Raw genomic sequence first — 72,089 nt, 5'->3', positions numbered from 1 at the left:
CCGTGCCCGGCGGTTAGAGTTTTTTACAACTCCTTTTTTTAACAGCGAATCGAAAAGGTAATTTCTTTACCATCTTTATAATGTATTTTCACTATATGCTTGTATCAAAAAATATGTAATGAAAAGAAGATAAAGAGTATCACCTCTGTTCTTCCGTTAACTCTTTGATTTTCCTTTTTTATATATTTTGTATTTATAAAAAAAAACCGTCCCTTTTCATTGTTCTGATTCAGGCTTTTATAGCCACTGTTTACAACATAAATCTTTGGTATGTTCCTATTTGCTCGATTTCTTGCCATATGCTGTTGGTACTATCCCTTTTTGTTTCCTTTTGCAGGTGAGTGAAGAAATCCCGATAGAAGATGCGCCGATGATGGCGCGATGTGGCGCTGAAGTTACGGCGCTGATGGAGGGCTACTGGAACGTCACGAGTTGAAGGGTCACATCGCTTGGAATGCTTGCGGCGCAAACCCTAACTAGGGTTCCCTGAAGCTGAAGGCAGATTGGGCCAATTGGGCCGATTAAATCTTGGGTTTAAAGTATCAAGGGTAGGGTGTAAATGGGTCTGCTGGGTAGTTCTAATTTTGGGCCTACGGGCTATTGTAAATGAACTATCAAGGGACTGTTTAATTTTATTTTTTAATTAATTTAATTCTTGCAAGCCCGGGTAAATTTGGGCTATTACATCTGAAAAGTGTATTTTTGGGTCACTGCTTTCGTAAAACGGATTCGTAAATATTTATTATAAATATTTACGAAGTTAGTTGTGAGGTTAATTAGATTTTGGCTAGGTGAATTAGCTTGAATTAAGGTTAAGTTAGTGTAAGCACTATATTGAATATAGGGTAATAGTTGAATTATAGAATCAAGAAAAGTTGAATGACTAAATTAGTAATTAAGCCATAGGGGCCAAATGTATGGTAAAAATTAAAACATGTGTAATAAATATTATACATACATTTGTAATACATGTATGTATTTACTTAATATTGTTACTAAAATAAAAAAATAAAACAAAGAAAAAGAACATAAACAGAATAGCAAACAAAAACAGGGAAAAATAAAGGAAAGAAAAAAAGAAGGGAAAATTAGGGTTTTAAGGTTTCAAGCCTAAGTGGTAAGTCAATTTAGCCCATTTTCTTGTAATTTTGATGTTTTTGAAATCCTAGAACAAAATACTACTTGATTTATGTGGAAATTTTGAAAGTTAGTTGATTTTTAGATGTGGTTTATGTTGAATTAATTGAAGAATTAGGGTTTCAATTGATAGAATTTTAAGTTAGAATTGAGGTAAGGATTGAATTGTAAAGAAAATCATAAGTTTTATGTAGTAGGGACTAAATTAAAAGAAATTTAAATTTAGGGTTTTATGGTGAAATTAGAGAATTGAAATTAATTTTAAGTGATAATTGAATGAAAAATAATTAATAAATTGTAAATAAAATAAAATTAGTTTTCATTAAGGATTAAATTGAAAATTATACAAAAGTTGAAAGTAAATTGAAATATTTAATATCAAATTGTAGTATATTGATAATTTTTAATTGTTTTGATTTCCGTATCTAACATTGAGCCGGAGACATCGGCTAAGAAAGGGAAAGAGAAAGTCAACAGGATTAGCTCGGAAAATTACGGTTCGTATTTCTGTAATCCAAAAATTAAAATTATTTGTTGTATTTATTATTATGTATGGTAAGTGAAATTGAGGTGAGTTTGATATATTTACATTGAATTGGATTATTTTGTGAAAGTATGTGTATGATTGAAAAGCGTATTGAATTGGAATGGTTTGAAATTGTATATTATTGGAAATTGAATTATGTATTGAAATACCTTATTAACAATGTCGGGCTAAGTCGGATATAGTTGGAATGCCATAGGATTGGAAGTGTTCAGGAATACTTTGACTTCGAGTCCATGAGGCACTATGTGTCATATTATTATTGCTTCGGATAAATCCGATGAGGTACTGAGTACCGTATTGTTTCACTTCGGCATGGCCGACGAGGCACTGAGTGTCGTACCGGTGTGTTTGGGTTGGATCTGCGTATCCGTCTGAGTCTGAGTTGTGTTAACAGGGATATATGAATGAATTGACTAAATGATTGTCATTGAATGACATTGAATAAGAAATGGATATTGATATTGAAATTGAAATTGAATAAAGAATTTAATTGTGACATGCTACTGAATAACAATTGTGAGATTGAAATAGGAAATATAATTTTTGAAAGTGATATGAATGATGAGTTTATCAAATTGATTATTGATTGAATGATTTTTATTATGTACGATATGTACTTAAACATTATAAATTTTTGCTTATTAAGTATTCGGATTATAGAAATACCTCTGAGTTTATACTTAACGTACGGTTGTTTTCCGCGTACAGGTTAGGTTAAAGTCAGATCATTGAATCAACATCCAAAGCCAATCTCGAACTCAAAGTGGTGAAGTATATTTCTTTTGGTAATGGCATGTACGTAGGTTGTCATATATATGTCATTTTGAGAAATGGTTGTAAGTGATGATATAAGATGATTTTAGTTGATTATATGTATAAGTTTATGAGTTATGTTGAGATTATAAAATGGCATGTTTTTGTTGAAGTATGAATGAATTTAACATATGCAAAATTTTTGGTTGAAATTTTGTATGAAGTTTGAATTGGTTTAAATGAAGTTAAATGAATTAAATTAGTAAGTATTTTTAAAATATCTATGTTGGTACATTGGTTAAGTCATTAGGTTGATTATTTGACATGTTGTAGATGTGTTTGCATGTGTTTTGAATTGATTCTAGTTGATTTGTATTGTTCGGTAATGCTCTGTAACCCTGTTTCGGTGACGGATAAGAGTTAGAGGGTGTTATATTTAGTGGTATCAAAGCTATTCAGGTTTAGCCGATTCTCTGACTAACTCAAGCTGGAAATTGAGTTTAGAGATACATGCCATAATTGAGTCAAAATTAAGTCGGGATTGGATGCTGATATTTGTATGTTTCTGTTTTATAGTGAAAATGTCAGATGAATACATAGATGATACTATCAAGAAATGTATAGTGGGGATGATGAATCTCAGGAATTAGATGAAACCGAGTCAGCAACACCGAGTGTAAATCCAATGGGAAATCAACCGCCTAATGTCAGAAGAGGTAATGTAAGAGAAAGAGATAATTCTGAACTACTTAGAGTGATAACTGATGCTTTCCAACGAGTAGCGGAAACTGCCACTGGAACAACATCTGCTCCTGCTACTAGTCAAGCACCAATTAAAGAACTGCGTAAGTATGGAGCTATTAAATTTCAGGGTTTGAAAGGGGTTGAACCCTCCACTGCTGAAAATTGGATAGAATCAATAGAAAGGATTTTGAAGCAACTTAAATGCACTCCCTGGGAAAATTTATTGTGTGATGTTTCTTTACTTCGAGGGGAAGCCTATGTTTGGTGGGAATCGGTAACCCGACATATGCCAGAAGAACAGGTAAATTGGGATTTCTTCCAAAGATAATTTCAGAAGAAATATGTGGGTGAACTGTACATTGAAGACTAAAAAAAAAAGAGTTCTTAATGTTAAAACAAGGTGAAATGTCAGTAGTGGATTATGAACGAGAATTTTCAAGACTCAGCAGATATGCTGTGGAATATGTGCCAACTGAATCCGATAGTTGTAAGAGATTTTTAAGAGGTTTATGTGATAAACTAAGAGTGCAATTGGTATCTCTCAAAATTACAGAATTTGCAGATCTTGTCGAGAGAGTAAAAATGGTTGAACAAGTATTGGGTCTAGATAAAAAGCTTGAAATTACTCGTCCACCTAGGAAACGTACCGGAACTACTAATTCAACTCCGCAACCTAAAAGATCTAAAGAATTACGTGGTACCTGGAGACTGAGTTTTAGGATAGAAAGAAGTGATAAAAATCATGGAAGGCAAATGACAGTTTCTACTGGTACTAGTATTAGAGGTCCATCTCGAAATATAGAACTTCCGGAATGTGAACACTGTGGACATAGGCATCGGGGTGAGTGCTAGAAATTGACTGGGGGTTATTTCCATTGTGGGTCTACTAAACGCTTTGTAAAGGACTGTCTAAAGAATAAAAATGTTGTACTAGCTACATCACAGAGATCCGAATCTGTTTCCAGATGTCAAGGATTAGGCCGAGGTGGTTCAGATATTAGAGGAGGTGCTAGAAGAGAAAGTGATATTGCCACCCAAAAATCAGAAGCTAGAGTACCAGCACGAGCATATGTGGTTCGGACTCGTGAAGAGGGGAATGCATACGATGTGGTAACAGGTATATTTTTATTGTATTCAGAACCTATTTATGTTTTAATAGATCCGGGATCATCACACTCATATGTTAATACAAAACTGGTTGAATCGTGAAATTTAAAAATTGAAATGTCTAAAGTATCTGTAACAGTGTCTAGTTTATTAGGGCAAATTGTGTTAGTGAATCAAGGGTGTAGGAGATGTCCATTAATAATACAGGATAAAATTTTCTTTATTGATTTGTTAATAATTCCATTTGGTAACTTTGATATAATCTTGAAATGGATTGGCTATCTGAGCATGGGGTGATTTTAGACTGTTGTAAAAAGAAATTCACTGTTCAAAATGAGAGTGGTGATAAGATTGAAGTTAATGGTATTCGAAGCAGCAGGTCAGCTTGTATTATTTCAGCAATTCAAGCTAATAAATTAATTCATCAGGGTTGTGTAGTTTTTTTAGCCTGTGTTATCAATTCAGATTCTGTTGTGAGCCAATGTAGTAAAATTCGGACAGTGTGAATTTTTTAATGTTTTTCCTGAAGAGTTGCTAGGATTACCCCCTAATAGGGAAGTTGAGTTTGTAATTGAAGTTTATCCGGGTACAGATCTGATATCAATACCCCCATATCGTATGTCTCCTACGAAATTAAAAGAATTAAAAGTGCAGTTGCAAGACTTATTGGATCAAGGATTTATTCGTCCGAGTACTTCACCTTGGGGAGCCCCAGTATTGTTTGTTAAGAAGAAAGATGACTCAATGTGGTTGTGTATTGATTACAGGTAGTTGAATAAAGTGACAATCAAGAATAAATATCCGCTACCTCGTATTGACGATTTATTTGATCAGCTGAAAGGAGCTTTTGTGTTTTCAAAGATTGTTCTGAGCTCGGGTTACAATCAATTAAAGGTGAAAGAAAATGGTGTATCAAAGACAGCATTTCAAACAAGGTATGGGCATTATGAATTTTTGGTGATGCCATTTAGCTTGACAAATGCCCCAGTTGCTTTTATGGATCATACGAATCGTATCTTTTAACCTTATTTGGACCAGTTTGTGGTGGTTTTTATTAATTACATTCTGGTTTATTCGAAGTCTGAATCTGAACATGAGCAGCATCTCAAAATCATTTTGCAAATATTATGAGAGAAGTAGTTATACGGGAAATTGAGTAAATGTGAATTTTAGTTGTCCGAAGTTGTATTTTTGGGACATGTGGTATCGACAGAAGGAATTAGAGTTGATCTGAAGAAGATTGAAGCAATTGTTCAGTGGAAAGTACCGAGAAATGTGTCTAAGGTACGTAGTTTTCTGGGTTTGGCTGGTTACTACCGAAGATTTGTAAATGGATTTTTTAAGATAGCTTTACCGATGACAAAGTTGTTGCAAAAGAATGTTCCGTTCATCTGGGGTGATTAGTGTCAGGAAAGTTTTAAGAAATTGAAACAAATGATGACTGAGGCACCAGTTCTGACATTGCCAGAGTTGGGAAAGGATTTTGTTATTTACAGTGATGCTTCTTTGAGTGGTCTCAAGTGTGTCTTGATACAAAATGGAAAAGTGATAGCTTATGCTTCTCGTCAATTGAACCCGCATTAATATAATTATCCAACATATGATCTGGATCTTGCTGCTGTGATCTTTGCTTTGAAAATATGGAGACATTATCTATATGGTGAAAAATGTTACATTTATACAGATCATAAAAGTCTCAAATATCTTTTGTCACAAAAGGAGTTAAATTTGATACAACGTTAGTGGATAGAACTCCTGAAAGATTATGACTGTGTCATTGATTATCACCCGGGTAAGGCTAATGTGGTAGCCGATGCATTAAGTTGAAAAGCAGTAATTAAATTACAAGCAATGTTTGCGCAACTCAGTATCAGTGATGATTGAAGTTTACTGACTGAATTAAATGTTAAACCAGAGATGTTTGACCGAATCAAGTCAGCTCAATTAGAAGACGACAAGTTAATGAAGAAAAAAAGAAATGGTTCAGAACGGCATGGTAGAGAATTTTAGCATTGATGATCATGATTTCCTGATATTTTGTAATCGAATATGTGTTCCAAATGTTCCAGAATTGAAAGAATTGATACTTCATGAAGCACATGATAGTCCTTTTGCAATACATCTAGGAGGAACAAAAATGTACCATAATCTGCGAGAATCATATTTGGTGGCTAGGTATGAAAAAGGATATAGTTGAATATGTGGCTAAATGTTTGACTTGTCAATGAGTAAAGGCAGAATGTCAAGTTCCTACTGGACTACTTTAGCCTATTAACATTTCTGAATGGAAATGGGACTATATCACGATGGATTTTGTAACGGGATTACCATTGTCAGCCAGTAAGAAAAATGCTATTTGGGTGATTGTTGATCAGCTTACAAAATCGGCTCATTTCATAACAGTAAGAAATGATTGCTTACTCTAGAAACTTGTTGAAGTTCATATTCGGGAAATTGTGAGATTGCAAATTTCAATATCGATAATTTCAGATCAAAATCCACGATTTACATCGAGATTTTAGAGGCAATTGCATAAATCTCTTGGTACTCGACTCAGCTTTAGTACAACTTCTATCCACAGACTGATGGACAATCTGAATGAGTTATTCAGATTTTAGAAGATATGCTCTGAGCTTGTGTCATTGACTTTGAATCAGATTGGGAACATTATTTATCGTTGGCTGAATTTGTGTATAATAATAGATTCTAATCGAGTATTCAGATGGCTCCATATGAAGCTCTATATGGTTGAAGATGTCGATCACCTGTGTGTTGGATGGAATTGAATGAAAGAAAAATGATTGGGTCAGAGTTAATTCAGGAAATATAGGATACTGTCAAGAAGATTCAAGATAGATTGAACACAGCCTTTGAGAGACAGAAAACTTATGCAAATCTGAAATGTTGGGATATCGAATATTCTGTCGGTGATAAGGTATTTCTTAAAGTATCACCTTGGAAGAAAATATTGAGATTTGGTCGAAAAGGAAAATTGAGCCCTCGTTTTATTAGGCCATAGGAGATTGTGGAGAGAGTTGGGTCGGTTGCATATCGTTTAGCTTTGCCTCCAGAATTACAGAAAATTCATGATGTTTTTCATGTCTCTATGCTCAGAAGATAACAATCAGATCCCTCTCATGTTATCTCTACAGAGGATATTGAAATCCGACTTGATTTGTCAGATGAAGAAAAATCGGTTAAGATATTGGCTCGAGAGGTGAAAGAATTGCGTAATAAGCGAGTTTCCTTAGTGAAAGTATTGTGGAGAAGTCATAATATTGAAGAAGCAACCTGGGAACCAGAAGATACTTGAGATCATAGTATCCCAACCTCTTTTCAAGTAAATTTCGAGGACGAAATTTATTAAGGGTGAAGAAATGTAACGACCCGAAGTTTACGGGTATCGAAAAAAGTGTATTTTCGGGTCACTACTTTCGTAAAATAGATTGGTAAATATTTATTAGAAATATTTACGAAGTTAGTTGTGAGGTTAATTAGATTTTAGCTAGGTGAATTAGCTTGAATTAAGGTTAATTTAGTGTAAGCACTAGATTGAATATAGGGTAAAAGTTGAATTATAGAATCAAGAAAAGTTGAAGGACTAAATTAGCAATTAAGCCATAGGTGTCAAATGTATGGTAAAAATTAAATACATGTGTAATAATTATTATTCATACATTTGTAATACATGTCTGTATTTACTTAATATTTAAGTTAATAGTAATTATTATAGCCCATTTTCTTGTAATTTTGATGTTTTTGGAATCCTAGAACAAAATACTACTTGATTTATGTGGAAATTTTGAAAGTTAGTTGATTTTTAGATGTGGTTTATGTTGAATTAATTAAAGAATTGGGGTTTCAATTGATAGAATTTTAAGTTAGAATTGAGGCAATGATTGAATTGTAAAGAAAATCATAAGTTTTATATAGTAGGGACTAATTAAAAAAATTCAAAATTAGGGTTTTATGGTGAACTTAGAGAATTAAAATTAGTTTTAAGTGATAATTGAATGAACAATAATGACTAAATTGTAAATAAAATAAAGTTAGTTTTGATTAAGGATTAAATTAAAAATTATACAAAAGTTGAAAGTAAATTGAAACATTTAATATGAAACTGTAGTATATTGATAGTTTTTAATTGTTTTGATTTTCGTAGCTAACATTGAGCCGGAGACATCGGCTAAGAAATGGAAAGAGAAAGAGAAAGTTAACGAGCATTAGCTCGGAAAATTACAGTTTGTATTTCTATAATCCGAAAATTAAAATTATTTGTTGTATTTATTATTATGTATGGTAAGTGAAATTGCTGCGAGTTTGATATATTGACATTGAATTGAATTATTTTGTGAAAGTATGTGTATGATTGAAAAGTGTATTGAATTGGAATGGTTTGAAATTGTATATTGATTGGAAATTGAATTATGTATTGAAATGCCCTATTAACAATGTCGGGCTAAGCCGGATATAGTTGGAATGCCATAGGATTGGAAGTGTTCAGGGATACTTCGACTTCGAGTCGATGAGGCACTATGTGTCGTATTATTATTGCTTCTGATAAATCTGATGAGGTACTGAGTACTCGTATTGTTTCACTTCGGCATGGCCGATGAGGCACTGAGTGTCGTACTGGTGTATTTGGGTTGGATCCATGTATCCGTCTGAGTCGAGTTGTGATAATGGGGATATATGAATGAATTGACCAAATGATTATCATTGAATGATATTGAATAAGAAATGGATATTGATATTGAAATTGAATAGAGAATTTAATTGTGACATGCTACTGAATAACAATTGTGAGATTGAAATAGGAAATATAATTTTTGAAAGTGATATGGATTATGAGTTTATGAAATTGATTATTGATTGAATGATTTTTATTATGTATGATATGTACTTAAATATTATAAATTTTTGCCTATTAAGTATTCGAATTAGAGAAATACCACTGAGTTTATACTCAGCGTACGGTTGTTTTATGTGCGTAGGTTAGGTTAAAATCAGATCGTTGAATCAGCATTCAAAGCTGATCTCGAACTCAAAGTGGTGAAGTATATTTCTTTTGGTAATGGCATGTACGTTGGTTGTCACATGTATGTCATTTTGAGAAATGGTTGTAAGTGATGATATAAGATGATTTTAGTTGATTATATGTATAAGTTTATAAGTTATGTTGAGATTATAAAATGGCATGTTTTGGTTGAAGTTAAATGAATTTAACATATGCAAAATTTTAGGTTGAAATTTGGTATAAAGTTTGAATTGGTTTAAATGAAGTTAAATGAATTAAATTAGTAAGTATTTGTAAAATACCTACGTTGGTACATTGGTTAAGTCATTAGGTTGATTATTTGACATGTTTTAAATGTGTTTGAATGTGTTTTGAATTGATCGTATTTGATTTGTATTGTCCGGTAATGCTCCGTAACCCTGTTTCGGTGACGGATAAGGGTTGGGAGTGTTACAAAAAAAATCTAATGAGCCCTTAAATGTCTCCAAATTTTTTATTTGCCCTTTCTTTTATTTCCTGTGCTTCAATTTAATCCTTTTTTTCTTGTTTTTAAATTAAAACATCCGAATTTCATTCCTGCCAGAATTTAAATATAAATTCACCAATCTAGCAGGAGTTATTTTAAGAATTAATTGATTTAAACACGTAAAATAGAAAAATAAACATGCTATTAGTCATTATAAAGGTTTAGTTCAAACGGGTAACCTAACACAAATATATTTCGCTTGGAAAACCAATTGGTGTAGCGAAGATATCTATGCATCCAAGTCTGTTTACTAAATTTCATCAAGCGATGCAATTCATATAAAATGAGAAATTGGGATGAGATAGAACGATATTGATGTTTATATATAGAAATGTTGACTTTAACTTGAATATTCTATTGGAGTAATGTCATGAACATATATGTGATTACATTATCCCTTGATTGAATGAGATTGAAAATTTGTTATACATAATTACTTGAACTAGTATGATAAGAAATTGAGATGTTATTAGCCTACCATAATTTGATATGTCAAATTAGGCTTCCCCGTTATACTTAAAGATTTTGTTTTGGGGCAAATTAGCGTCTTTTTCATAGTTTAGTGTAGATTTTAGATTTCCAATTTAATAAGTGTAAATATCTCTTTTTACACATTTTGAAACCCAAATTGACCAATTGTGCCATTGGAGGCCTAATGCCTAATTGAGTGTTGTAGGTACTTGACAGTGGCCTGAAATTGCACAAAAACATCACTGAAAAAAAAGGGTATCATGACATCAGATAATGGGAATTGTGATACCTCAAATAGGCCCAGGATGAAGACCACCTACTGTGGTATCACGATATCCACTTTGGGTGTCGCGATATCCACCTTCCAAGAGGGACCCCATTTCAAGATTGATTATGATATTGCGATATCCTACTCTGGGTATCGCGATATCCACATCGTGAAGGGGACAAAAAAATCTTAAGGGTAGTTTTTCTCCAATCGAAGCACCAATCAGATGAGGCTCGTTCAAGGGCATTTTGTCAATAAAATTGGGTAATTTTTTTTGCTAAAATAACTTTTTTTGGCTGGGGAGAGAGAGATACACACAGTAGCCTTAGTTTAGTTTAGTTTTCTCTTTAGTTCTCTTAGGTTTTTTCTTTATTTTTAGGGTTTCTTAGTTATCATCTTCCTTAGATGTATAGTTATTTTTTTGGAACTTTTCTTCTTGTTCTTATTGTCCTTTAAGTTAGTTAAGTCAGTTATAACTGTAGCTAGGGTTTATTTGCATTTTTAGTCCATTTCCTTTGCTTGTAATGACATTTTAGCCTTTAGTTTAATATATTTTAGTTTCTTTTAGTTTAATCTATTAAAGACTCCAACTTTTATGTTTCTTGTCTTTCATTCTACTGTTGAATGTTCATCTACGCTTTTCTTTTAAGTTTTATAGATTAAAAGTATGAACTTTCATCTTTTTCTCAAGCTTTATATTAAGCTGCCATTTCCTTTTCTTGCATGTTTGCTAGCTTAGTTTTTAGTATGGATAACTAAACTTTAAGGGGTTGGTTTATGGAGATGTGGGTAAGCTTATTTTTGGATGAGGGACTAAGTTACAAATAAATTGGACTAAATTGAATAACCTAAAAACTTAGGATTAACACCCTTAAGAGATTATTTAGACAAGTGAGATCGAGAGATAATCTTGTTGAGCACCAATTTTAGTCTCGGGCTAGCTGATGAGATCGAGAGATAAGCTAGACTAATTTGTCTAATTTGGTAAAATGGAGAATGAGAGATAAAACGAAACCACTTTAGGAGTTTAAGCAATTTAGATCCCTAATTCAAATATTAGTGAACCACATTGAAATCAATCAACCACAGTTTGTTATTCATTGGTTAATTTAGTAACTTTGCATATTTTACAATTTAGTCATTATGTTAATTAGTTGATAAATTAGTGTAATTATTCTTGATTTCATGACTTTTCGTACTTTAATGTTTAGCGATTAGTTAATTAGACTCTTTATTTTGCATGCTTGTAGCTATAATTTGCTCAATCGTCGACTCTCTTGGGTTTGATCCTCGGAATACTTTATACCCCATTGTACAATTATATTACAACTAACCTGTCACACTTGTAGACACCGCATGTTAGTATATTCTGATTATTTTTTTATTGTCTTTAACTATTGATTTCCTCCTGTCATTCGTGAAGGCGACGCGAGAGCAATCAATTATATGGTTTGATTACATGTTAAAGCTCACATTGTTGTTGTTGTGATTTATCATGTCTAGTAAGCTATGCCAAGCTAAGTTGCTTATTGTGCTTAATTGAAAGCTAAGGTAAGCTTTGTTTAATTCTCATGAACTTACTAAGCATCTTATATGCTTACCTTATTTGTTTTCCCTTTTCCTTATAGATCGTCACCTTGTGGAACACGCCAAGCCGAATTGTAACGACCCGAATTTTACCGTTACCGAAAAAGTGTATTTTTGGGCCTCCATTTCTGAAAAACGGATTCGTAAATATTTATTAAAAATATTTAAGAAGTAAAATGAGTGGTTAATTAGAGTTTAATTAAGTGAATTTAATTTAATTAAGAGTAATTAAGAAAAAGGACTAAATTGAATAAAGGATGAAAGTTAAATTGTAGATTAAAAGAAAATGAAGAGGACCAAAGGATGAGATTTTTATGTGTTAAAATATATATTAAATTATTATTATTAAAAGTAAAGTAAATAAAAAGGAAATAAAGGAAAGAAACAAAAGAATAAAAAGAAGGAAGGAAACAGAATAGCAGGAAACGAAACAGAGAAGAAACAGGGGAGAAAGAAAGAAAGAAAAGAAAAAGGAAAAATAAGGTTTTAAAGGTTCCAAGTTAATTTGGTAAGTCAATTTAGCCCATTTTCTTATGATTTTTGAGTTTTTTGGAACCTTAGAGATAAATAGTACTTATTTTAAGTAGAAATTTTGAAAGTCATTAGATTTCTAAGTTTGGTTCATGTTGAATAAAATGATGGAATTGGGGGTTTATTTGATAGAAATTTTGACTGGAATTGAATAAAGGATTGAATCGTAAACTAAGCTATAAGTTTTGAGTTTTAGGGATTAAATGGAAATAAATTCAAAATTATGAAAATATGCTAGAAATTTAATAGTTAAGTATGAGTTTGGACAAAATTTGAATAGAAATAAAGTATGAATTAAGATAGAAAAGTAAGAGAATTTAGTTAGGATTAAATTGAAATTAAAGTAAATCAACATTTTGCACTAAAACTGTTTTAGACAGCAGCAGTAGTCTAACTTTGAAAAATCATAAAAAATTATAGAATTAGAATTAGAAGATGAATAAAATATGAAATTAAATCTTATTGAGTCTAGTTTCTTATAGAATAAACGATATAAGCAATTGAATTGTAAATTATGAGATATAATGAATTTTGTGAGACAAGGTCAGAATGAATTCGGGTTCCCCTGTTCTGATTTTGGAAAATCACCAAAAATTGAATAAAAATAATTAGGGGCTTAAAGTTATATTTTTAGAATACCTAATGAGTCTATTTTCAGGAGAAATCAACGAGAATATTATCCGAGTTCTGTACTATGAGATAATTAATTTTTAGTGAAGAAGGGACGAAACTGTCAAACAGCAGAATAGGGGTGAATTTAAAGAATAAACTGTACTTAATGGCTAAACCAAAAATTCTGAAAATTTTATTGTAAGAAGATTTGTGAGTCTAGTTTCAGGAAAAATTAGCGGATCTTAATTTAGAATTCTGTAACTCAAGATATGAATTAGTAATGTATTAATGATTATGAATTGTATTAATTTCGTAGTCAATGTGGTACCGAAAATCTCGGCTAAGAAAGGACAAGACAAAGTCAACGGGAGTTAGCTCGAAAATTACGGTTTGTATTTCTATAATCCAAACCTAGTTATTAATTGTTATATTTTTTTATTCAATGCATTTAATAAATGTTGAAGTGAGAATTATTGTGTTTATAATGGAAATGGATTAATTTGGTATGTGATGAATTTATATTGATTGAATTAAATTGAATTATATATTATAAATATATATATGTGTGTGTGTGTGTGTGAATGAGATATTATGCAATTATGATAATTGAATTTTGGATAAATATTATGATAAATAATTAAGGTGGGAATTATTTGTATTGTGTCTTTATAATTGAAATGAATTGATTTAGTGTGTGATAAATTTATATTGAATTGATTTATGAATATCTGTTTTATTGAATTTATATTGATTGAAATTATTTTGATTGAATATATATTGATTAAATTATATAATATATATGATTTATGAAGAAATTTGAATATTGAATGAATGTTATATTGAAAAATATATTGATTGGAAATATGAGGAAATTGATATGAATATATGAGATTGTGATATTTGAATATTTGGTATTGAAAAGTAAATTGAATTGTATTGAATTATGAATTAATGTGCATAATTGAAATATATTTGTTGAATTGAATGAAATTGTATGAATTGTGAAAATCGGTAAATATGTGTAATTATCAGAATGAGATATTGATGAAAAAATTATTAAATTGAGAAAGTGAATGAAATACCCTATTAACTTGTCGGGCTGAGTCGGATATAATTAGCATGCCATAGGATCTGGAAGTGTACGGGATTTGCCGGCTTTACGAATTAGGCACTTTATGTGTTGTATTTCAGGCACCTCGTGTGTCGTATCAGGCACCTCGTGTGTCGTTTTAGGCACTTTATGTGTCGTATACTGATCAGGTACTATGTACCGTTTTAGGCACAATGTGCTGCACTGGTGTGTTTGGGTTGGAATCCATGTATCCGTCAAAGTCCGGGTTTGTTAATAGGGGTAAATAAGTGAAAGATAAATCGAATAAATTTGATTGATCAAGCTATTGAAATGAAACGAGAAATTGAATTGAGAATTGAAAATTTAGATATGAAATTGAAAATATGAACCAAAGGTTCATGAAGTGATTAGAGTTCGAATTGATGATATATGATGCCACTTGATGAATCGAAATGTGATTTGAGATATATGAATCGTATGTATATACTGAAAGCTATCAGGGATAGTAAGTTGATATGATATAAATGAAATTGACTGTTATTGAAATGAATTAAAATGGAATATGATTGATAAGTGTATAGTTGAATATAGTTTAATGATATTCAATTGTGAGTAAATTAAGGAAAGCTATACCGAGTAGTAAGTGAAAGAATGGAGTAAATAATAATGGATTTAGTTGAGAATTGAACAATTATGTTATTGTGTTTATTATATGATTTGTATATAAATTTATATGGTAAGTAGTTGAAATTTATCTATGAATAAATAATTGAATAATTGTAATTGTTATTATGATCTTAAGTATTTGTTATATTATTAATTGTTCGGATTATAGAAATACCACTGAGTATACCATACTCAGCGTACGGTTTGTTTCCGTGCGTAGGTTAAGTAAAGATAGTACGTTGAATCAGCATCCCAAGACGATCCCGAATTCATTAAGGTAAAGTATGTTGAGTATTGATAATGGCATGTACCTAGGACGTTTTATGAGAGTCATTTAGGTTATAGAAGTATTGATGAAATGAGTAAATTATGGTTGGCAACGGTATGTAGTATGAATTTTGAAATTTACTAAGAATTCGTAGTGATTCTAAATTAGTCCCGAATTGAATTTACTGTTCATATTGGACCGCGAGGGCCCATTAAAGGGACGACATCTTAAAACTAGGATATGTGTGAATATTTATTTTAATTAATGATCAGAATTGGACTGTACTGACTGGTAATGTCTCGTAACCCTGTTCTGGTGACGGTATAGGGTTAGGGGATGTTACACGAATCGTATCAAAGCTCACACTATCCTATCATCGAATCAGTAGTTTTTTAGTCATTTTGAGTCAAGGGTTGTGGCATGTATATATAAGGTGTCTTGAAATTATCTTGATGTATATAAGTTATGAATTGAAAAGCTTGATATAATCTGATGCTTATGGTAATGCCTAATTGGAATGTATATTTTGATTAATGTGCTTGAGGTATGAATCATATATGGAGTGGTTAGATATGGTTAAGTTGAGTATTCATTGAATTGGTATGTTTGAATTATGAAATAGTGAATGGTTAAATAGGTTGATGTTTTAGGCCTAAAAGCTATTACTGTCAAGTGTGCACTTATGTGCATGAAATTGAAGTGATTTGATTTGTTTCATTGTGGTAAGGACTAGGTAAAGATAAGTGTTTAGATGTTTTGGTTGGTATACCTAATGACATTGAAATGTTAGGTACAATTGATGGTTATGTGTTGATTGTTTTGTTAAGATTTTGAACTTGAATATTTGAACTTGATTTGTATGTTTTAGGTATTTTTTTGAGCCATTTGAAATTGGTACTTGATGTATATGTGATAAGGTTTGGTTGGAAATATTGAAATAGGTACCAAAAACAGGGGCCATGTGGTGACATCAAATTTTGGATGTCGCAACGTTGCCATTGCACTGAGTGACGTCGTGACAAGTTGAGACTTGTTGTCGCGACGCGACATATTGTGATGGCTACGTTGTGATGAAAGCTAGATGAAGTTGCGACGTCGATCCATGCATTTCTAAAACTTTGCAATTTGGTCTTATTTCGTGCTTGAGAGCTTTCATAAGCTCGATTAAGACTCAAAATTGATTGTTTATAATAGATTGAATGTAATCGGCACGTAATTGCATGTGTGAATGATTAGTTACTGTGAATTGACTGTAATTACTCCGCCAACTAATGTGGCATTCTATAGCTCGAACCCGACAATCAGGTCAGACGAGAGGTGTTACAATTGATGCTGCAAAAGACCCGGAAGACCAAGCAAAAACAAGCCATGAAGAAGCCTTTGAGCCAACAAAGATTATTTCCCAAATTCTTACAAAGATCAATCATATACTCAACATTATATTACATCTTTGGTAAAAAAATATTTGTCAAATTATCACTAGAATGAATTTGTTGAACTTTTATATCGCCTTTCTTCTCAAAATCATGAAGGAAGAATAATTTTGGTGAAATATTGATTAAAGGAAAAAAGTATAACATGTTTTAGACTCTCTTAATGGCAACATCACATTACATCTTTAAGTCAATGCACTCCAAATATACTAGTTTTTCTAATGTTGTGGTTGACAATGCCTTGATAAAAATATTTGTAAATTATCACTAAAATGAATTTGCTGAACTTCTATTTTGTCTTTCTTCTCAAAATCATGAGTGAAAAATAATTTTGGTGAAATACGTTTTGTTTTATCACCTTTAATGTAACCGCCATTCAATTGAGCTATACATGTTGCATTATCTTCGTATAAGATAGTTGACATTTTTTCCTGTAAAAAAAAATCACATATGTTCTAGATATTCTAGGTTAACAATCTTAAATATCCAACATCAACATAGTCAACTAATAGAAATCTTTAATCAATTAAATTAAACAACCCATACAAATGACTCCTCTAAAATATTTAAATACATGTTTAATTTCATTCTAATATCTACGTTATAAAGAAGAAGAATTAAATCTTTCTAACAAGTTTACAACAATTAACACAACTCGAGCCGGTTACTTTTCGTTGCACATCTATTAGTATCTTAGCCTCGTTAAATAAGGATGTGATGGGTGTTCGCTTTGCCGCCAACATATCACCCTAGTCTACACTTTTAATTTATAAATGTGACTTGATTCTGCCAAAATTAACTTATCTTCATCCGTACAATAATTTTGTCAAATGTATCAAGAGAACGTGGACATGGTTGTACCAAATTTTACCATATATAAAGAACGAATATAAAGTCTTTTAAATTATTCACAACATAAGATTGTTGGCATTCACTAAACCTTCAAATTCTCATGATAAATATTTGTTTATTATTATTAAACACCTTCGACTTAGTTTGGACCGATGAAAATGTTGTTTTATATTTGGGTGGGAAGGGGAGAGATTGGACAATCGAACCTAGTTTTTAGATAGTCTTTTAAAAGCTCAACAATCTGCTATATCAGCTAAGTAGCAGATCACAGTTCAGCAAGTAAATCAAACATGAAAAAGTTAATTAGTTAAAAGTCATCACTCAGAAAATTTTATATACTGCCATTCAACTCAACAAGAATGTAACTTTTAACAACATTGAACTTATTAGATCAAAATTTTAAATAAAAAAGGGAATTACGGTCAATCTTTTACAACTATAGACTATTTAGCATTATTCCATGAAAAAAAAAACTCATTTCCCATGAATTCCTATACAACTACTTGCCTTGATTGACACTAACCTCAGCAGACATGGCTGGAAGCTCTCCTGGATACTCAAATGCCACCACCCCCTCAGGATAGCGGAGATAGCAATGGGACAAACATCCAATACCTTGTCTTTGTTCCTACATATCTGAACAAAAATGTCCAATAAACCGAGACTATATCCAGATGGCCTCAAAAAATCCAGCATACTATAGCATGTGTTTGGATGAAACTGGTATTTGAGATATAGACCACTTTAATGACCACTCTCTTGCAAGTCCTAACAAGAAAATTCTGGCGTCAAACACCCTCCAATGCTTCAAGGTCTCTATTTCCAGTGGCCTTTCGACGCAAAAGGGCCTTGAAAATTGAAAAGACAGCAACCAATGCAATCTCCACATGATCAGAGCCACTCATCTTCACACGGACTTGCCCCATTTTCTGGCTATTTATATTGCCATTAATAGACAGCCTCATACCTCGTAATGGCCTGAACTCGGACTCAAAACCTCCGCCAAGGACTGTCTCTTTTCTAAATGAGAGAGCTGTCATAGTCAGGCTGAGATTATCATTTCTCACAGGGTAGTCCCTCCCTCTAAAACAAGCCTCAAAACTCCCACCATATGCCAGTTGTCCAGAACCCTCCATTAGCCCAGTATTCATAACAAACTTCACTCTCTTCCCCACCAATATCGTATCCTCAAGCTTAGCACCAACATAATACTTGTTTCGGAATGATGTCAGAGAGATTCCACAATCAGTAAAATTGTGCTTGAGGCTCCTCAGCTTTGCATTGCTGTGGACATTATACATAAGATCTTTACCAGTAGACTGAAGATCAAGTCCTAAAGAATAAGTAGGCCCCACAGGATCCACATACGCTACCGCACATTCAGATTGAATACTGAAATCACGCTTGTCCTTACTCATCTGCCCTGCAATTGAAGCAAAAACATTGTTTTTCACTTCCAAAGCTGTCTCCAAGTTTATTCCATCGAATCCAACATCATGATCCCATCCATGTGGATCAAGAACAGGTCTCGCAAGCAACAAGTCATTTGTGACCAGGCAGCGGTATCTGTGTACTGGGCAATCTGAGTCAAAACTTGGAGGGACTGCCATATCCGGTAATGGGACAGCCTCTGGAGCCACATTGTTTTCAGCATCATCACCATCATTACCTTCAAAGCTTTTCTCTTTGGAGAGCTTGCTCTCCTTCCGTCTGAGGCACTCTTCCTTCAACTGTTTCTTCAAATAAAGAGTCTCCCTATATTCCAGCTCATCAAGATAGGCTTTTTTCTGTGATTTAGTCAATTTTTTAAATTGAGACTTTGTCAGGATTTGAATTGAAGGCAATTGATCATACTCCTCTTCTGCTTCCTCTGAGAGGAGAATCTCATCAATTCCAATTTCTGGCTCAGCTGAATTTGATACTGACCGATGACGTAAAAAAGATGAGAGAAGATGAGGCAGAGAAGGCAACTGATTGTTACTTACTTGTCCTAATTCAATGCTGTCTTGAAACTCAAAGAGCTTGTTGGCATCACCAAGAACCTTGGTACATATGCATAATAACAAGAACTGAGATTTCCAAACCTGCCCATTTGGAAGTATATTTTCCCCCAAGAAATTTCTTTTGCACCGAGGGTCATTCTCCACTAAAAGTACAGGGTTTTCAAGCCTCGAGTCAGACACTGCCTGGTGAATATATTGCTGCACTATATCAGTGCAATGGTTCACATAAGATTCATAATTGACAGGGTACCCATTAGGTCCTTCAGGAAGTGCTGAAGAAGAATGTGTCATGACAAGGATAGTGTTAAACCAAATTGCAGTACCAAAAACTTCAGTCATAAGCTTCAAAAGTGGGAAATCACTATAACCCATGTTCAAGAGGTCAAGCCGCTCAAAATATAAAACAACGTCTGGAGGGGATCTTCTAATGAATCTCTTCACAGACAGCATAACCTTCCTATTCCTTCTCATGGTACTAGAAGATGAAGGTAGAAAACCAGGGGTATCAATGAATGTTACTTTAACCCCATGAACAGTTCCTGTGATCTCTTGAATGCAATCGGTGGCAGGCTGAAATGCATTTGTCTCAGTTTTAGGTTGATCAAACATAGAATTTATGGTTGCACTCTTGCCAACTCCTGTTTTGCCAAGGACAAGTATTTTAATAGAGAAATCTAATCCTTGGAGCCCAGATGCCTCCTGTTCCCTTGCTATTGTTTTGGCTCTCTCGTTTCTTAGGTTCACTCTCTTCAAATCTGATTCCCCTGCTCGTATCAAAGTTGCTAGGTGCATCCTATATAAAACTTTTGCCACCAGAAGATTGTCTTGAGATTGCCCCAAACGTAAGAGAAGACGCAAGAATGTAATCTGGAGATCCTCAATCTTAGCCAATGGATCCATCTTTTTTCTATTAGGACTACCATGCGAAATATTAGAACCTTCAACTAGGATTTGCTGCTGTGAAGTAAAAGAGTCATTATCATGAATGCTACTAGAAGGGGAGGATATATCAGGAGGCACTGACAATGCTACCGAACTGGTGGTGTGAGATGAACCTAATAAAATAGAAGACAATTTGCCCAGTTGGTTATGAAAGTCTCATAATCTACCTAGAACATTTTTTTTTTATTCTGCATCAAAATCCACTTCTTTAATATAGGAACAGGTTAAAAGATGAACTTAATGAGAGATTCAGAATACATTTGTAGTCATAAAGGTATTATCAATTTCCAGTTCAAAGATTACTCAAAGCATTATAAATAAGTTATAAAAAAGATTTGATTCTAAGTAGTGAAACTCCTATCTATTAATCTGCCAAGTAATCTGTTAAATAGCCAGCTCCAAAGTATATAATGTCACGTTCATGTTTGTTGCAGTTTGCCAAATTCGGTGAAGATATCCAAGCTTCCCCTTTCTCAAGGTTTAATTTGCTTGACTATGATTCTTCAGTTAATTTACTAGTTTTTTGTTTACAACAAACATGTCAATATCAATGACAGCCATCAATAAGCAAGTTTCTGACCTCCTAAGATCATTCCACCAAGTACCAAGGTCAAGCATTTAACCATGTAGTTAAGAATATCCAATGAAATTAGGTTATGAGAGGGACAAGAAAAAGAAAGAGTCTTACATTTTCTAGGGATGAATTAGACTTATAGAGCTATCAAATCGGAACATCACGCAGATATTAAATCATACCTTGGTCTTCTGATTCAAACTCTTGAGACGAAGGAGCCTCAGGAAAGAAACCGCCGCCGCTGCCGGACAGTGGTCTGGAGGATGCCAATGAATTGGATAGTACTTGAGTGAAAACCCAGTCTCGAATACCTTTCATCCTTCCTGAAATTTCACCAAAAAGGCTTATTGTTAATACTAAGCCTCAGACCAATACATTTTCCATTACAAGCAGGTACTAGTACGGAAAAATCCCCACCATAAAACATAAGCCGAGGTTAAAAAAATTTTATAAAAAACGTATTTCCAAATATTTTTATAACATATGAATCCATCGAGTAAATTTAAGATTTATATAAGTTAAAAATTAAAGAAAAATTCAATTGGAATGAATATTATAATATAAATTAAAGGAGAAACATTGAATCCCAGCAATATGAAATGTCAAAAAACAAAAAAGTGGGGATAACTTCATACCTAAAATGAAAAATAAACAGAGCTGTGAACTATACCCAAATTCAATCTCCCTGATAATTCCAAAGAAGAAGAAAAAAAGGCTCAGCTAGAATTCGATTCTAAGCAACAAAATTTACATCAGATTCGAATTGGCTGGTGCATCTCTGAGAACGGTGGTATCAGGCTTATTTGATTTGATTTAATTTAATTTAATTTAAGCTTTAAAAAAATTGGAATCGAAGGGTTATTTATTTATTTATTTATAAATTCCTGTAAACACAAGGAGGGGAAGAGACAGAGAAAACAAGAGGCTGTGGCTGTGAGAAGAAGAAAATTCAGATAAGACAGACAACGATAGAAAATAAGAAAATTTCCCACTTATTATAAAACAAATTTTATTGTTTCCTTTCGATGCAATTTTGGTCGCCAATTTCTTCTGCCCTACCCCCTTTTCTTGTTTCTTTTTGTTTTTTATTGGGATAATATTTCTTTTTTAACTTAATCATGATGTTTCATATTTTTATTCATTGATTGTATTAAATATTAAATGAGATTTTATATTTATCAGTGTTGATGTTAAATGTAACATTTTTTTTTGTTGAAATTCAAGATACGTGCGTGGTCATTATATTTTTTTTATGGAGATTTTTTGATAAAATTTAATTTTCATTATTTAGATTTGAAGATATAATGTGGGTTTAGATGGGCGGTGCATTTATCTGTGTGGCGGTAAGATTAGATACTATAACGATATTATAGCGTGAGACAAAAAATAAATTAAACGCAATTCACTGCCCATCTAAACCCACCCATAATATTATCTGAACCTTTTCTCTGAACTCCTGGCTTCATAACCCTTAAACCTAACTCATTTCTTAAGCTTTGAATCTTGCATTGAAACATCTTATAATTGCCTTTCAAATCATTTTATTGTACCATATTCAAGTTATAATCTCTTGTCTTATCGGGTCGAGAATTTTGACTCAACTCCATTGTTAATTAAAGTTGATATTGACTCTTTTGTTTGAGATGCATTTTGTGAGTATCGTCTTCTACAAGTGTTTAAGCATTTTTTGGATAAGAGAAAAAATATTTTAAATTAACCGTAAATAAGGCTTATTGTAAACCCTAAACCATATTTAGGATAAACCCATATCATATTTAGAGTTATTCTACTGGGTATTTGTGTATCTAAATAATGCTTAAACAATCTGCAGAAGATCAAACTTGAAAATGAATCTAATCATCTATGATAATCATGAAAACACACGTGCATCTGCAAGTCAATTGTGGTTAAATTTAAAGTTGGATCAAAATCCTCGATATGATAATCAATTGAAACTTGATAATTGCAACAACCCAAAACCCAACCTAGAAGTTTAGACCGAATTTCGGAGGTTACATTGGCCACCAAAAGTGGCAGAAACAAAAATTTTAATTCAAACCAAGAAAAACTTTTTGTTCATTATGTTTGAAACAATATTAAACCGGCGTCAAACATTCAAAAATAAAATCCATAGTTTCCAAAGTTCAGCCCAAATAACACCTTACGAAAGTCCAACATAAAAACTTGTACCACAATTTATATAGTCATTTTACAAACTGACTTAAAAATACCCGTATAAAACTTATGAGATTTTACTTAAACCGAATCAAACCATATCTTTCTGAGACCTCCGGTATGTCGAGTCGAGCTCCAAAACAAGAAATGTAACTGAAAGGAAAAACACTATAGAGATGAGCTACACGAGCTCAGTGTGACTCCGAAACATGAATAGATGGAAAAAGACGGAGTGACACAATAAATACTTCAGACAAGTATATGTATAAAAATATCACTTATGAAAATCTTAATCAGTATTTCAAATACAATATCAAACCACAAAAATGATGTTCCAATCATACACTATAATCAAAACATATTACATAACATTAACTATATTGTCAATAACCAAAAGTTCACTCAAACAGACAAAATGTTCTGACAAACAAACGTATATTCAGATGCGAACAAATGCACAAGTCAAAACCCACCCCACCAATCAAACACCATTTCGTCCATCTAGCACACTACGTAAGGGCTATGGTAGGCCCGTCCACCATGCACACCACTTAGAACCACAATAGGTTCATCCACCCTACACACTACAACGTGGAACAATGCCACTTGAGTAACTGTATATAGCTGAGCTGATATACGTATAGGATAGTGCGGTAAACCGCTATACAAAAGTATCGCAGTTAAAACTGCTAATTCTGTCTTCCTTCTCTTTATAGCCAGATCCCAAAATTTTCATGCTATGCAACAATGCACACATTATGCAGACAACATAAAAAAAAGGACATTAGCATTTTCAGTTGAACAGATTCAGATTTGATTACACTTGTATTCTAATATTCAGTTACGACAACAATAATAAACTCATACTTATTCATCACATAAACGAGCAATAAAATTAAAGCCCATAAACGCATATATATACACGAACCAAACTAAATCGAGTCCCAAACACACTTACCGAGGCTTGACCTAGGGTCGGATTACACAAAAACATAAAACAAACAGTTTATGAATCAAAACAAAAATTCTACAAAATAGGGCCACATGGCCGTGTGCCCCGGCCGTGTGGAGGCCTACACGCCCATGTGAGTAGCTTGTGTAACTTACTGTCCAAAAGTGCCAAAATAAAGAGCAGAGGAGACACGGCTGTATAGAGATCTCACATGCCCGTATGGGGACATAAACCCGTGTGGCCAGGTCGTATGGAATAAAAAACCATAGAAAACCCTAATTTCTCAATTGCACGTAGCTGTGTAGACCGCCCGTGTGCGGCACACGCCCGTATGGCCACTCGTGTGGTCACAAAACCGCACCAAAACAGATTAAAATTCGTGTTTTTGACATCAAAACGATCTCCATCCTTTGGTAACCCAGAAATATACTGAAATATGCTGAATATCATGCAATCCATCAATAACTCAACACTTAAAATCAACAGTTTCAAAGACACACCTTAATTCGGAATTGCAAACAATAAGCATTAATCGTTTCACCTCTACAATACTATTTTGACTCACATCCGATTACACGAAACACACTAGAGCAATCACCTTTGACGGAACGATAGATAACAAGTGCGTAAAACAAAAGAAGCAAGAAACAAACGAAATTGAAATTTGGAAAGAACAAAAAAAAAGAACAATGGGAAAGAAAATGAAAAATGAAAAAGAACGTGAAACTTTGTTTTTTTTTTTTTTTAAATAACTTTCCTTTTTAAAATAAAATAAAATAACATAAAAAAATAAATATCAAAAACATGGGTTTTTTACTAATCTGGGTTTAAAAATTTTATTATATACCAAAATAGGTTGTCAGATAGATTATTTACGAAAATAGGTTGTTTTTTTTAGTCGCGCCTGTCAGAGAGGAGTGACATAATATTTTAATAATAAATTTTTTAATAATAATATTATTATTATTATATTTTAAAAAAATCGGGTAAAAAACGAGTCGCACCTGACCCGTAGGCGCCACATGTGGCACATGCTGCAGGGGCGCCACACCCTGCTGCCTTACCATGCACTGTCATTAACCCTTAACCCTCCCCAGTGTATTGTCATGTCAATATGGGGAGGGGTGAAAGTAATTTGTATAGGACAAAAATTGGGGACCATATAGGGTCCCCCAAAATGTTTGTGCGTCCACGAAGAAGCAAAGAGTGAAAAAAAAAGAGAAGAAGAAGAAGAAAAAAAAAAGGTTAGTAATTTTTTATAATTATTTTAAAATTAAATTGTTAGTAATTTAGAATTATTTGATAAATTTTTGTGTTTGTAATTATTTTAAAATTAATTTATTAGTAATTTAAGATTATATATTCTAAATTATTTTGTTTAGTTTAATTTTGTTAAATATTTTGTTATAAATAATCTATTTTCATAAATAATCTATCTGACAATCTATTTTCGTATATAATAAATTTTTTAAACCCATATTAGTAAAAAAATCCGAATTTAGCAAAGAAAAAGAATTTTTTTTAAAAAAATTCTAATGAGATGATTATTGACTAATAGCAGGATTGATTTTGAAGGAAAAAGACACGATTTTTTTACCTATTTGGTATAAAAGAATTTATTATATATAAAAATATATTGCCAGATAGATTATTTACGAAAATAGTTGTGCAATAAAATTGTTTTTTAGTAGTGTATTAGTGTATTGTGATTTTTTTGATAATGTATTTTAAAAAATGATTATGTTATATAAATTGTTAGTGTTTAGTGATTTTACTGTATTATGATTTTTTAGAAATGTGTTTTTTTAAGAAAATAATTTTATAGTTATTTTGTGTTAGTAATTAATGATTATAAGTTGTTAGTGTTTATAGTTTAGTGTTTTATGAATTTTTAATGTAATTTTTATATAATGTAAATTTATATTAGTATTTATTTGATAATTTTTATTGATTGATTGATTAAAATTTTGATTAAATTTGCTGTTATATAATTTTATAGGTTGTGTGAAAGAAACTACTTAGGTATGTTTCAATTTCAATTATTTTTAATTCATATGTTTTTTAATCTTTAGATAATTTATATTTTTTTTATTGTATGTAAAAATGATGGGGAATTATGAGATATTTATCGTATTTTGTTTATAAAATTTTGAAATAATTTATTGAAATTTTTTAAATAAATTAAATAAATTTAATTTTTTTAATTGCAGATTTGCGACAAATGGATTCATTGATCGATAATAATAATCACATATCAAGTAACATTAATGAGATGGTAATAAAATTTTTATTTGATAGTCACATTATTTGTTGAATGAAATTATATTGTATTAACCATTTCGTTAATATAATAATGTCAGGTCGAGTACCGCGTATTGAAGGGCCGTATTCATAGTGTAGGGTTTCAGCCGGATGAACGCCTAATACCGTTCTTAAAGTTAGCCGGGTTTGGATCAGCAGCATTGATCCGAACTTTTAATCTACGATATGACTTGATTTCTGCCTTAGTAGAGTGATGGCGTCCAAAGACCTACACATTTCATTTGCCGTGTGGGGAGTGCACCATCACGCTAGAGGACGTTGCATACAGCTGGGGCTCCCCATCGATGGGAACGCGGTCACGGGCGTAAGTTTGATCTCCAGGCCGGCTCGCCTTTGCTATGACTTACTTGGACGCTCGCCAAGTGAAGGAAAATTTGCCACCTTGCGGTTTTCATGGCTAAAGGCCAATTTTGAGCATTTGTCGAGTACTGGCACTGAATTAGAGGTTATGCAGGCCGCTCGAGCTTATAGGAGGTGTACTCATGACGAATACACACGACAATGACGTCCACTTGATGTACTTACCGCTACTATCCGATTTGCATAACACGCGTTCATACAGTTGGGGGTCCGCAGTGTTAGCCATTTTGTACCGTGAACTTTGTCGGACGACAGATCCCTCTGCGGTGGACATAGGCGGATGTCTCATACTGCTGTAGTCGTGGGCGCTTTATCGGATGCCATTCTTGGCATCCATTAGTCACAATCATATACATTTCCACTCGTTAATAGGTGATGAATCTTTACGCGTTACAGCAATTAATTGTCTCTTTTTTCAGATTATATTGTTCTAACAATTTGTTTTCATAGATGGAGCATGAATCCAGGTATCGGGAGGTCATACATGGTTCCGATATACTGTCTGATGATTGAGAATCATTCTGGAGAGGGAGTAAGTTTTTCTAATATTAATTTTATTTTATTATTTTATCTCACTTGACCCACGTTAATATAAAAATGTTATGAACTATGCAGTTTATTTGGATGCCATATTCTGTTCCTGAAGTTACAGCTGTTATTCCATCGTATGCTCAGGTCCACTCACACTTATGGTGCATTAACGCACCCCTTATCCATTTTCAGACGGTGGAGTGGTATCATGGCGATCGAGTACTCCGACAGTTCGGTTGTATACAATATATCCCGACACAACCAGTACGATTGGATGCACAGCTACATGGCATGACTAGGAGGGGGAGGCATGGAACTATTGGGGAGATGAGCATGAACAATATATTACGATGTGGAACAACTGGTTTAGTAGGGTACCTCAGATGGATCGTTGTTTGGATCTGCGGCCATCGCCACAGTACCTACAGTGGTACTATGAGAAGGGGAAACCATTTTTATTTGGTGGACGGTCGATGGTAGTCCCCCCGTATACGACACGAATTGGGCAGCATTTACCACATCTGCATCATGCACCAGAGTCGGAGCCGGAGTCGGAGCCAGAGCCAGAGCCGAAACTACACTCCGGGAATAGTTCTTATCATCTAAATTTGGGAGGCGATAACTATTTCCCGGGCTCTTCATCCCACAGATATCATTCAGAGTTTCATATCTTCAGCCCACCATCGTACTCCGCTCCTTCCTGCTCGTATCCACCACAGTACTCTGCTCCTTCCAGCTCGTATCCACCACCATACTCCACTCCTTCTAGCTCGTATCAACCACCGTACTCCACTCCTTCTAGCTCGTATCCACCACCGTACTCTGCTCCTTCTGGCTCGTATCCATCGATATTCTCTACTCCTCCCGGCTTGTATCCACCACCATACTCTACTCCTCCAGAGTCGTATCTACCATCGTTCTCTACTCCCCCCAACTTGAGTTCATCGATTGCATTTGATATGGATGAAGAGAACGTTGACTGTCGTAATCGTCCGCAACGTGAACGTCGAGCTCCACAAAGATATACCCTAGAACGACACCATCAAACCATCAATTTTATGGGGTTTTGTAATATAAATAACTTCATATTTATGTAATGAATTTTATTTGCCATTTTATTTATGAATTTGAGGGTGAATTTTGGAATTACTTGGTTAAAGTATATAATAAGAAAAAAAAGAGTAGTATTAAAAAGAAATCAATTTTAAAATACTTAAAAATTAAAGAGACAAGACTTTTTCTTTCATTATGCAATGAACAACTTGTAATGAACAACTTATAATGAACAATATCTCAATTTCTATCCGATCGCGATGATTGTCCAGTGTGGTAGTTTCGGAGTGGGCATTTACTCTGATTATGACCGGCTACTCTGCATAATCCACACAACTTCCCGTCGGATTTCTCTCTAATGTCCATTTCGTTACGGATTCTGGATGATTGCGGACGACCTTTCGGGTTCCTACGCAACCCTTTGTCTGGGATAAGCTCAAAGTTTATCCAAGGAACCTCCCAAGTAGATAAGTCAAGAAGCACGGGAAATTCATTCTCCCATACACGCAACGTGCATTCAAGGGTGTACACTTCATCGATAAATTGATCTACATTAAGCGAGACTTTAGCACAAGCTGCCACGACATGTGCACAAGGATAATGAAGTGTCTGGAACCTCCTGCAATCGCAGCGTGTATTTCGGAGATCAACTCCGTAGGACCTAGGTGGTATACCGGGTCAACGGCCGATGGTCTCTATAACGCGAAACATTTCATTACATCGTGAATATACTTCTACATTCATCGACCTCGCCATCTGATGGTTTGCAACCATTGCATCCCTAACATGTTCGACAAAAACGTGCCCTGCCTCCATCTGGTTGACTTGTTGCTGACCCATTCTTGGCATCAAGGTAGCCAATCTGTAGAATGTAGCTGCGAATACAGATGAAATTGAAAGATGTCGCATTTTGAACAACACAGCGTTGATCCCCTTAACCAAGTTTGTGGTCATTTGACCATAACGAAAGCCCTCGTCAAAACTTTGAGCCCATTGTCATGGCTCCATGCTACCCAACCATTGTCGGAAAGATGTGTTCGTCTGACCTTCAATGTCACTCTCAAGTCGAGTCATCCTCTGCCGAAAAATGTGTGGTTCTAACTCGTAAGTTGTGTATGTATTAAAAAGATATAAGTTAAGTTACAGTCTCGCCACAAAAAAAATATATGTTATATATTGAAATGATAAGGTTATTCTTTACCTATTTTCACAAATTGTCTCTTCCAATCTGCATTCTTATAATCTCGATGAAAGTTAGCCGCAATGTGCCGTACGCAGTAAACTGATCTCCATGGCACACCAGAACGCCTAATGGCGGCAATTAATCATTTCCCTCTATCGGAGATGATGCAAATATTATCATTACTAATTACATACCTCTGCAGATTTGTAAGAAAGAATTCCCACGACTTCATGTTTTCTTTATCTACGATGGTAAATGCAATCGGTAGCACGTTCTTGTTCCCGTCTTGAGCAATCGCAATAAGTAAGATTTGTGTATATTTACCATATAGCCATGTCCCATCTACTTGCACAAAAAGCTTACAGTGAGGAAATGCACGCACACATAGATCAATTGTCCAAAATATCCGTTGGAATATTCTTTTACCAGATTGTCATTGCTCATCCAGGCCATAATAAAGTCATGCCTGCAACTTAATGACAGTCCCCGGTATGTACTCCCTCATTGCTGCAATCCATCCCTGTAACTCATTGTACGATGCATCGAAATTTCTGTACAATTGCTCCATTGCCATCTGTTTAGCTATCCATGCCTTTCGGTATGATACTCGATACTGGAATCGTACCTGCATTTCAACAATTAATACCGAAACTTTAATGGTCGGCATGTCTTCAACCATTGGCATGATGCATGTACAGATAGTTTTCGAATCAAATTTTCGATGATCTTCTGTCATTCGTGTTGAAATACATGTGTGAGGCCCAACAAATTTTTGTATCTCCCACATCTGAGACTTCTGGATAAATACAGCTCGTATCCTCCAATTGCAGCCTTCTGCCGATTTCCAACACTCTCCAATATATGATGTCGGTTTAGACTCAACGACTTTGTAGTCCACTAATATATTCATACTATACTGCTTAATGGCAAATATGCACTCTTCCTTACTTTCGAATCTCTGGCCCATGAACAACTCCTCAGGATCAGAATATATGGCCATCTGGTGAGCAGGTAGTATCTCAGGGTACTCCGGGAACTGGGCTGCATGTGCCGCATCGGGGTCTATCCGAGACATGTGTGCCTCAAGATTATTGTGTATCACAATATGACGGATCTGGTTCCTGACTAAAGACGCATTAATGTTTCCATCCTCGTTCACGCCTTCATCGTCAATATCATCTGGGGTATCATCCACGTCGGGATCACTATCAATATCGACTTCATAATCAGAAGGATCACTACTTCGGTATACATCATCACCACCCACATCAATCTCGGGTGTAGCATTAAGATCAATGTCGATCCCATGTGTAGTTGATTGACTACCAACGTATGATATCGGAACCACCATACACGGCTCTTGAGGTCCATCTTCTTTACCTAATGGAGTTGGATCTTCTGTTGACTCTACAACAGCTAACTCAGCAAATAAGTGAATCGGTGCATTTTGGTTGCTATGGCAGTAAAGAGCGACCATTGTCTCCACATCTTCATCGTCTACAAGTTCCATTTCGATGAATTTTATGGGATCCATCGAAACTGGAAACTTGTAGAAAATTTTCGAGATCCTTCTCCCACAACGTCTATAAATTTTTTTACTAATTTTTTTCTTCATATCATCAAACGAGATATTTCTATTAAATCTCATTGCAGCTTGTTTATGGCATTCAAAAATTCATCCGACACTTGTTATCAAAATTTCTCCATCAAAATAAACGTATACAAAAAATTCGTTCTCCATCTTCAATACTAGATCTGTTAAAAAAAGTTCAAAATTCTCAAAATTTTCAAAATTTTTTATGCAAAATTTTTCATCAAGAACCTAACAAACAAAATTATTTATCCAACAAAATAATATTAAATAATAAAATTTTTAACAAGTTTCTACATTCTATTTAAAAATAAATAAATTAAAATACCTTATTTTTCTTCTTCTTCTTTTCCTTTCTTCCCTTCTTCTTTCTCTCTTTTTCCTTCTGCTAATTTTTTTTACTAGTTTTTTGCTCATGGTTTCTAGGAAGGGGGTATATATAGGGAAAATGGGTTGTGACATGTTGAGCCTGTCAGGTAGGCGCGACATGTCGTGGCTACTCAGGAGGCTAACCCGTATTTTATCATATTTTCGTATATAATAAATTTTTTTATACGAAATAGGTAAAATACCTGTAAAACCACTAAACACTAACAATTTATATAACCAAATCATAAATTACTAATAAAATAGCTATAAAAATATATTTTTTAAATACATTATCAAAAAATCACAATACACTAATACATTACTAAAAAATAATTTTATTGCACCAACATTTACAAATTTTATTGCCCTCAAACTCTAATACTATATAAACCTTTCACCATATCATCTTTTTCCATTCAATTTCATCCGTCTTTTCTAATTTTTATTCTCAATCTCTTTTACTTTCGATTTTCTAGTCTCTAGACTTCTAAAAATTTCTAAATTATTTTCTTTACAGTTGCAAATTATTTATAACAAAATATTTAACAAAATAAATTTAACATTATTAAACTAAACAAAATAATTTAGAATATATAATCTTAAATTACTAATAAATTAATTTTAAAATAATTACAAACACAAAAATTTATCAAATAATTCTAAATTACTAACAATTTAATTTTAAAATAATTATAAAAAATTACTAATTTTTTCTTCTTCTTTCTTTCTTCTTTCTTTTTCTTTTTCTTTTTTCTTTTTCTCTCTTTGCTCCTGGAGTGTGATGGGACTGCAGGGTGTGGCGCCCCTGTAGCAGGCGCCACATATGGTGCCTAAGGGTTAGGCACGACCCGCTTTTTACCCGAATTTTTTTAAATATAATAATATAATAAAAATATTAAAAAAAGTATTATTAAAATATTATGTCGCGCCTCTTTGACAGACGCAACTAAAAAAAACAACATATTTTCATAAATAATCTATCTGACAACCTATTTTGGTATATAATAAAATTTTTAAACCCATATTAGTAAAAAACCCCAAAAACACTCACAAAAATTTGAACACAAGATCCAAAGATAAGTTAACACACTCATAACCACTAAACTAGCAAGCTCATTTTAACATTAAAACGTAAAACTGAACCCAAATGTTCAATCCACTCATTGACCCTAATCACAAACATCAAAATTTCTAACCCTAAATTTCAGGATGTTACAATAATAATGGAGGAAGATAATTTAGTAGATGTTTATCTACTATTTATTGATTAAGTAGGTACCACGAATCAACCAGGAACTAATGAAGTTAGAAAAGATAAAAAAAAATTTAAAACCCATTGTTTATTTTGATATAAAATTTATATATAAAAAAAAGTTAAACCTAAAACGAATATAAAAACCACACACATTATGGGACTTTAAACTAGAACATTAAGCTTACCAAAGTCCTAATTTTGCCCTTTTAAGCAAAAGCCTTATTAGTTTTTTTATATAAATTTTGGCTAAAGTATTAAAATTTTTATATAAATTTTGGCTAAAGTATTAAAAAAAAGCCCTTCAAAAGTAATTCAAAAATTAATTAGGCCCTTGGTTGAAAAGTGTAATCAATTGGGTCCTTCGAATTGTGATTTCTGTTAAGGTCCTTGATGGATCGTTAAATATTGACATGGAAAATGACATGGCAACTGATGTGAAATTTTTTATGGCATGGCAGTTGACAAGATGGCTAGCGTGAAAAAATGCTAACGTGGAGGGCTTAATTGAGACGAGGACTTAATTGATTTTTAATTAATTTAGGAGGAATTAATTGATTTTTAAGGATATAAAATTCTCAAAAATTATTAAAATATTAAATATTAAATATTAAAATATTTTAAAAATTATAGAAAAATATATAAAATGAATTAAAATGAAATATTAAATTATTATAATTATTATAAAATTTTAGCCTAAATATTATTAAAATATAATATATTTTTTAAAAATTATAGAAAATGTATAAAAAATTATTAAATATCATAAAATTTTAAAAAATTATAAAAACTTCAAAAAATTAAAATATTAAACAAATATTATAAAACATTAAAAATTATTGAAAATTATATATAATAATAATTAAAATGATGAAAAAATCTATAAAAATTTATTAAAAGTATAAAAAGTTGTAAAAATTATATATAAGAAAATTACTTTTTTTTTTGAAAGTTTAGATTAGATTTTTATAAGAAATTCGAAATGTGATTGTAATTAGATTTGGATAGAGTGTCGAGTAAAGAGCCCGAGAGATATTGAGTTTAGTGTTTGATGGTTTAAAGTGAGTGATAGTAATTAGTTTTAGTTGATGAGAGGTGATTGATGAACAATGATAAACATGTTTATCGTATGATGTAGAGCAACATGTGTGAGAAAACAAAAATAAGAAATAATTTTTATTAAAAAAATTTAAAAATGATTAGAAATTACTAAAACATTATAAAAGTTTTTGAAAATTATAAAAAAAATTATATAAAACTTAGTAAATGTTATAAAAAAAATTAAAATTATTGCTACTTTTAAATTTCCTAATTGGGTCACTCAACTTTTTGGGTACTTTCATTTTGATCACTCAAATAAAAATACTTGTAATTTGATCACCATCGTTTGAAAAAAAATTCATTTTAGTCACCAAAACGTTAAACCTGACTGATTGTGCATGCATGTCATATTTTTTTACTATTTTTTTACCCTCTGCCACTGTTCATCATCTTTTTCCATTACCCATTTTTCCCTCCGCACCACCCCTGCTTCCACAGCCAATCTCTTGATGCAAATTTGCATTTTAATGTTGTGCAGGTGCATTTCCAAACATATTGCAGGATTGGCTTCACTAGGAGGGAATTTTATTTGATTAATAACATTCATTATTGATGATAGATTTGTGGGAAAAATTAGAGCAACATTATTTAGAGTCAAACATCAGCTTCTGCCTTTATTCTTCATCTTTGTGTTACTTGAAATTTCGAAAAGGATAAGATATCCTCCCAATAACGTTATAGATGGCACTTATACGGAGAAAGCCATAAGTTTTAAGGATGACAGTAGAGTGTTTGTCCATAGTTGCAGTTTTGACATTAGCAATGGCTGCAGCAACTTGTTTAGGTGCAGTTCCATTTTTCTTTGTAGAGCTCTGGGATATGCAATGGAATGGCGGCTAGTTTTGTAGAATTATCATATACGTAGGCTCTCACAAAGGTCCACCCGGATGAGGATCATTATTACTTCTCACTTAGTGAATTTAGACTGTTGATATTGCATGCCATACACAATGCTGTCTTTTTAACTTGTTTTTAGGTTTGGGGAAGTGATAGAGGTGATCATGGTTGGGCCGGGCAAGTTTGGGTCGGGCTCAACTAAAAAATTAGGCTCATTTATTAGATCCAGGCCTAGCCCGGCCTAAAAAATGAGAATCTGACCCGGATAAAAATGCTAAAGCCCAGGTCCGATCCGGCCTGCCCATATTAATTTTTTATATAATTTTTAAATATATATAATACATCAAAAATACTAAAAATATCAAAATAAATATTTCCCAACAAATTGAAAATAAATTTTAAAAAATATATAGACTTAAATAACACTAAGATGAATACTACTTAATAAGCAAATGCCTTTAAAATAATAACAAAATTAACAATAAAATAAGTTTTACACAATATTCAAACAATAACAATAAAATAGTAACAACATAATAGTAAAATGGTAGCAAAATAGGGAGAAAACAACAAGAAAATAACACGTAAAAAAAAGAGCAAATTTTTTTTGTCTTCTAATGAATTTGGGTTGGGCCGGGCCTAGGCCAAAAATATTTTACTCGAGGCCCAGCCTATTTTTTAAACGGACCTTATTTTTTAGTCCAAACCCATTTTTCGAGCCTATATTTTTTCCCAAACCCTCCCACATTTTGGGCGGGCCTTCGAGTTGGGCTGGGTGACCCAACCCATGATCAGGTCTAGGAAGTAAGTATGCTGGATAAAAAAAATTAACCATTTTAATCATTATTATTAAATATATTTATTATTTAGTGTAAATATTTTCACATTTGGCATGAATTATTATTATAATTTATGCATGTTGCTTTATTAATTTTTTTCAATTTAATATTATAATTTACTTTTTTTTTTTGAAAGACTTCATACTGGGCTTTATATTGAAGAAAATAAAAGTGCATAGTACAAACTCAAAAGCAAAAGAAAAAAACCAATAAACAACTAAACAAAAACACGGCTTGAACCTAAAAAAGCCCAAAAACTAAGTAGAAAATATCTAGAAATTTGCCGAATAGTCAAGAATTATTGATTGATGTGCCTAATCAATGCCCAGTCAGAAAATACTAGAAATCGTCTTGTCATCTGAGTACCCTTTTAATTTTCCTTTTGACGATTTAGTTTTTTAGGAAAGCTTGTTCTTTCAAAAAACCATTTCTTCTGCTTCTTTTTACTTTTCTTTCTTTTCTCTGTTTCCCCTTCGTTATCAATCTAGTTCTCGTCTCCAATCCATCCTTCGTTGAATTTCAGCATACACCGGGACCCTCATTTCCAGGTAAGTCTCTTCTTCTCTTTTTAGAGTTTCCGTTGCTATTATATGTGCAAGGGCTTTTGCAGATCTTAGTGTATGTTTGAATATGAAGCTTCTAAATCTATTAAGCTTCTATATGTGAACGATCTTGACTTTTGGTTGCGCATTTCTTGATTATCATGAGGGAATCGCCTTCTATTATCACCTTCGACCATTCTTGCTCCACTCCTACTTGGACTGCTTTTCTACAAGCGATTGCTTCAGCTGCAAATGCGGAAGATACCCCGTGGTGGATCTCTGAGCAGGAAAGTAAGACAAGCCCTTCTCTGTTTCTGGCCACAATCCTTGAGGCAGATTGATGGTGAGTCGCATCATACGCACTATCAAAATTTATTTTTACGAATTCGCGAAGTGGGTAGCTCCATTTTCTTGTCTCCTTCCCCTTAACTGAACTTCTTATTTCTAACCTATTAAGTTCAGCAATATAGTTGTCGATGAAATCTGCTATTTGCTGCCCTGTACTGTTTTTCTGGTCATGTACTCTTCTGTTTCTCTCTCCCCAAATAGCCCATAGTCCACAACAGAAGAGCCGCCTCTGATGCGAGGAAAACTGATCAAAAATCCAGGTAATCCACTATAAAAAATCCATGTTAGGATCCAAAATAATATTCTGAATTTTAATAGTGTCCAAACTTTCACTATGACAAGACATTCGCGAAAAATATGGTCGATTGTTTTAGCTCTTTCACCATACTGAGGGCAGTTTGTATTACTGACAAGCTGACGGTGCTGCATATTAGCCCTCGTCGGCAAATAATTCTATGAGATTCTCCATATTATAACCTTAATTTTGTTTGGTAGATTTAGGAGCCAGAGTTTTTTTGTAAAAAATCATATAGCCGGTTTGTAAAGCGTATGTTGGGGAAGAAACCAAACAACCGAAACAAAGCGAAAGCACAACCGGTGTTCTTTCTCTCCTTATAACTCCTGTCAAAAATTATGGCAAGCACAATAGCACAAGATATGTTCTCTAGCAACCTTAATCAACCATAAATCAACTAATGCAACCACAACAAAAATAAATAGAGACACCGATATTTTTACGTGGAAAACCCCTTTAAATCAAGGGTAAAAACCACGGGACTTTAGAGTCCGATCAAGAGTTCCACTATCATCAAATGTTCAACTACAAGATCACAATATCAAGCCTACAACAAGCATTCAACTCCGACAAGGCTAACAATATATAATCTTTAGCAAAAGAGAGAAAAATGAGAGAATATCACCAAAAACGTAGCTGCTGAAAAATGGGTATTTCCGACGCTACAAGTCTCGGATGAAAAATCCGATAGTACAAAGTCAAGAACACCTTATCACCTAGCTGCTGTCCAAAAATCAGCTCAATCGAACCACGGATGGACCTTCGATCGAGGAGTTGATCACTGCTGCACCAAGCTTGAAAAACTGATTTTTTTTTATTCTCTCTTTTTCTCCAACGAGCTTCAATCTCACTCTCTATTTTTTTTCTCTTTTAAATTGAGAATTTGACACTCAATAATAATAGAAAGACAAAACATTATGGCAGAAAATATGGGTTTTCCACATAGTGGGATCCATACCCAACAAATCTCCCCCTCCAACTATGTGAGGAATGCCTCCATGCCGGAGGTCAAACAACATGCTTCAAACTTTCCTCTTGGTAAGGCCTTCGTCAACATATCAGCACCATTATCATTAGTGTGTATCTTCTCAAGCTCTAACAGCTTAGCTTCAAGAACATCTCGTATCCAATGGTACCTCACATCAATATGTTTAGATCTAGCATGAAAAGTTGAGTTCTTACCAAGATGAATAGCACTCTGGCTATCACAGTACAGGACATACTTCTCTCGAGTAAAATCAAGCTCATGCACAAACTTTTTCATCCAAAGCATCTCCTTACACGCTTCGGTTGCTGCAATGAACTCTGATTCGGTGGTGGACAATGCAACACACTTTTGCAGTCTCGATTGCCATGCCACAGCTCCCCCTGCATAAGTGATTAAGTAACCTGAAGTAGATCTCCTCGAGTCAATTTCTCCGGCCATGTCTGAATCTGTATACCCAACAAGAACAAGTTTCTCATTGCCGAAACAAAGTTTCATGTTGGAAGTGCCACGAAGATATCTCATAATCCACTTCACTGCATTCCAATGCTCTCTGCCTGGATTAGAAAGAAACCGACTAACTGTACCAACGGCATAAGCCAAGTCTGGTCTCGTGCAAACCATTGCGTACATCAAACTACCCACGGCTGAAGAGTAAGGAATTTTCTGCATCTCTTCCTTCTCCTTTTCTGTGGAAGGACTATGCTTAACACTCAATCTAAAGTGCATAGCAAATGGAGTATTCACCGCTTTAGCTTTGTCCATACTAAACCTTTGAAGTACTTTCTCAATGTACCTCTCTTGTGATAACCATAATTTCTTGGCCTTTCTATCACGTGTCAGTCTTATGCCAAGAATTTACTTTGCTAGCCCCAAATCCTTCATTGCAAAGGATTTACTCAACTCTTGTTTCAACTTCTCAATTCTAGAAGCATTCTGACCAACAATAAGCATATCATCAACATAGAGCAAAAGAATAATAAAATCATCACCAGAGAATCTCTTAACAAACACACAATGATCAGAAGTAGTCTTCTTGTAGCCTTGCTCCCCCATAACAGACTCAAACTTCTTGTACCATTGCCTTGGAGCTTGCTTCAAACCATACAAGCTCTTCTTCAATCTGCACACATAGTCTTCTTTCCCTTGTGCAACAAAACCCTCTGGCTGCTCCATGTAAAGCTCCTCTTCCAAGTCACCATGAAGAAAAGTAGTTTTCACATCCATTTGTTTAACCTCTAGGTCATAACAAGCTGCCAAACTCAGTATAGTTCTGATAGAGGACATCTTCACAATCGGAGAAAATATTTCTTCAAAATCAACCCCCTTTTTCTGAGTATAACCCTTGACGACCAATCTAGCTTTGTATCGTGGAGATGAAGACTTCTCTTCTTGCTTCAACCTGTAAACCCACCGATTATTCAAAACTCTTTTGCCCTTAGGCAGTGTCACCAATTCAAAAGTATGGTTCTCATGCAAGGATTGAAGTTTGTCTTTCATCGCTTCAACCCACTGATCTTTGCATTCACTCTCTATAGCCTCTTCATAACATTCAGGTTCTCCCCCGTCAGTCAAAAGAACATATTCATCAGGAGAATACCTGACAGAAGATCGTCGATCTCTGGAAGACCTTCGAAGTGGAACTGCTAGTGGAGCTATAGGTGCTTGTTGTTGATCATTCACAACATCATCCATGGGAGTATCAAAGTCACCTATAGTCTGATGGTCACCACTAACATCACCATGCACATCATCCTGGATAGGATCTGGTAAAGAGTCTAGGGGAACTGGATTCACATCGATCAAGTCACCACTACCTTGTGAATCCACTTTCTCCGTCTTATCAATGTCATCAATGGCCTGATCCTCAATGAAGACAACATCTCTGCTTCTCACGAGTTTCTTCTGAACTGGATCATAGAGTCTATAACCAAACTCACCATCTAGACCATAACCAATAAAAATGCATTGTCGAGCCTTGGCATCTAATTTGGATCTTTCATCCTTTGAAACATGAACAAATGCTTTACAACCGAACACACGTAGGTGATCATATGACACGTCTTTACCAAACCAAACTCTATCTGGCACATCACCTTTCAAAGGAACACTAGGAGACAGATTTATCACATGTGTCACTGTATTCAAAGCTTCAGCCCAAAACGATCTTGGTAACTTTGCATCTGACAACAAACATCTGACTCCCTCAATCAATGTTCGGTTCATTCTTTCAGCTAACCCATTTAACTGTGGAGTCTTTGGTGGTGTTCTCTGATGTTTGATTCCCTGTCGCAGACAATACTCATGAAACGACCCTGTGTACTCGCCACCATTATCAGTACGAATGCACTTCAACTTCTTCCCAGTTTCCCTTTCAACTGATGCTTGAAACTGTTTAAACACCTCAAAGACTTGATTTTTAGACTTCAAAGTGTAAACCCATAGCTTTCTTGAACAATCATCAATGAAAGTCACAAAGTAAAGTGCACCACCATGTGATCTTACTTTTATTGGACCACAAACATCTGAATGGACCAACTCTAGCAACTCTGATTTCCTATGAGGAGGATGGCTTCTAAATGAAACTTTTTTCTGCTTTCCTGTTAGACAATGAGCACAATTCTTCAGTGTAGCATTCTTTAAACCCGAAAGTTGATTCTTCTTCGCTAAACAACTAAGCCCCTTCTCACTCATGTGACTGAGTCGTTTTGCCACAACTCAGTTGAGTGGTCATTCAGTGTCACATTCACCGTCTCTCGAGAAGTCAAAGCTTGCATCAAGTACAAATTTGAGCTCTTCTTTCCTCGAGCCACAACCAAGGAGCCTTTAGTCAGCTTCCACTGCCCTTCACTGAAGGTGTTACAGAATCCTTCATCATCAAGCTTTCATGCAGAAATCAAATTCAAACGGACATCCGGTGCATGTCTGACATCCTTGAGAGTTAACTTTGTTCCATTGTTACTTACCAAGCTAACATCTCCCATACTAATAACCGAAACCAAACTATCATTACCCATCTTCAATACCCCAAAATCACCAGGAGTATAAGATGTGAAGAATTCCTTCCTCGACGTGACATGAAGTGATGCACCAGTATCAATCACCCAACTAGTCTCGTCGCATGCTAGGTTGACCAAATTCTCATCACAAATAACTAACATATCTTCACGAGTAACAGTAGCAACACGCTTAGATTTTTCATCGTCATTCCGATCTTGTTTATCACCACCACTTTTGTTCTCTTTCTTCCACTTGAAGCAATATTTCTTGATATGACCTTTCTTGCCACAATAATGACATTCAAGATTCTTGTATCTCGATCTTGACTTGCTTCGGCTTTTATCTCTACCCTTTCCATCTTTGTCTCTGTTTCTCCCCCTGTTCTCGATAACCAACACCTCGGACTGTGATGTAGAACCCTGAGATCTTCTAACCTCTTCATTCAACACACCACTCTTAGCCAAATCCAAAGTAATAATACCCTGTGGGGCAGAATTAATGAGTGAGACTCGAAAGGTCTCCCAAGAGTCTGGTAGAGTAGCAAGCAACCAAAGTCCTAAAATTTCGTCATCAAATTTGACACCCATACCAAGCAACTGATTCATCACACTCTGAAATTCACTAACATGGTCAGCTATAGACATTTCTTCTTTATATTTCAGCGCCATCATTTTCTTCAGCAAAAATTTGTTATTGCCCGACCTCGAAGCATACAAGCTTTCAAGCTTCTCCCACAATGTTCGAGCATGTGTCTCCTGATCAATGTGGTTGTAAACATTTTCTTCAACAAATTGTCGAATAAAGCCACACACTTGTTGATGCTCAAATTCCCATTCTTCATCACTTTTCGAATTGGGTTTTTGAGTAGTAAAGACCGGAAGATGCAAAGCCTTCACAAACAACAAGTCCTTCATTTTATTTCGCCAAAGTTGATAATTTGTGCCATTCAACATAATCATCTTGCTCGTATTAATTTCCATAATTATCTGACACAATAACCAAGCTCTGGTACCAGTTTGTTGGGGAAGAAACCAAACAACCGAAACAAAGCGAAAGTACAACCGGTGTTCTTTCTCTCCTTATAACTCCTGTCAAAAATTATGGCAAGCACAATAGCACAAGATATGTTCTCTAGCAACCTTAATCAACCACAAATCAACTAATGCAACCACAACAAAAATGAATAGAGACACTGATATTTTTACGTGGAAAACCCCTTTAAATCAAGGGTAAAAACCACGGGACTTTAGAGTCCGATCAAGAGTTCCACTATCATCAAATGTTCAACTACAAGACCACAATATCAAGCCTACAACAAGCATTCAACTCCGACAAGGCTAACAATATGTAATCTTTAGCAAAAGAGAGAAAAATGAGAGAATATCACCAAAAACGTAGCTGCTGAAAAATGGGTATTTCCGACGCTACAAGTCTCGGATGAAAAATTCGACCGTACAAAGTCAAGAACACCTTATCACCTAGCTGCTGTCCAAAAATCAGCTCAATCGAACCACGGATGGACCTTCGATCGAGGAGTTGATCACTGCTGCACCAAGCTTGAAAAACTGATTTTTTTTATTCTCTCTTTTTCTCCAACGAGCTTCAATCTCACTCTCTGTTTTTTTTTCTCTTTTAAATTGAGAATTTGACACTCAATAATAATAGAAAGACAAAACATTATGGCAGAAAATATGGGTTTCCCACATAGTGGAACCCATACCCAACAGCGTAAGCTCTAGGAATTTTCTCCAAAGTTTGTAATAGTTTATAGGCGCTGCGAACTGAAAACTTGCTTGAATACTCGCCTCCCTAGACCAAGAGATCATCGTGAGGTGTGCGTGCTAAAGGAATGCGGAGGATTTTTCCAGCATCATCTACTGAAAATGTATTGTTTATGAATTCTCTTTTTCATGTTCTCTCATTACTGTCGATCAACTCATTGACCTTAACATCTTGCAAGGAATTAACAATTGAAGATAACTTAAAATTAAAAGCATTTGGAATCCAAGCATCAGCATTGATATAGATACTTGTACCTGTACCAACCTTCCAACACATGCCTTTTTCCAAAACACCCTTCGCTGCCCACATGCTTTTCCATATATAAGAACTGGTTTTCCCCAATCGGGAATTTAAAAAATTATCATTCGAAAAATATTTTGCTTTAAATACTTGCGTAACTGAAGAATCTTGATTAGTAATAATCATCCACCCCTACTTAGCTAGTAGTGAAATATTGAATTGCTCCAGATTTCTAAAACCCGTTCCCCCTCCTCTTTTGCTCGACATAAAAATTTCCATTGACACCAATGTATCCCTTTCCTTCCCTGACCTTTTTGCCACCAGAATTTTGTGAAAATATTTCTAACTCCCCACATGACAATTTTGGTAAGAGGAAACATAACATAGAATAAGTTGGAATTGCCTGCAAAACAGATTTTATAAAGACCTAATTTCCTCATTGTGACAGTAACCTTGTACTCCAGTTTTCAATTCTCAACTTAACTTTATCTTTGAGATTCTGAAAAGCTTCCTTCTTTCGCCTGCCTACAACATTAGGGAGTCTTAGATATTTTTCCAAATTTGTGGAGCATCGCACACCTAGCAAACTCGAAGTTTCTTCTTTGTCTCTTTCTATTGTATTTGAGCTATAAAAAATTGTTGATTTGCTTAAAGTTCACATATTGGCCTAAGCACTGTTCATATTCTTTCAAAATTTCTTTTAAAATTCTTGCCCCTTTATGTGTTGCTTCACCAAACAATATACAGTCATCTGCAAACAGCAGGTGTGATATTTCTGGTCCTCTTCTACTAGCCTTCACTCCCTTCATTGATCCCTCAACTGTTGACATTATTATTAGCAATGAGAGTCATTCACTGCAAATCAAGAAAAGAAAAGGGCTAAGCGGGTCACCTTGACGAAGCCCTCTAGTGGGTTTAAAAATATCTCCTCTTTTTCCATTGATATTCACTGTGTACGAGACTGTGGAGATGCACTTCATGATTGATGTTACCCACTCCACTGCAAATCCAATTTGAATCATAACTTACTTAAGAAAAGCCCACTCAACCCTGTTGTAAGCCTTACTCATATCTAGTTTAACTGTTATAAGCCCTTTTTTCTCAGTCTGTTTTTGACGTAGTGTATGTAAGAGTTCATAAGCCACAAGCACGTTGTAAGTAATTAACCTTTCGAGAATAAAAGCATTTTAAGCCTTGTCAATACATTTTCTAATGACTTCTTGAAGACGATTAGCTATTGCTTTTTCCACAATTTTGTATAAAAATGTGCATAAGCTAATAAGTCTGAAGTTAACAAGACTTGTGAGATTTGGTAATTTTGGGATAAGTACAATGTTTGTAAGGTTTAGAGAGTCTAAATCCTTTCCATCGTTCAGAATACCCAAACAAAAATTTTCAACATCTTTACCTACCATGTACTAGAATTTTTGAAAAAATAAAGCTGGAAAGCCATCACAACCTGGTGTTTTAGTGGGCCCCATTCCTTTCAAAGCTGAAAATACCTCTTCTGCTGTAAAAGGTACTAATAAATATGTATTGATATCAGATGAAATATTAGAATTAATATCTTTTAAAAGGTGGGATAAATTGTCAATTCCCTTTGAAGAAAATAAGTTCTGGAAGTAATTTGAGGCTGCCTCATTAATTGTTGGTTCCCCAGAAATTTCCCTCCCTTATTCAGTTTCCAGCCTAGTAATAGTGTTAATTCGTCTACGAAATGAGGCATGTTTGTGGGAAAAAGTAGAATTTTTATCTTCTAGTTGAAGCAATTGGCTCGCGCCCTTTGTTCCCAGTACATTTCATCTTTATCAATCTCCATATTGAGTTGAATTCTAGTATCAATCAGCTTTGCCATTGTGTCAGCATCCCTATCACTTGCTAGTAAATTATCAAGATCTTTCGTGAGGTTATTCTTTAACCCATTTTTACCCTTTTTAATTGAGCTTGCCCACCTGATCAATCTTATCTGCAGCCTTTCAAGCTTCTCAACAATAAGTCTATTTGATGACTCCCACGATTTTTTTAATCTCTTGTTCAATAGATTCCTCCATTGTCCACCATGCCTCGAACTTGAAACTTGGGCTCTTTTTATAAGTCTTTTCATTATTAGTATTAATAAGTAAGGGACAATGATCTGAAGTCGAGTGTGCTAAGTGATGAATAACTCTTTTTGGGAAAAGATGCATCCATCTCATTTGCCACGCCTCTATCTAGTCGCTCTTTAATATTTGTTTCCGGTAGGTTCTCTCTTTCCCATGTAAACCACACCCCCGAGTACCCCATATCTATTAATTGACATTCTTCTAGAACCTCGCGGAAAGCTTCCATTCTTTATTCCTCCATTGGTTGACCTCTATTTTTTTTAAAAGAATCCAGTATTTTATTAAAATTACCACATACCAGCCATGGGTGATTTTGATTTTAACCCAACCTCCTTAACAAATTCCACGAGACATCCTTATTAGTAACGTAAGGCAAGCCATAGAACCCTATAAATCTCCACTCTTGATTAACATTATCCTCTTTTACCAGCACACCAATATGGTTTTTTGAGAAATTGTTTGGACGAATCGTAATTCCTACTTTCCATGCCATAAAAATTCCACCTCTATAACCTTTTGCTCCTATATCAATTTCATTCTCAAAACCACATCTCCTCCTAATTCTTTTCATGCGCTTTTCATTGATTTTGGTCTCATAAGGAAGACCATTTGGGGTTTATGTTGCTTCAGCAAAAACCGAAGCCTTCTTGTTGCCCGTGAACTCCCCAATCCACGGACGTTCCAACAAATGATTTTCATTGTGTCCGGTCAGCTTGCCATCTAGCAGCTGCCGATCTATCTTGGTTGGTAATACAACTTTGCTTGAGAATTTCTGACGACAAAAGTGTGCCTCCGTCATTGTGAGAGTCTTGGTCATCATATTTCGTTCTTTTTGCTTCCGTATCGCAAGATTTTTCGTTTCCGTCATCTTCAATTTCTATATCCTCCGATTTTCTTTTTCTCAATATACTCTCTCCGTTACCACTGTCCATCTCTCTTACTGCCTCAAATCTCTTCCATCTTGGTTTCTTGACTGGTTTCAAGATTTCTACGTGATTGTTAATTTCCTCATTCTCTTTTTCTTAACTAACTATTGCTTCATGCATTATCATCATCGCTTTCTTATTTCCTGTGAGTTGTGCACTATCCTGACTTCTTTAGGCAGTAGCACTGTTACCCTTCTCTTGAAAATTTAGCTTAGATATTTTCTCTATATCACCTGTATATGAACATTGAGTCTGCATCTTCTTTGAAAGGGCACTAAACTTTAAACTCTCTTTTCCAATAAAATTTACTTCTGCTTTTAGTTCTAAAGAAAAAGGAGGATCATCTTTGATTTTATTTTTTTCTACAGGTGTAGACTTGAGACATTTAGTGAGCTCGTGCCCCATCAGACTACAACCAAAGCAGAAAGTAGGTAATTTTTCATATTTAAAAGGAATCCAGGACATACATTGGTTTTCTGTTGAGACGAAAATACCCTACGCAGGGGTTTTGCACATCGAATTGAAATCTAAGTCGATAGAATTCCCCATTAATAATACCTCCAAAAGTAGCCCCAATAACATGCATCAAATCTTTTTTATTGAATTCTGGTAAACATGGACCAATCTTAATCCAATACAGGGATGAATTAAGCTAAATTTGACTCCTTTCGATCGATGTAGTTAACCGATCAAAGAGCACTAAATTTATCCTAAATAACCATGGTTGTCCCTCCATAACTGTCTCCAAATCTTCTTTACTATCAAACACTATCAAGAATAGATTTTGCCCTGCCAGTTGGATCTCGAACTTTTTCTTTGTTTTCCAAATACTTTTCATCTGTGCCTTAAAACTATTTGGATTATAGGATTTTTTTTGTCCAAATAGTGCAGATTAGGGTTGGCTTCTAGCTTGGTACCACCTTTGAGCTTTTGACCGATAACTGAATAAGTTCCTCTGCCAGAAGGGAGATCTCATCTCCTATAAAACCATTGTGACCACCACTTTCCTTCATCCCAAGCCACAGAAAAAACTGTTCTCTCTAGGATGCTAAGCAAAGCACTCTTGGCTAGGGTTTTTATTAAAATACTTAGTTTATAATTTACCTTATTTTAATATATCTAAAAGCTGGAAAAACCTTTTGAACCTGCGAGAATACCTTTTATTTTTCATCATATTATTAAATTAACTTTTAAAAATAATTATAATATAATAAATATTGTGATAATTATACATTTAAAGACAATTAAAATTAAAATTAAAATTACTTGTTAAAAAAAGTTATGCTAATTTTTAAAATAACATTATTATTTGAATAAAATTTTAAACATAAATTATAAAAAAAAGTGTGATGATCATAATTATAATTTATAATTATTAGTTTAAAAAATTTTAAGGTAAACAAAAGTTGTGCTAATTTTATTAATGTAAAATAGAGTTATTACTTAAATAGAATCCTAAAAATCGTAATTATTACTTAATTAATATTAGAGTTAATTATTTGATTAATGTTACTTTGAATTAATTATATAAAGTAAAACTATATTGCACGTTGAAAATGTTAAAAATTTGGAAATTATTATTTAAAAAATTTCTATTATAATATTTAAAATGAAAAGTTAGTATATCTATATTCAATTATTTAAATAAGAAATATTAATTTATGTTAGTTATTGTAATAAAAATATAATATTTAAAAAATTAATTAAATATTAAATACGTAAAATCACATACATAGTTAGTATAGTTTCAAAATTGTATATTGTTTTTATAGATGTATATTAATTCAATGTTTAACTAATTTTTTAGTTAAATATCTAATTACTTATTATTTTACTATTTTCATTACTTTTTAAATGGTATCTTGTTTTCTAAATTATTTTTAAAAACTAAACAAATTCTCATTTAATTAGTAAAAAATATTAGGTAAACTACACTATTAGTCATTAACTATAGGTAAGTTTTTGTTTTGATAACTTAACTATAAAATGTTACAATTTGATCACTAAAGTTCTGAAAATTATTTTTCTGGTCACCCAACTATTAAATGAAATTTTATAATTGGTATAATATCAATTTTAGTCCTTAATTTTTATATTTTTTTTGTAAATTTTACTTTGATTCTATATAAAAAATTATAAAAAAAGCTCAAAATCATTTTAAAATAGAAAATTCTATATAAAAATTCTAGAAAAAAATAAAATCTCGAATATGCTGTTGTTGAAGAACTAATATGCATGAGAAATAAAGAAAATTATCATTCAACAGAATCTAATAACAAAATAAAAATAGAACAAAATCAAAACAAAAAAATCAAATCATTACATGCTTCCTCAGTTTTTCTCGAAACCAAATTAGTAATATCTTCAAGTCAAGTTCTATGACCTTAAAGAACATCCAGAACTGATATTACATAAGCTTGCAAAATCAACTCTGATGCCATTTCTTTAGCAGAAAAATAAAATAAAATATACCACAATTTTCCTTTTCAGACCCAATTCAAATTTTCAATGCATTTAAATTATTTTTTAGAACTCAAATTGTAAAAATAAATTATATTCTATTTTTTGTTCTTATAATGAAAAAGTTATGTCGAGAAACAAAAATAGGTGAAAAAACAGAGAACCAATAATTTTACTTGATGTTTTTACCTTTTTTTTATGTTACTTTAAAGAATGGTATTGAATACTTCTATATAGATAATAGAGAGAAAAAATTGGAGGGTCTAAAAGCAATTTTCCCTCATTTTCTCTCACTTTATTTATTTTTGAAATTTTTATCTACTTTTATATAATTTTTAGTTTTTTGAATTTTCTAAATTTTAAAAAGAATTTCAGCTTTTATCATTTTATATGGAATTGAGGTCAAATTGATAGAAAGTATAAAAATTGAGGACTAAAATTGTTATTAAACCAACTTTAGTGATCAAATTGTAACTCATTTTAATTAAGCAACCAAAATGAAAATTTACCCATATTTTAGTGACTAATGGTATAATTTACCCAAAAATGTTTTTTGAGATTATAAAACTATATTATTTAATGAATTATAAAATATATATTATTTAATAAAATTAAAAAATAAATATGTAAAATTATATATGTAACAATGGAAACTAATAAAAATATAAATGTGTACATTCACATGCAATGCATGTGATATCAAAAACTGGTAAAAATTCAAAATGTTATAAATACTCGTGTTTTTATATTTGGTGTTGTTTTATTGAGTTAATAGTTTTTCCACTTGTGACAAGAAATTTAATAAAATAATTTGAAACAATAGCGATAAAAGAGATGGATAATCCAGTTTTGACTTAAATAAGATGGTGTTTAAAATTCTTATCAGACATAAACATGGATTCTAATAGTGTTACCCTCAAGCCTCACTCCTAATATTATAAAAAAATAATAGTTCATGTAAAAAAAAAACCCAAAAAAATGGATAAGTAAATTAATGAATAATTTTTTTTCAAAAAAAAATAATGAATAATTTAAATATTTAAAAACTAATATTAAATATTTTGAAATTTTATCTCAATTCAATAATTAAGTTGATGTTTCTTCTTCTAATAATTACAAATTTAATAACATATAAAATATTTCTTATAATAATTTATTTTGAGGATCTAATCATATAATGTCTAAAACTACTCATAGTCCCTCTCAACTCATAAATAAAAGAATAATACGCTTCAGCGTATTCAAACCCATGTCCTCTTATATTAATAATAATGTTCATATCAATTAAATTATTACTCAATCTTTATATATAAATGGATCTGAACTTTCATGAGGTTGAAGGCACCCCCACCATTATATAAATGGATCTGAACTTTCATGAGGTTGAAGGCACCCCCACCAATGGTCCAACCTTGTGGGTAATCCTTGCCTCATTCGTAAAGGAATCACTTAATATACGCATATATAAGATGTTGTCTTTTATCTCCCTATCAACTTTCACAAGATACTTTTTATTCTGTTGTTCATTAATTTCCCTGGTTTGCGGAAAATATATATTGCCTTGTCTCTCCAATTTTCCCTTTTCTTTAGTTTTGTTTGGCCAGGAATTGAACGCCACAAATTTAATTTAGAATGGTCTCAAATCCTTCAAGTGATCAAGAAAGCCGAAAGAGACTGAAAATACAAGACTTAGAAGATCACAAGCGACGGCTTCTTCATGTTGATCGGTTTCATCAAAGTGAGAGTTACCCCAGAATTCATGATGAGAATGAGATCCCTCCTGCTTGGTTGGATTGCCCTTCACTTGGTCAACAAATCTTGGGCTGCATTCTTCCTTCCAAGGTCCCTCTTGATGAATCCTTCCAAACCAACATTCCGCCTGGAAAAACATACTCTTTCAAGCAAGTGATTCAAAGGGTGGAAAATTCCAATGGGAAGCTGAGTTTAGTGATTGATTTGACGAATACTTGTCGTTACTATTCAGTTCCAGACTTAAAGCAAAAAGGGATTGAGTACGTCAAGATTAGATGCAAGGGGCGTGATGCTGTGCCCGATAACTTCTCCGTGAACATTTTTGTGTATGAGTTGTCGAAATTCTTTTCACGTCGGGCGAATGAGTCGAAGAATTACGTGCTTGTTCATTGTACACACGGGCATAATCGGACCGGGTTTATGATTGTTCATTATCTGATGCGTTTTCAGCCATTGATGCCCGTCACTCAAGCAATGGAAATATTTGCTCGTGCTCGTCCTCCTGGAATCTACAAGCCAAACTATATTGATGCTCTGTATGCATTTTATAACGAAGGAAAGCCTGTAATGTTTGCCTATCCATCATCTCCTCAGTGGACCTCGAATGCAACGTTGAATGAGAATCATAGACTGGATGCGGGTCCAACAATACAAAATGATGATATCTTGGGAGATAAAATACCATTCAATCAAATGAAATCTCTTAGGGAATCATGCTACAAGATGTTAAACCTAAATGTTGAAAGAGCTAGAAGGTTTCCAGGGTCTCACCCTGTTTCACTCAACAGGGATAATTTGCAACTTTTGAGGCAACATTACTATTATGCTACATGGAAAGCTGATGGGACTCGGTATATGATGCTAATAACTGTCGATGGATGTTATTTGATCGATAGACATTTTAATTTCCGAAGAGTTCAGATAAGGTTCCCATGCAGTTACGGAAATAGTACTCACCATTATACCTTGCTTGATGGAGAGATGGTGATTGGTACTTTGCCATGTTCTCAAAACAAGGAAAGAAGATTCTTGGTTTTCGATATCATTGCTTGTAATGGAAATAATCTGATGGAGAAACCATTCTCTGAAAGATGGAATATGGTGGAGAAAGAAGTGATCGAGCCTCGAAATCGAGATCAGAAAAACATTAGCCAAAGCAAGCATTCATGTTACAGATATGAATTGGAATCTTTCAGGGTTGGGAGAAAAGATTTTTGGTCACTTTCAACTGTGCCAAAGATATTAAAGGAGTTAATCCCCAAACTTTGTCATGAAGCAGATGGTCTTATTTTTCAAGGTCGAGATGATCCTTACATACCTTACACTCATGAAGGCCTTCTCAAATGGAAATATGCTGAAATGAACTCAGTTGATTTCCTGTTCCAGATGGGTGTTAACGATGATCATAAACTTTTCCTTCACGAAAATGGGAGAAAGAAGGTGATGGAAGGGCACAGAGTTGATTTCAGAGATGGCTCAAATCCTAGCTCATATTCTATGATGATCATTGAATGTTCTTGGGACAGCAAGGACATGGTGTGGGTTTATATGAGGAAGAGAAATGATAAAACAAGCCCTAATGATTTGAACACCTACAAGAAGGTGATGAGAAGCATAAGGGATAACATTACAGCAGACATTTTATTAAAGGAGATTGATGACATTATTTGCTTGCCTATTTATAAACATCCTCCTACTCATCAGTTGAGTTTTAATTACTTATGTATGTTCATGAGTATACTTATTGTAATATTTAAATGTCATAATGAAAAATGGTTATTCTGGTTGACGTATATATGGAAAATAAAATTACTACCATTAGCAACTAAAGATTCTATGAAAATAATTAATTAAGGAACTATCATCTATGCATCTAACAATAAATGATGAGCCGACGCTTTAGCTCTATTGATCATTGATAGGAAAATTCTCTATGAAAATCCAATTTTATCCCAAAAGCTCTTTGTAATTTTTTTTATTATGTCTTGATTTCAATTCTCAATATTCAAAACTTTCAAATTCAATTATTTTCAATTATAAATTCTAAATATTGTTGTTGATTGAGCCTTAGTTTGATTTTTGTCAATGTAGGAGAATGTAAGTTCGAGTGCACTAAAACGTATTTTTAGGGGCAAAGGTAGAAATTTTTTTTAGAAGGGCCAAAATTAAATTGTAATTTTTACAATAGTAAAAATATAATTTCACCATTTGAATAGCTTATATTTTTATAATTTTTAAAAGATCAAATCAAATTTTTATCATTTTTAGGGGCCAAAGTATAATTTTACATTTACTAATTTAAAATTTTAAAAATTATAAAGGGCTTAAATGAAAAAAAATTTCATTTTAGGGGGGATCAAGCCCTTGCCAGCCCCATAAATACGCCCATTTGCATTATCCTCCTATTCAAGGATCGAGGAAAGAGTATAAGTAATTCTAGGTATTGTGTTAAAAAGAGTAGATATAATAAGAACGTATAATAAGATTATTCAAAAAAAAAAGTTAATGGGTCAAAGCAAAAAATTACAAAAGCCCCTCAACTTCTAATATTTGTAAAATTGGTCCCTTATCCTTGCCCCTAAGCCGCTGTTAGCCATACCCCCGCCACTAGCCACCAACTCCCATCAGCCTTGCTCTGCCACCAACCACCTTATGCGATCTCCATCAATCATCATCCTTCCTCTCCATAAAAACAACAAGAAAAGTAAAAAAAAAAAAAAAAGGTTTCTTCCATCATTGTAACATTATTTTTTAGTTACATAACTATTAAATGAGTATTTTTTATTTAAAAATATCACATCTATAAAATTAACAAAAAAATTTAATAGTATTAACAATTGGACTTGAATTTTGAGATCTAAAAAGTAGAGGGACTAAATTCCTAAAAATAAAAACACATGAAATAAATTCTAAATTTATGAAGAGTATATGGACTTATAACATATTTTAACCTTTATACTATAAAAATTTTATTATATTTATTCTTAAAATATTAATATAAATATTTTCAATAATATATGAAGAATATTATTTAAAATTTAAATTTATTATTTTTAAAATTTATTATTAAAATAAAATTGTAAAATTAAAATGATAAATTATATAAATTATATTATTAAATAGGAATGATTAAATATGTATGTTTAATCATATTAAAAATTATAATATTCGCTATTAATATTTAAATATTTTTAAAATTAAAATTAAAATTTCATTATTAATATAATAATATTAGACTTAATTTAAGTTAATTTTTATATAAAAATAAAATTAGCTATAAAGGAGTTTTTTTTGGAAAATGACTTGCACTTCTAAAAAAAGTAAGTAATTCTACGAGAAAAATAACTTATTATGAATTGACTTGTTAGTCATCTTCTATTGATCAAGTTGTTTTCTATGAAACAAACATATGAAAATGTATAAAACATTTCTCATAGAGATAAAGCTAGGTTTTTTTTTTTGGTGGAATTAAGTTATATACTTTTATGATAGTAAAAATACAAATTCACTATTTTAATAGCCTATATCTTTTTTTTTTAAAGATTAATCAAATTTTTATCACTTTTGATGGGCCAAAGTGAAATTTTATCATTATTAATTTAAATTTTTATAAATTATAAAACGGCTAAAAGAGAAATTTTCCATTTTAGGAGGTCGGGGCTTCTACCAGCCCTTAATTCTGCTCCTGAATTTTCGTAAATTATTTTTTATGAAACAAACGCATCCTAAGTGTCGTTTCTTTAATGAAGATGAAGGGTAAATATAACAAAAATAAACGAAAAACAAACAAACACGACCAGCCCCATAATTTCTAACTTCTAAGCTCTCATAAGAAAAAAAAAAGCATATTCATGCCTATAAAAAGATATATCATTTTGTTAGTTTTGTTCATTACGTGATTTTTAAATTTCACCTGAATAATACTCTTTTAATTTGACTTACAAAAAATAATTAAATTATACGAATCATAAATTTTCAAGTATAATTTATGTTAGAATAATAAATCTCAATCCATATATATGATAAATCTTTAGATTTATTTCTAAGAATTAACAAGAATGGAAGATGAAGAAATGAAAATAAAGAAAGAGGGAATGAAAACTATTATGCATCATTGCATTGAGAAATTCAAGTTACATTCACTTGTAATTTATACACATAAGCTATAACCTCTCATAACAAACTAATTACTAGTTGAAACTTAACCACTTTGTTAACATATTTAATTGCTACTGTTTCGATAATCTTAAATTGATAAATTTAAGTTTCGTTTTTAACTTTGCAATTTATATCGACTTATACAGATGCATAATAATTTATATATTTTTATATTTTAAATCATGTTTAAATATTTAGAAAAAAATATTATTATTTTTTCTTAACTTTTTTTAATATAATTATTAAAAAATAAATATAATCATTAAATTTGATTAACTAAATTAATTAATAATTTTAAAATATGCAATTGAGGCCTATTTTGCATATATATTAATATAAATTTTTTGAGAAACTAGAAATTGAATTATAAATATATATATATTAAAAATATTTTTAAAGTATCAATAATTCCAAAATGTTGTACCAAAATCTCCCATACTAATACATATCAATACTTAACAACAACAGTAGGTAAATTTGTATGGTATTGATTACCTTAACAAAGACTATGAAGGTTTCATGTTTTAAATTAAGACAATCCATTGGGTTTGGGCCTCTAAATCTAATCTCAACTTGGACTTTTAATTAAAAGCTGTAGAAATCTGCTATTTTATCTATAATTTAGGATAATTTGAGATTTATTAAAAAAATTATTTGATAAAAGTTTAATAAATCACTTGCTATCCAAATTTAACTAACACTTCAATTGACAAGTGATACAAGTCATTGATGTTAGATTTTTTTAAAAGTGTTTTTAGGTAATTGTCGATTACGTCTTAATTCGATTGACATCAATATTATTGTCAGTGCAAGAGAACGTGGGTTTGAGTATACTGAAACACACTATTCTCCTATTTAAAGGTTGGGGAGGGAATATAAATAATTTTAAATATTATATAAAAAAAACAGATAGAATAAGAACTTATAATAAAATTAATATTAAAAAAATTAATAGTGTTAAATTTTAATGAAATAACAAAAGTAACAAATATTTATCTGATATGTATATTATAATGTTACAATTTCATACAAAGAAAGTACATGCACTTTTTTTAAGAATAATTAAATAACTCTAATTTCATATATTTATTTAATATTTATTTCTTCTAATCTTTTACCAAGAAACTTTAGAAAGGTTAACCAACCAACTCACCTACCCTCAAAATCTTATCTACTTATATCTCTCGTCTTCTTCATTTTTCCCCCAATCTTTTAAGAAAGAAATCAATATTTTAATAAAGGATTTGTGTTTCATCTTGAGTTGATATGTTGTTTGAAAATCTCTTTTATCTTTGTTATATGTTTCAAACCTCATTTTTATATTTTTTTATAATTTTTTCTATTAACAATTGATAAAAAAATTTGGGCTAAAATTTTTTAATGAGAAGAAGGAAAAGGAAATTAAATTAATTAAAAATAAATCTTGTTTTCTTATTGAAAAATTTTAAGCTAAAACTCCGTCTGATGACGGTTTATTTTAGTAGAAAACTTAGTTACAAACAAATTTATTATTCTTTAAATTTTTAATTGTGATTTAGCGGTGGAAAAGTAATATCTGTTTGTTTTTAATAAAAACCGACGTTCGTGCATACTAATTAATAATCATTACAATATATCTTAAAATTTTAAATTAGGTGTCATGCAAAATCATAGTAACCCAAATCCTAAACCCTATGCCACAGTTCAAATTAAAATAATAATACAAACTTTGAATAATAAAATATCAAACAAAGTATCTAAAGATATTTTAACAAAGCCAAGGTGAGACCCTCTGGATGTTGCATCCAAATCTTAACCTAGTGGGTTATCTGTAAGGATGAAAATTTAAGGGAGGTGAGCTATGACGCTCAGTATGAGTTCAATCACAAGAATATCAATGCAATAGTTGATAAGGCATATTAATTAATAATGCATAAAATAATCATAATTTAGTAGCAGTTTGAAATATCAGTTCTTAATTTAGCCACCATCAGTATCAAGAATTCACAATAGCAATATCAAAATATTGATTTCACAAATTACTCATTCATATATGTAGATATAAATATATTTTAATAGAAATTCCAGGTTTGTATGCACATACTTTCATAGATGTCATACAATATCAATTTTTAACAAAAATGATCTTACCCCACCGCTATACACTACAATAGGAGTTTCTTAGAACTCCAACCGCCAGCACACCAGGTTGTGGGTTAACCATCAATAGTTTGCAGTTTTATCACCGATGGCTGTGGACACACAACAAAATGCTGCAGATGGAATCCACCTTTGGCTGTGGGTACACAACAAGATCGTCGCAGATGCTGTGAGTACACAACAAAATAAATGCAAATAAATTGCCAATACTTCTGTCATTCATAATATCCCACCTCATGCAATACAATATGTCATGTTCGAAAAGATTAATAGTAGCATTTAATATGCTTTTAACAGAACAATACAGTAGCAAATAATAGGCTCATAACAATTTGATTTAGTAGCAATTAATATCTAGTGATGAATTCACATAGTAGCAAAAGTCATGCTTTTTATGTGATTGGTTTAATAGTTTCATAAAGCATACTATACATACAATCACCGACACCGAAAAAATAGTTATACATATTGTTCACAATTCATGCTAATGTATATATACGTCATATTAATACGGTCAGCCAATTCATGGATTCTAACATATTTCACATTATCGGTGACTTAATTGAATAATATAATATACTAAACAGTTCAGGAAAAAAATTAGGGACTAAACTAAACATAACATAAAATTTTGGGCCAAAACTGTAAAATTTGAGATACGGGGGACACAAGACTGTGTGGAATGCCTTAAACCTTGTGGAGAGAGTACACGATCATGTGGCTAGGCTATATGATAGATTGTGACCATGTAAAGGGTCCTAGGTCGTGTGCAATTCAAAAAACCTAGGGTTTTAGGGGGACAATGCCGTGTGAGGGGTTGTGTGGTCCACAGGTGTGGCTAGCCGTATGACCCTATTTCGAGGCACGACTTGTTCCAATTTTCTTGTAAAAGAACACACACCTGTCGTCGAGGTCTCAAGCAATGTTCCTCATGTTCTAATCTGATTCGGGATACCTAAATCAGGTCCTTCAAATGACATTTAGGTAATAATTAATAATAAATAATAACGAATTTGAAGAATAATCAAGATTTCGAAAGAATCATAAAAGATCATTTAATCAATCTTAAATTTAACGTGAAAGGAAATTCTACAGGAATTTAAGATCTAAACATCGGGATTGGAATGTTCTTACCGATTCTTGGCAACAATAAAAAAGTGTTCCTAATTGCGATCACGAGTCCAGTTGGAAAACAAGTTAAAATAAGGAATAGATTTTGATGTGGGGTAATCAAGAATAATTTTCAGCAGTGGAACAAAATTTTGATGAAAAGAAAGAGGGAAGAAATAGAAAGGTGGAAGTAAACTTCCAATAGAATTGGAAAAAGGAAGCAAAATCCTAGCCTAATTAGAAAAATAGTTTAAATAGCTAGGATTTTCAAATTTTTAGGTGTTATTTAGGCAAATAATCTTTTCTGCCGAAAAAAGCAAATTTTATCTGATCCTATATAATTTAGAGTGTTACAAATTAATTCAATAATATAGAAGTCCTTATTCTGTGTCCTTTGAAAAGAGATTCTGACGATTTTTTTTTTTAAAGAATTGGGAAGATGCCTAATGGAATTGATTTCTTTGCTTTGGAGCCCAAAAGCAACTTTTCTTTTCAGAATTTTATCCAAATGGAATTTCCATTTGCAAAGTAAAGTATCAGCTCCTTATCATAAATTCTCAAATTGTTTTCTTTTATTTACTAAAAATATAATAATAAACAATAACTCAAATCAATTTTAAATTATAAAAATATTAATCTCCAAGATTGGATAAGTTTAGCTAAAATAATCAGTAGTAAAATTAAAATTTTATTTGATGAGGATACTCATTCGAGTATTCTTAGAAGGCCAATTAGTAATTAGAATATTTTTTTCTTATCTAAACTTAATTAACGTTTCCTTCTAAAAAAAAGAAGTATCTAATAGGTATTGATTGTTTTTCAACTAATTTGCACTCATCTTAAAGAAACAAAAAGAGGTTGGTCCTTTTTTGCTTTGCATGTTGTTAAAAAGTAAAAGATATTTTCCATAAAAGAAAAATAATTAATCTTTCATTGACCCAAACACACATAAATTAAGACTAGACCTGTAAGTTTTTAACACGCAATTGCTGACGAGTTTAAGCCTAATCCTTAATTAATGCTTATCTCTGTCCAAAATATATATATAACACTCAAGTTGATGATAACAGTCCATAATTGATGACATACAAATTATGAATGCAGTTGCCAACACCCTTTTTTTAATTAATAAAAATGTTTCCTTATTGAATCGAAATGGTATCATATTTTAATTATTTCTTATTGTTCTACCTGCCATGGATTAGGAACGTTGTTTCAGTATGTATATTATATATTTGTTCTTTTAATCAGATTCTGCCATCTTCTGCCTATCTTTCATAAGATTCAGTGATCTGGGGTACATGAATTGTCCACTTGTATTTGCCCTCTTGGTGTGATGTACCATTTTCAATGCAATCATCTATGTCAACTTATGAAAAAGAATATTAAAAACATTATCATTTTTATTTATTTCCAATTTCATTGAAATAATGGATGATTATTTGTCACAAAAATAAGATGAACTTGTGTTGCAATCTTGATTTTATATAAAAAAAGGTAAAAAACATAATATATTTACCATTTTGTAAAACAATTGAGGCATTTGATAATTTTTTTTTAAATGAGTTAGAATCTAATTGATAGGTGAAATTAACTCAATTAACTACTTAATATTTTTGATAATTTTCTTGATTTAGGTAAACCTGCTGATGAAATCACAAGGGAAGTTCCTACTAAAGTTTTTGCTTCTAAAGTTGTGCTTAAATCTAATCCTATGATTTATGAAAAGAATGTATAAACTGAACCAACAGAAAAAGAGAATGAGGTCATGCCACCTGAAGTACCTATAAAACCTACCACAAGTGAAGAGGTATATTATTACCCGTCATATTTTGAACCTGAAGAAGATCTAGAGAATATAGTACCTCTTTCAAACGGTTAATTTGTAAGAATATGTTGGAAAAAAATTATTTGAGAAACTATGCTGAAATTCTACAAATTTACCGATCTATGCTAAATTTGGAGAGAGAAATGAAAACACGTCATGTAGGGAGTGTTTTTAGTCTCTCTCCTGAAAAAGCTTCCTACGTCGCACATTTTCACTTACCTAAAAATTGTTTTTTTCTTCTTTTTTTTCTTGCGATTGGAAATTAGAAGTTTGCAGATTTATTTTTATCCATGTTTGGGATAGACATGATTGTAGTTTTAAAGAATGTTTGAATTTACGGCGGTGCCGTAAAGTTGGGTGATCTACAAATTTCATCTGTCATGTGAGTATGGAGTCATCACCAAGAAAGTCGGATTGCATTGCAACTCAAGGTCTTAGTTGATGGTGATTATATGGTCTGGGGTTGAAGTGTAACTAAGGCTTCAAGTTTACAAAGGTTATGTTGTCAAAGGATGGAACATAAATAAGGCCTCAGTTGGCAGTGGTTATGCGTGCACGACAACTAGTTTTTCCTTGTCAGAGGTAGATGGTTTATAAAGCCCAAAAGGAAGTACGGTGAAGAAAAATGCAATGGCTTTTTAATATAATCAAGTATTTCTATCTATGTCCACCAAAGGCGGTGACCAAATTATTATACCTTGTGACATATTTAGAGTGTAACAAGTTCTACTAATAGGGTTACTGCATTTGGTAGACATGGACAACACAAATTACTTGATTATACTGGGAGACCCCTCCCTTTTTCTTCTTCGCACTTCCGTGTAGGTTTTATAAAGCATATTTATTTGATGAGGAGAAACTGGTTGTTGTGCCCGCACAACCACCGTCAACTAGGGTCTCAGTTATGTTTAATCTTTTGACAGCATAACCTTTGTAACCTTGAAGTTCTAGTTACACTTCAACCCAAGATGATATAATCACCGCCAACTTGGACCTCGAGTTGCAAAGCGATCCCGACTTCATCAAGGGGGACGAAGATAGCCCGAGCTCACGGGCACTTTGTCCACCAAATCTTACGTCCGATGAAAAAGCTAAAAATCTCACCACTCAATTGTGCGATGGAATGATATCATTGCTACGAAGCTCATACCAAGACCCTTTAGAATCATCATCAATGGCGAGGCATTCATTGATTTTGGCCATCGATCATTGGGGTGGGGGACAATTAGAGGTATTTGGTCACCAAGCCTACAATACACTCGCATGAAATTCTGTCAGTGCCTTTGATTTTAATTTTGATTTGCAATTAAGTTACTAGGGTTTACAAGAATGGATGATCCACTCCCGACAACCTCAACCGACAAAGGCGCGTTCAACCCTAGATTTACACAGCAGGTTGATAACGAATAGGTAGAAAAGAACGAAGAGGTCAAAGAGGACAAATAAACAGATAAAGACTCAATAGAGGAGGCGAGGCCCAATTGTAACATCCTGATTTTGGGCTTAGTCGGAACAGTGGTTTCGGGACCACAAATTCGATGAGGAAAATTTTATTTTTATTATATTTTTATAGTATAAAATTTCACAAAATGATTTCATGAAAATTTCATTCGAAAATTTCGATGTTTGGGCACTCAATTTAGTAAAAAGGACTAAATTGTAAAAAGTGCAAAAGTTGAGTTCTACACGTTAGAGGTATCAAATTGTTATGAAATTTTAAATGGGAGGTCCTTAAATGATAATTAAACCATTTTATAACTTTTTGGACAAAAATGGCCTTGATTGGGTAAAATTTGAAAGAATAGTAAAAAGGGCATTTTGGTCATTTAGGGGTAAAATGAATTAAAAGACAAAATTTAAACCCCAAATGTGTCCCTTTCTTCTTGATACAGCATAATGTACCAAGTTTAGCCATGTTTAGGGTTTGACCAAGCTTCCAAGCTTAATAGTAAGTGATTTTGAGCTCCGTTTTTAATGTTCTATGTATTTTTGAAATCCCAGTAACATGATCTGCTCATTTCTACCATTATTTTGAGCTAGGATTTATGTTTAAAAATTTACCCATGAATGATATGCATATATTTTGATGTTTAATGGTAGAATATAAAGCTTTAAATTGTGCTAAATAACTTTTGCTAAGCGATTTTACGTGAAAACGAGTAAAACAGTATAATCGGTAAAAATACCTAATGTTCATAAGTACATGCTAGAGTGAGAATTTGATGTTTCTATAGAAGGTAAAAATGATCAGCATGTCATAAAACATAATAAAATAGGAAGAAATTTAATTTCTGAACCTTGGGGAAAAAGTGAAATTATGCAAAAGTTTAGGGGTCAAAATGAAAATTTGTAAAAATATGATTTTTAGACCCATATGAATAGTGTGAACTAATTATTAGGCTAAATGTGATATTATAGATCAAGGAAATCGAGATTTGGGCTTAAATTGGGAAAATACAAGGTTATGGACTAGAATGGTAAATTGCCATTTCTGGATTCGAGGTAAGTTTGCACGTAAATAATTTATCGATTCTTTTTATTTTATTATATTTTGTTATCATATGAAATGTGGCTGCCTATAGAATGATTATTTGTTGTAAATTGCAAATTGAAAAAGGACTATGAATAAATTGTAACATGTTAGAAAGTGAGGAATTTCCCGGTTGAGCCTTCGGAATAGAAACGATACGAATGATCTATTGTGAGGTCACGTGTGTAGTACTAAGTGCAGGCTACTATGTGTACCGGATAATTGGTCGCATGTGTAGTACTAAGTGCAGGCTACTATGCATACCCGATAATTTCGATCACGTGTGTAGTACTAAGTGCAGGCTACTACGTGTATCAGATGGTTAGGTCACGTGTGTAGTACTAAGTGCAGGCCACTACGTGTACCAGATAATTGGTCGCATGTGTAGTTACCATACGTACCAGATAGCTTTGGCTACAAGTGTGAAAATATATGCAGGCAACTGAGTATCAGTTATTATTCCGAAGAGTTCAGCGGGAAAATCGATTAATTAAAAATACATATGAACATGATTATATGATTAATAAGTGCAGGTATATGTTTATGAAAATTATGAGCAATGTGCTCGATATTTGAGTGAACTTCGATAAGACAAAATGGATTAAGTGAAATTATGTAAGAGTGAATTTTAGTAGTAAAACAGTGTTGGGAAGCAGCAGTTGTGTGACTTTGAAAATTCACAAAAAATTGTTTAAGTTGAAATTAAATTTCAAATAAATTATGGAATTAAAGCTTAATGAGTCTATTTTCATATAAAAGAACATGGGGAGCAAAAGAGTTGTATATTATGTGATATTCTAATTTTTGTGAGATAGTGTCAGAATGAATTTGAGATCCCATGTTTTGACTTGGAAAAATTGTTAAAAATTGTAGAAAAATAATTATGGGTTATAATTTATATGCTTAGAATATTTTATGAGTCTAATTTTAATAGAAATGATTGGGAACATTGTCTTAGTCTCGTACTATAAGATAAATAAATTTTAGTGAAGAAAGGTCAAAGCTGTCAAACAGCGAAACAAGGGAGAATTTGAATAATAAACTGTAAACTTTTTTTTTGTAAGGAAGATTTGAACTTGTTTAATTAACTTTTCCTTATTTACTTTTTGTATTAATTCCACGTTTGCAGTTTGCAACAAAATAGTAATTAGGGTGATAAGCAAATGTGCTTAAAGTATTTGCTTGCCATGGGACAAGAGAGTTCATCGACTACCTTGAGTTGGTTATTAAATAATCTACTTTCCTAATTTAAGGGATCTATTTTTGGGTGTCTATTTAAACATTTGTTCGTATAAGAAAATATTTTGTTGAGAGTGTCATCTTTGAATAACTTGATAATAACTACTAAGTGATTGTAATTTTAGGTAGTGAGAATCATACTTATATTTATAAAGGTGAGGTTACACCCAACATTTTTTAAACTGGATCAATAGTCAAACCAGTTCACAGGTTCGACTGGTCCAATGGATCTAATTAAAAAATATTAAAAAATTTAAAAAATAAAAAAATTCAAAAATTTCAGTCAAAGCAGTTCAACCTGTTCCTAGTCTAACCAGTTCAAAGCCACATTTTTGAATTAGTCTCTTAGTCGATCCGATAACAACCCTAGCTATACCTTGAGAATTAAAGGGTTGAACTCAAATAATTGTTTATTGGTACTTTTGATTTTGGTGAATTTGTTCTCTGAGCAAGGCTCTGTCTATGCTGGCTAAATTTGAACTACATTAGTAATATCTGTGTGCAAAGTTTTGCTGTTGTTTCTTTTGTTGTGACAAGCGTACTTTCATTATGAAAATACATAAAAATAAGTTATTGATGCGAAAAAAATCATATATAATAGTTACTACATAAAAAAATCGTATATGTGAATACGCAAATTTTTATATTGTAACCAAATACTAAATTAACCTCCAAAACCATGTTCAAAGTCATTTTGGTTGTGTTTACCATTGTTATCTCAAAAGCACTTTTGCACTAAGAATATTTTTTGAAGCCATAAACAATGCTAAACATATAACTTTTGAAGGCAAAAATGCTTTTGAAAAATATTTTTTAACCTAAAAAATAAACTATGATTTATAGCTTTTTGTTTAAAATTTTACTTTTGAAGTCAAAAACATGTTTTTAATCTTCATTTATCATTCAATTTATTTTTTTAATACTTATATTAGATTATACGATTATTTCCTTTTTGAAATTAATTTTATATATGTAACATTATATATTTGAATTTATAATGATTATGTTTGTACGTTATTTTAATATTTAAAATATGCTTTATATATTTAAATTAAGTTTTATAAACAATTTATATTAATTTCTTAAAAGTATTTAAAAATTATTTGTCATATTTCAAAATATTAATATGAGTTACAATGAATTATATTTTATATTTTAGTATAAACTAATTTGATATATTATATATATCATAATATTAACGAATTTGAATATTATTTAAATCTATTTATTTACTTCACAATATCATGTCTAAAAACGAATATTTTATCTTCTCAAAAACTACTTTTCATAATTTAAAATTTTTATTTCATATATAAAAATATTAACAAGTTACAATAATTTTTTTATATTTTTATTATAACTTAAGTTGATATATTTCATATACCATAATATTAATGAATCTGAATATAAATGTTTTTTTTTTACTTTACAACATTATATCTAAATATTAGCATTTATTTTCTCAAAAGCATTTTTACTGCAATACTCAACACTTAAAGTTTAAAACAAATTTTTTAAAAGTGGTTTTGAAAAGCAATGTCACCCCTTAATATAATTTTGTACCATAACTATATATGATGGTGTTTGGTACTTTCATGTGGTATGATTTTAATAGAATGTGGCTCTTGAAAATATAACTGATAAGAATGTGATTACAAGGAATGTAGCATTACAATCTTTGATATACATGGAAAAGTACTGTAACACCTTAAACCTGGTCTAGGCGTCTAGCCCAAGTTTAGAGAGTTACCCCATCGATTATCAATTACCACACAGATAACACAATAAAGCTAAACCATGCTTCACATCTTATTCATCACAAAACTAATTAAGTGTCTAATCTTCCAAAGTCATACTGTTATAGTTTACTGAAATTCCTAATGTACTACTTAAAGAAAAATAAATGCTTGACCGATGTAACACCCCAAACCCGGCCTAGTCGGTATGGCCAAATCTGACAATGCCATGTGATAGGGTGTTTGAAAACTATATTAATGTGATAAAACCTTTTCCATTAATACTTTTCTTTATCTCTTGTTAGCTTCTAAATCGTGTTACTCATTTAGTTGGTGGTTTCAAGACATTATTCGTTGCAGAAGCTTTTTAAAACAGTTTAAGTGATCGTGTATTTCTTGATGAAACATTGTTTCCTTTGAAAACCAAGGTTTCCTACAACTAGCAGTTTAAAATCTGTAAAGTAAAGAAAAATAAAAACCCCAAAACCAAACAAGAGTCTAAAAGTCCAATTTACAACCCAAAAATTAAACAAATAAAAATAAAATAGAAATGAAAGCAAGAATCATATTTAAAACCATAACAATCCAAAACCATGGTCACCGTCGAGTTCTCCGCCGTACCGATCCGTCTAGATCTGGGGATTACCTGTGCAATTTAAACAAAAGGGTGAGTTTACGTAAACTCAATGTGCATTTTCACAGAAAATAAACAATATAAAAATAGAGTGCATAGTTGAAGCAGTCCTCGGCTTAAGCCCTTTTTAGTATTAGTAATAGTTTAGACCTTAGCCCATCTCAGTACAGTATCAAATATCCAGTAGGGCCTTAGCCCATCACAGTATCAATGGAAATCATGTAGTATCCCGTAACAAATTCTTACCTAACCAGCCTCTACACACCATCTCTGTCCAACGCTACTCCCCACGTGGGGATTAAATCAACTCACCGAACCCTACACTCCAGGTAGTACCGAATGCGGCACAAAACAGTAATTTGCAGCTGAGCTGCCAATATTAGGATTAAGAGCCTTTCAGTACATTTATCAACCCAACCCAATGCAATGCAACATACAATAGAGTGTCGTGCTATCACAGGTTTGTCAGATACACATTCAATTCAGTATACATGCTGGTATATAACATGCTCAGTACATAATACACACAATCAATATCACACAGTTAAGGGTCTAAGTAGTGCTTACAGACCCTATGGAAGGTCCACAGTCAACTTGAGCAACCCGTGCAACCTTAACAGTCATTTTAGTAAAAATAGGCTCACACGCCTATGTGGTCTGCCCGTGTGTGCCCGTACGCCCGTGTGGCCCACACGACTCAAATTTTCCTTGGTCGTGTGAACCACACGGCTTGGCCTAAAATCCCACATGCCCATATGGTTTACCCATTTGGGCCCACACAGCCCAATCAGTCTAGCCCGTGTGTCGTACACAGCCTGCCTAGCCATCACACGGTCGTGTCTTGTGCGCACGGCCTAGCCTCATCGATCGCACGCCCATGTTAGGGAACGCAGCTTACCATACGGGCGATCACACGCCCGTATAGCATCGACAATGAGGTTTTTGGCTATCGCCCAAACCTTGTTTTCTGTGCAATCGAGTACACACCTGTAACATTTTTTATTCAAAAGAACTCTTAAGCTCTAGACCCTAAAAATGACCAAAAACACTCAATTAAACTCTTAAATCGATATTCAACATCTAGTCGAAAGACATACTTTTGACAATTTAACGGAACCCGTACCTTCGAGCGAAACAAGCAATCCTCGCACTTAATTCATCACTTGTGATCGATTTAGCATTTTTTGATTAAATCCTAACACCAAAAAGGAAACCCCTCTTAGAAAGAACACAGAACATTTAGAATAGTAAAATCCAAACTTACCAATAACGAGCCCAAAAGCCGAATAATAATCCACAAAAACTTGAAAGTAAATAGGAGGTCAAAACAAGAAAAATAATAGCAAGGGAATAGAAGGGCCGGCGGCAAATGAGAATGAAAGAACCGAAAAAGAAAAGGGAAGGGAAAAAAAGTGGAGAGAGAAAAAGAACCGAAAAAGAAAAGAGAAGGGAAAAAAAGTGGATAGAGAGAGAGTAATAAAGAAAAAGTTCAGATGGGGAAATTTGGGAAAATACTCAAAACTGATTTGATACTCTCAACTACCCATTACACCACAACTCAAACACTCTAGCATTTCAATTTCAATCAGACTCTACTACACCACACGCCCAAAGCAAAAATATTGCCTATCCAGGGATTCGAACACAGGACCTCTATCACACCAACACTCCACTTATCCACTAGATCAGCGGGCCCATTCTTATATGATTTTACTGACTTTTACTTAAAAGCCTACTAATCAGAGATAAGGCTTTGTTCATAAAAATACCAAAATTTGCCCAAGTCATGGCTTGAACTTGGGACCTCCTACACATACCCAAAATACTTAACCACTGAAGTAAACAGATATTTGTGTCCCACAAACGCAAAAACAAAAATTTAAATTTTGGGGCATTACAACTCTACCCCCTTAAAAGGAAATTTCGTTCTCAAAATTTACCTGATCAAAATAAATGAGGATATTGCTGACGCATCGCATCCTTAAGCTCCCACGTGGCCTCTTCAGTGCTATAATTACGCCATAGAACCTTCACCAAAGGGATAGACTTCCTCCTTAAAACTTTACGTCATGATCTAGAATCTGAACAGGCTCCTCCTCAAAGGTCAAGTCTAGCCTAACCTCAATCTCCTCAACTAGGACAATATGAGTAGGATCAGAGCGGTAGCGCCTCAACATATAGACGTGGAACACGTCATGAATACGATCTAACTCCGGATGTAGCTCAAACTGATAAGAAACTGGTCCTACTCGCTTCAGAATATGGTAAGGTCCAATAAATCTAGGGCTCAATTTGCCATTATGACCAAATTTCAGTACTTTCTTTTATAGCGAGACTTTGTGAAACACGAAGTCCCCTATAGAATACTCAATCTCATGCCTCTTCAAATCTGCATAAGATTTACGCTTGTCAAAAGCCACTTTTAAATGATCCCGAATCAATTTAACCTTATCCTTTGTCTTAGAAACCAACTCAGGACCCAGAACACGTCGCTATCCCAACTCAGTCTAACATAAAAGAATGCGACACTTAAGACCATACAGTGCCTCGTAAGGTGCCATCTAGATGCTAAACTGAAAACTATTATTATAGACAAACTCCACTAATGGCAAATAGTTCTCCCAACTGCCTCGGAAATCAATAACACAGCTTCTCAACATATCCTCTAATATTTGAATCACCCTCTCAGACTGACCATCGGTCTGAGGATGGAACGCAGTACTGAAATCCAACCTTGAACCTAAAGCCTCATGCAACTTTCTCTAAAACCGAGACGTGAAACGAGGATCTCTATCAAAGATGATGGAAACCAGTACGTCATGTAGTCTTACTATCTAAAAAATATAAAGCTTTGCTAGCTTCTGCAAAGAATAATCAGTACGAACCGGTATGAAGTGGATGTCCTTCTTAGTGGGTGTTAGGGGCAACCCACTAACGAAGTCCATAGTCACTCGTTCTCACTTCCATAGATGAATCTTAACTCACTGCGGTAAGCCCGAAGGTAACTGATGCTCAGCCTTAACCTGCTGGCAAGTTAGACATCTAGCCACAAAATCAGTCACCTCCCGTTTCAATCCTGGCCACCAATATAATTCACGGCGATCTCGATACAACTTATTTTTTCCAGGAAGTATAGCATAAGCGCTACCATACGCCTCTCTCAGTATAGACTGCCTCAAATTAGTATTATTCAGCACACAGATTCTCTCACGGAAGTAGAATACCCCATCACTATTCAGTCCAAAACCCGTAGTGTTACCACTCTCAATCTGTCGAAATCGAAGACCTAAAGACTCGTCCTCTAACTGCTTACCATTAGTTTGCTTAATCCATGTCGGTTTAACTTGAAGCTCGGCTAACAGACTACCATCATCAAACAACCTAAGTCGAGCGAACATCACTCTCAAATCTACCATAGCCCTCCGACTCAATGTATCAGCCACCACATTTGCCTTACCAGGATGGTATTTAATTGTACAGTCATAATCCTTAAGCAGCTCAACCCATCTACGCTGCCTTAGATTCAGTTTCTTCTGAGTAAGGAGGTACTTGAGGCTCTTGTGATCGGTGTAGATGACACACTTCTCACAAAACAAATAGTGCCTCTAGATTTTCAGAGCAAAGACTATGATAGCTAATTCCAAATCATGTGTCGGATAGTTTGCCTTATGTGTCTTGAGCTGATGAGACTCATATGTTACCACCTTACAATCCTGTATCAACGCACACCCCTGACTGACATGTAATGCATCGCTATAAACTGTAAACTCCTTTTCAAGTTCAGGCTGTATCAAAACAGGAGCCTTACTCAGCACAGTCTTAAGCTTCTCGAAACTCTCTTGCTGCGCATTAGTCCAGACAAACGGTACAGCCTTACATACCAGCTTAGTTAAAGGTGCTGCAATCAGTGAGAAACCTTTCACAAACCGTCAGTAATAACTTGCCAGCCACAGAAAGCTGCGGATCTCAAACATATTCTTAGGCTGCTTCCAATCCAATACAGCCTCAACCTTTCAAGGATCGACTTGAATCCCCTTAGCAGACACCACATAACCCAGAAATGTTACTTCTCGTAACCAGAACTCGCACTTGCTAAACTTAGCATAGAGCTATTTTCCCCTCAAAGTCTACGGGACGACTCGAAGGTGCTCATTATGCTCATCCTCAATTCTTGAGTAAATCAATATGTCGTCGATGAATACTACTAAAAGCCAATTTAGATAGGGCTGAAATACTCGGTTCATCAAATCCATGAAAGCTACCGGTGCATTAGTCAGTCTAAATAGTATCACTAGAAACTCATATTGACCATAACGAGTCTTAAACGCCGTCTTATGTATGTCAGCCTCCTTAGCCCTTAACTGATGATACCTAAATCGGGGGTCAATCTTGGAGAATACCGAAGCTCCTCGAAACTAGTTAAACAGGTCATCTATCCTCAGTAACGGGTCTTTATTCTTAATGGTCAACTTGTTCAGTTGTCGATAGTCGATACACATCCGCATGGATCTATCCTTCTTCTTCACAAACAGTACTGGTGCTCCCCATGGAGACACACTAGGACGGATGAACCACGATCCAATAACTCCTGAATCTGAGCCTTAAGATCTGTAAGCTCCTTCGGTGCTATTTAATAGGGAGCGATAGACACTGGAGTTGTACCAAGGAAAAGCTCAATCCCAAACTCCATTTCTCGATTCAGAAGTAAACCCGATAGCTCCTCAAGAAAAATGTCTGAAAAATCCCTTACAGTGCAGATATCCTTTACAGTAGACCTTATATCCAAGTACACCTCATATCCCTTGCGAACTAATTTCTCAACTACCAGTGCAGGGATCACGTTAGCTGAGTACTTCCAACGTTCTCCAATCACGACTACCTCATCATTCTCATCAGTTCCCAATACAACCCTCTTAGTCGCACAGTCCAAGCTGACACGATGCTTGACCAACCAGTCTATTCCCAATATTATGTCGAACTCCCCAAATAGAAGCTTTATTAAGTCAGCCAAGATGTTTGCCCCTTGAACCTCTAACAATACATCTCTAAGTAGCTTATTAACCCTTACAGACTGTCCCAACGGACTCAGTACAGTAACCTCACTCGTAGTACTCTCAACCAAAATCCCTAAGTTTTCAGATATGTTACTAGCAATGTATGAGTGAGTAGACCTTATATCTATCAATGTAAGATAAGGTGCATAAAAAATAAGGAACGTACCAGTGATAACATCTGTCTAGCATCTTTGCCCTATGCTCTCTGTCCACGGCCTATACTGATAACTCCCTTAGTCTAATCACGGCCTCTCGATGGTTGCTGTAGTACCCTTTGTGGCTGTGTTGTACCAATACCCTAAGCTTGCATCTGATCGGCCCTCGATGGATACTCCCTAATACAGTGATCCAATAATCCATACCTCAGACACGCCCCAGTCATCCTCCAACACTCGCCCTGGTGGCGTCTACTACAATCAACATATGGTTGCTGTCTAGTAGCAATAACAAGGGGCCTAGCTCTAACTAGCCCCTCAGATTTGGCCTTTTTCTTAGGCCTCTGTACAGAACTTGAGGGCTTTGAACCCCTCTTGTTTCTACCTCTCTCTTTGTCGTGGTTTTGGCGCTCAGTGCTTAACCTCTTCGACAATCTTCGCCATTTCAACCAGTGAAGAAAAATCACGCTCCCTCTACAAAGCTATTAGGACTCTTAAATTATCCTTGAGGCCATCCTCAAAATGCACATATAGCTCATACTCACTCGCCACCATACCTCACATATAGTACCTCAATCGTAGGAATTTAACACATACTCGGCTACAAATCGATCCCCCTTAGTAAGGTTCAGGAACTCCCTCTTACTGGAATCCACGTAGTTTGCTCCCATATATTTCCCCTGAAAAATGGTCTTAAAGAACTCCCAGGTCAGACATTCGGGCTGAGTGCCCCCATTAACAGTAAGCCACCACTGATAAGCCTCATGACGCAGCAGCAAGACTGCACCCTTTAATTTCTACTCAGGGGTGCAGTCCAGATCATCCATGATCCTTTCTGTGGCCTCAATCCAATACTCGGCCACATTAGGGCGACTCCAGTTATACCCTTGAAGAGCTCAACTCCATTGGACTGGAGTCGTTCCGTAACTGACCATCGACCCCCAGATCCAGTATTGGGCCCAACGGCCCTCTCGAAAAATTTTAACATAGCTTGGCATAGTGCGTCATCGCCAGCCACAAAGTTTTGTGACCCAGTCTCAGTAACAGGCGACACTTACATCTCGTTAGTATCTAAATTTGGTAAGCTGCCAAGAGAAGAAGACTCAGCTCAAGCCCTTCTACAGCCTCTACCTCGGCCTCTAGTACCCCATTTGCAGATACTATGTTTGCTCATATCTAATCGAATTATCTGTATTCAGAAATTTTATGAATTAGTTACAGTTCAATATTTATTAACAGATGTTTTATGTAGAACATTATCCGTAATTCAGAGTTTGTTTTCGTATATCGCAGTTTCATTAAAGTTTTTAATATACACCAACTAAAGTGTTTTCAATATAGTATACTACGTATAGTAGTTTTAAAATATATTATTAATAACAGTTTCAGTTTGAAACAA

At 33.4% G+C, this 72,089-nt stretch overlaps 3 protein-coding genes across 18 annotated transcripts; 2 read left to right on the top strand and 1 right to left on the bottom strand.

Annotated features, from left to right (window-relative positions):
* Nucleotides 1-17,912: 17,912 nt before the first annotated feature.
* Nucleotides 17,913-22,248, bottom strand: LOC107962577 (translocase of chloroplast 90, chloroplastic). 2 transcript variants are annotated; one of them, XM_016899020.2, is made up of 3 exons: nucleotides 21,781-22,248; nucleotides 21,293-21,433; nucleotides 17,913-20,649 (listed from the first exon to the last, which is right to left on the bottom strand). In XM_016899020.2, exons 2-3 carry the CDS (start codon nucleotides 21,426-21,428, stop codon nucleotides 18,380-18,382), a joined length of 2,406 nt encoding a protein of 801 aa, XP_016754509.1. In that variant the 5' UTR covers nucleotides 21,429-21,433; nucleotides 21,781-22,248; the 3' UTR covers nucleotides 17,913-18,379. The 2 variants fall into 2 exon arrangements, with proteins under 2 accessions (XP_016754509.1, XP_016754508.1); XM_016899019.2 differs by having other exon boundaries at nucleotides 21,746-22,175.
* Nucleotides 22,249-26,752: 4,504 nt separating this feature from the next.
* On the top strand, nucleotides 26,753-28,587 carry LOC107963257 (uncharacterized). Its single transcript, XM_016899820.1, has 5 exons — nucleotides 26,753-27,033; nucleotides 27,370-27,451; nucleotides 27,535-27,594; nucleotides 27,750-28,449; nucleotides 28,583-28,587. The coding sequence occupies exons 1-5, from the start codon at nucleotides 26,753-26,755 to the stop codon at nucleotides 28,585-28,587; spliced, it is 1,128 nt and encodes a 375-aa protein (XP_016755309.1).
* Nucleotides 28,588-35,891: 7,304 nt separating this feature from the next.
* LOC107962575 (mRNA-capping enzyme) lies at nucleotides 35,892-51,976 on the top strand. Of its 15 annotated transcripts, XM_041115092.1 has the most exons (5): nucleotides 35,981-36,223; nucleotides 36,384-36,560; nucleotides 36,767-36,825; nucleotides 46,264-46,322; nucleotides 49,946-51,976. In XM_041115092.1, exon 5 carries the CDS (start codon nucleotides 49,988-49,990, stop codon nucleotides 51,959-51,961), a length of 1,974 nt encoding a protein of 657 aa, XP_040971026.1. In that variant the 5' UTR covers nucleotides 35,981-36,223; nucleotides 36,384-36,560; nucleotides 36,767-36,825; nucleotides 46,264-46,322; nucleotides 49,946-49,987; the 3' UTR covers nucleotides 51,962-51,976. The 15 variants fall into 15 exon arrangements, with proteins under 15 accessions (XP_040971021.1, XP_040971018.1, XP_040971026.1 ...); XM_041115090.1 differs by lacking the exon at nucleotides 36,767-36,825; XM_041115086.1 differs by lacking the exon at nucleotides 36,767-36,825 and having other exon boundaries at nucleotides 46,264-46,326.
* The last annotated feature ends 20,113 nt before the right edge of the window (nucleotides 51,977-72,089 follow it).

Source organism: Gossypium hirsutum, chromosome A06 (assembly GCF_007990345.1).
Source record: "Gossypium hirsutum isolate 1008001.06 chromosome A06, Gossypium_hirsutum_v2.1, whole genome shotgun sequence".
Classification (NCBI taxonomy): domain Eukaryota; kingdom Viridiplantae; phylum Streptophyta; class Magnoliopsida; order Malvales; family Malvaceae; genus Gossypium; species Gossypium hirsutum.
Note: the sequence above shows the minus strand (reverse complement) of the source record. Positions and strands in the feature narration are given on the sequence as shown.

Coding starts and splice junctions, on each gene's coding strand:
- LOC107962577 (XM_016899020.2), bottom strand. CDS start 21,428: ATGAAAGGTATTCGAGACTGGGTTTTCACTCAAGTACTATCCAATTCA. Junction 20,650..21,292: donor GTTTGAATCAGAAGACCAAG/GTATGATTTAAT, acceptor CTATTTTATTAG/GTTCATCTCACACCACCAGT.
- LOC107963257 (XM_016899820.1), top strand. CDS start 26,753: ATGGCGTCCAAAGACCTACACATTTCATTTGCCGTGTGGGGAGTGCAC. Junction 27,452..27,534: donor AGAATCATTCTGGAGAGGGA/GTAAGTTTTTCT, acceptor TGAACTATGCAG/TTTATTTGGATGCCATATTC. Junction 27,595..27,749: donor TTATTCCATCGTATGCTCAG/GTCCACTCACAC, acceptor TGGCATGACTAG/GAGGGGGAGGCATGGAACTA.
- LOC107962575 (XM_041115087.1), top strand. CDS start 49,988: ATGGTCTCAAATCCTTCAAGTGATCAAGAAAGCCGAAAGAGACTGAAA.